This window comes from Phacochoerus africanus, chromosome 8 (assembly GCF_016906955.1).
Source record: "Phacochoerus africanus isolate WHEZ1 chromosome 8, ROS_Pafr_v1, whole genome shotgun sequence".
In the NCBI taxonomy this organism is placed as follows: Eukaryota; Metazoa; Chordata; class Mammalia; order Artiodactyla; family Suidae; genus Phacochoerus; species Phacochoerus africanus.
In genome coordinates, this window is record NC_062551.1 from 90,952,869 (window position 1) to 91,024,957 (window position 72,089).

The window sequence follows — 72,089 nt, forward strand, 5'->3', positions numbered from 1 at the left end:
GTCTACAAACAATAAATGCTGGAGAGGGTGTGGAGAAAAGGGAAACCTATTACACTGTTGGTGGGAATGTAAATCAGTACAACCACTGTGGAAAACAGTATGGAGATTGCTCAGAAAACTAAAAATAGAATTACCATTTGATCCAGCAATCCCACTTCTGGGCATCTATCCAGAGAAAACCAAGACTCGAAAAGATACCTGCACTCCAATGTTCATTGCAGCACTATATACAATAGCCAAGATATGGAAGCAACCTAAATGTCCATCGACAGAGGAGTGGATAAAGAAGATATGGTACATACACACAATGGAATATTACTCAGCCATTAAAAGGAAGGAAATAACGGCATTTGTCACAACATGGATGGACCTAGAAATTATCATGCTGAGTGAAGTTAGACAGTGAGACACAAATGTCATATGCTATCACTTAGGTGTGGAATTTAAAAAATTTTTGACACAATGAACTTCTTTGCAGAACAGATACTGACCCACCGACTTTGAAAAACTTATGGTTTCCAAATGAGACAGGTTGTGGGGTGGGGGGTTTGGGATGGAAATGCAATAAAATGGGGTTCTGATTATCATTGTACAACTATAAATGTAATAAAACTCATTGAATAATGATAAAAAAATAAAACAAGAGGACTCTCTGCCTTCTTGTTTCAGTTCTCATAAAGACACGACCAAACGATGGAGATGGTTGGGAATAGCACAGTTTAGTCCAAGAAGCTCCAGTTCTGGGATCAGTTGGATGGGGTTTGAATCCCAATTCTGGCACCTGTTAGTGAGGAAGTCTCAGGCAAGTCATCTAACACTTCTCTTTTGCAAAAGAAGGAAAATGGAACCCACTAGGATGAGTTGCTTTTAAGATTATAATCTGTATGAGCCCTGTTTTGGGGGGCAGGGGCATGCATCCACTGGGGATTTTTTTTTCCAACATGGGTCATGTTTTCCTCTTTTTTTGCATGCCTAGTAATTATCAATTGAACAGTAGAAATTGATAATTTTACCTTGTGGGGTACTGAATATTTTTGTATTTTTATGAACCTCCTTGAGCTTTGTTCTGTGATTCAGTTCAGTTACTTGGAAATAGTTTGATCCTTTTTGTTCTTAATTCATAATTTTTTTGGCAGCTCTGAAAGAGTGCTCAGTCTAGGGCTAATTAAACTGATGCAAAATCTTCCCAAGTATTCTTCTAATGCATGGAGAATTATGAGTTTTTCTAGTCTGGCTGGTAGGACCTTGCACTATTCCCAGCCCTGTGTGAGTGCCAGACACTATTCTCTAATACACTCTAATGTTTTTCTTCTCTCTCTCTCTCTCCCCCCTCCCCCACCCTGCACCGGCTGTGCCTGTGGCCTGAAGAAGTTCTGGGGTCAGGGACTGAACCTGAACCACAGCTGTAACTAAACCCACAGCAGTGACAATGCTGGATCCTTAACCCACTAGGCCACCAGGGAACTCCTCTAATGGAACTCCTCTAAATCTTGGTTTCAGGAAGCTTCTTCACACACCTGTACTGATTTGTACTCTGCTGAATATTTGAGGGAGATCATCTGAAAATGTCCAGAGATTCCAATCTGCAATGTAAAGAGCTTAGAATTCATCACTTCTGTCTTCATCCCAAGAAACAGCTGAACAAACTGAAAATGAACAGCTCTTCTTAGATCCATTTGAAAGTTGAAGTCACAATGCAAACTGCCTCCCCCAAACTGCAGAGACAGGAGTTGCTGTTAAGGCTCGGTGGTAACAAACCTGACTGGTATCCATGAAGACTCGGCTTCAATCCCTGGCATTGCTTAGTAGGTTAAGGATCCAGCATTGCCATGAGCTATGGTGTAGGTCACAGATGTGCCTTGGATCCGGCATTGCTATGGCTGTGGTGTAGGCTGGCAGCTACAGCTCCGATTCCACCCCTAGCCTGGGAGCCTCCATGTGCCTCAGGTGTGGTTCTAAAAAAAAATAAATAAAGACCAACTGGAGAGACAGACAGGCAGACACAGAAGAGTCACAGTTAGTGGGATCAGAAGCCTAGGAGAAAACTGCCACTGAAGCCAGCTCCAGTAGAAACACTTTAAGCTGTAATGAAAAATTTGCTGGATTGCTGGTGTGCACAAGCTTGAGTTACAAACTCCAGGGGGCCCACTCCCTTCCTCCTCGGGGAGGGTTCACCCTTTTGTTAAGTTTTACCTCCAGCACCCCGGCTAAGTTCTCACAGTGGAAGACTGGAGACAAACAGCTTCCTGTGCTATCAGCAGTAGGAGGAGATAAGTAACCATTCTGAACTACTTCCCTATCTCTCTGTTCTCCTTAACAAGGCCTGGGCTCAAGGGAAACCATTTTGCCAGGTCTAATTGACTAGGGTTTTACTAAAGCCCAACTGACCTGGGGGAAGGGAAGTACCCACATCAGGCTAACCCAAAGACCTAACCTGACTGTAGAAAGCTTCCTCTCCCCAGACCTCACCACCACCTCCAGAGGGTTCCTGTATGATAACAGGATCACAGGTAAAAGGAACAAAAGCCTGACCTTCTCTAATGGGCCTCTAGGGACACCCAGGACAACAAGAGAGACAAAACAAGAACACCAGAGGGAATTTCAGCCTCTGAAACCACAGCTACAGAGAAGAGTAAACACAGAGAAGAGTAAAACTCCTAGACAGTTAAAACTCCCAACTAAAGGTCTACGGTCTTGGAGTTCCCTTCATGGTGTAGCAGAAACAAATCTGACTAGGAACCATGAGGTCATGGGTTCGATCCCTGGCCTCGATCACTGGGTTAAGGATACGGTGTGGCTGTGAGCTGTGGTGTAGGTCACAGATGTTCCAATCCCATGTTGCTGTGGCTGTGGCCTAGGCCGGCAGCTGTAGCTTCAATTCAACCCCTAGCCTGGGAACCTCCATATGCCATGGGTGTGGCCCTAAAAAAGCAATAATAATAATAAGGGCCTATCCGATGTCAGGGGTTCCCTCTCTCTGGGTAAGGTTCTCTTCTTTCCTGGGAGCTCCGGTCACCCTGGTTGCTTGGCTGACCTCTGCCTGGTTTCCCCCTTCCTGCACCGCAGCCTGGCAACCCTCAAAGCAGTGCGCTGGGGCACTCAGACCTCTTCTCATCTGTTCCTCACTTGTTGGCATCCCTTGTCCCTTGTGCCTTGAAAATCATTACGTCATATATTTTGCTCGGGTTTTAGTTATTTGTTTTTGTTTTAGGCAGGATTGCAAATCTGGTTTTTAGCTTTGGCACAAGCAGAAGTCTTTTTAATTTTAATATCTAGAATAGATTCTTTACAAGTGTGTTTGAGATCGCCATGTTAAACAGATGGCATGAAACATCATCTGGCCACCATATGCAGACTCCTTTCTTCAGAGCCAAGTAGCATGCAGACAACATTCTGCCACTATAGACCACTACATTATTTGAGTTTGGAGTTAATTGATCTACTTTCCAGCTCTGTGTCCTCTTCAACTGGCTCTGTACTTTATTTCAATATCTATATTTTTTTCAGACAAGTACCTGCCACTGTACCTGCCCTATGGACCAAAAAAAAAAATGAGTATAATCTGGTCACCTCAAAAAGTTCACATTTGAACACACCACAGTCACATGCAGAGAAAGATTCATAAAACAAATTTGATATACTTTAGAAGAAAAATGTTTAAAGCTTTATGGAAAACTGTGAGAAGCAATCAGTTGACTCAGGTGCTGAACAAGGGGTGGGGTTGATAAATAAGGATTTGGAGAAGGTATACAAAAATGGTGACACCTGAGGCAAACTTCTGCGCGCCAATAGAAGGTATCTAGGTAGGAAAGAAAAAAAAATCTCTGCAGAAGGAGCTGCCTCTTGGCATGAGCAAACACATGAGCGAGGCCAGGGATCCAGCCTGCATCCTCATAGAGACAACATCCGGTCCTTACCCCTCTGAGCCACAAGGGGAACACCCTGCCTAGGTTCTTTCCCTGCTTCTCCACTTGACTATGTGAACTTGGGTAATTTACTTCACCTTTCCTGATTTCTGCTTCCTTCTTTGTAAAAGGAAGGTAACACAAGAACCTACGTCAAAATAGCCTTACAAGGATTAAACATAATGTGCTTAGCAAATGCATCAATCTAAGGACTCAACAAATATTAGGTAATTTTAAATAATTCCTTTAGCCACATCCACAGCACGGAGAATTTCCCAGAACAGGGATTGAACCTGCGCCACTGCAGTGACAATGCCGGATCCTTAACCCTCAGCACCACAAGAGAATTCCTCTTTTTTCTTTTATTGCCTTGGAGCCTTAGTTCCCAAATCTGGCAAGGCATAAGCTATTCAAACGGAGTCACATGTCTTATACAGTAAGACTCAGTAAGACTGGGGAAAAGCTAATGAAGCTCCACAGGTTACTCTGATGCACAGTCAAATTTGAGAATTACTGTGGTAAAGAAAAATTTTCAAATCAATTGTGTCCTTTCAGGTCTATTCAGTTTGCCTGAACATGAGCTGAAGAAACATTCTATGAAAAAGCTGAACATAACAACTTGATGTTGGTACCTGATACATTCTGAGGGTCCATTTCCTCATAATCAAAAGAAAAAGCTTGGACTGGATGAGATTTTATGCTTTGATATGCGCTTAGAACCTTTTCTAAAGGAACCAGGCTCAAATAACGGCTGTGCCAGACGAGGCCTTGTAAGGAAGACAATAAAGGAGAAAGAGGGGAAGGGAGAGAAGAGTGGGGGGAAGCAAAGGAAGAGAAGGAAGACAGGTATTAACTGGGGATAAAAATCCTCAAGAGAGAAGAAGGAGATCAGTAAGGTTATGTTTTAAAAGGATGAACAAAAAAGAAGAAATGAAGCTGAGTATGTAATAAACAACACCCCTGACAAATTCCAGAACCAGATGGCTTTACAGGCAAATTCTACCAACTGTACAAACAATGCCTTATATCTATCTTTCTTAAACTGTTCCAAAAGGTTGAAGAAGGAACACTCCCAAAGACATTCTATGAAGCCACCATCACCCTAATACCAAAACCAAACAAAGATACACCAAAATGAAAATGGTGAATATGGATGCAAAAATTCTCAACAAAATTTTAGCCAACCAAATGCAACTCCACATAAAAAAATGTCATACATGGAGTTCCCGTCATGGCTCAACAGAAATGAACCTGACTAGCATCCATGAGGATGCAGGTTCTACCCCTGGCCTCACTAGTGGGTTAAGGATCCAGCATTGCCTTGAGCTGTGGTGTAGGTTGAAGACGAGGCTTGGATCCTGCATTGCTGTGGCTGTGGCATAGGCCAGCTGCTACAGATCCAATTCAACCTCTTGCCTGGGAACCTCCATATGCCATAGTGTGGCCCTAAAAAGACCAAAAAAAAAAAAAAAAAGATCATACACCATGACCAAGAGGGATTCATCCCAAGTTCACAAGACGGTTCAAACATATGCAAATCAATCAACGTCATATACCACATTAACAAAAGAAAAGTCAAAAATCACATGATCTTCTCAATAGATGCAGAAAAAGCTTCTGACAAATCCAACATCCATTCATGAAAAATAAAGTGGGTATAGAAGGAACATACCTTAACAGAATAAAATACTTTTTTTTTTTTTGTCTTTTTAAGGGCCGCTCCCTTGGCATATGGAGGTTCCCAGGCTGGGGGTTGAATCAGAGGAGCCACAGCCACAGTAACACCAGATCCAAGCTGCATCTGTGACCTACACCCAGCTCACAGCAACGCCAGATCCTTAACCCACTGAGCGAGGCCAGCAATCGAACCTGTAACCTCATGGTTCCTAATTAGATTTGTTTCCGCTGCACCACGACGGGAACTCCATTAAAAGCCATTTATGACAAACCCACAGCCAATATAATATTCAATGGAGAAAAAGTGAAAGTCTTCCCGCTAAAATCTGAAATGAGACAAAGATGACTACTCTGACCACTGTTATTCAACATAGTATTGGAAGTCCTAGTGACAGCAATCAGACAAACAAAAGAAAGAAAAGGGGAGTTCCCCTTAGCTCAGTGGCTAACAAATTCAACTAGGTACGATGAGGTTTCGGATTCGATCCCTGGCCTTGCTCAGTGGGTTGGGGATCTGGCGTTGCTGTGAGCTGTGGTGTAGGTCAGAGACGCGGGTCAGATCCCGAGTTGCTGTGGCTCTGACGAAGGCCAGCAGCTACAGCTCTGATTTGACCCCTAGCCTGGGAATCTCCATATGCCACGGGTGTGGCCCTAGAAAAGGCAAAAAGACAAAAAAAAAAAAAGAAAAGAAAAAGGAAATAAAAGTTATCCTAAATTGGGTTAGAAAAGGTAAAATTGTCACTCTGTGCAGATGACATGATACTATATATAGAATAGACATTTCTCCAAAGAACACATACAGATGGCCAACAGGCACATGAAAAAATGCTCAAGATCACTAATTATTAGAGAAATGCAAATCAAAACTACAATGAGGTACCATGTCACGCCAGTCAGAATGGCTAGCATTAGTAAGTCTACAAATGCTAGGGAGGGTATGGAGAAAAGGGAACCCGCCTACACTGTTGGTGGGAATGTAAATTTGTACAATCGCTATGTAGAACAGTATGGAGGTACCTCAGAAAACTAAATTTTTTTTTTGGTCTTTTTTTTTTGTCTTTGTTGTTGTTGTTGTTGTTGTTGTTGCTATTTCTTGGGCCGCTCCCGTGGCATATGGAGGTTCCCAGGCTAGGGGTCGTATCGGAGCTGCAGCCACCGGCCTACGCCAGAGCCACAGCAACGTGGGATCCGAGCCGAGTCTGCAACCTACACCACAGCTCACGGCAACGCCGGATCGTTAACCCACTGAGCAAGGGCAGGGACCGAACCCGCAACCTCATGGTTCCTAGTCGGATTCGTTAACCACTGCGCCACAACGGGAACTCCCAGAAAACTAAATATTGAACTACCATATGATCTAGCAATCCCACTCCCGGGCATATATCAGAACAAAACTTTCATTGAAAAAGATACATGCACCCCTATATTTACTGCAGCACTATTCACAATAGCCAAGACATGGAAACACCTAAATGTCTACTGAACTTTAAGTGGATTGAGATGATGTGGTATATGTACACAATGGACTACTACTCAGCCATAAAAAAGAACAAAATAATGCTATTTGCAGCAACATGGATGGAAGAAGAGATTCTTGTACTAAGTGAAGTCAGAAAAAGACAAATACCATATGAAATCATTTATATGTGGAATCTAAAATATGGCACAGATGAACTTATCTACAGAACAGAAGCAGACTCATAGACAGAGTCAGCAGACTTGTGGTTGCCAAGGGGAAAGAGGAGGGAGTGGGATGGACTGGGAGTTTGGGGTTGGTAGAGGAAAACTATTACATTTAGAATGGATAAGCAATGAGGTCCTGCTGTACAGAACAGAAACTATATCCAACCACTTATAATAGAATATGACAGAAGATAATATGAGAAAAATATGTGTGTGTGTATATATATATACATATATGTATAACTGGGTCACTTTGCTGTACAGAAGAAATTGACAGAACATTGTAAATCAACTATAATAAAATCTGTTTTTTAATTTTTCTTTATTTATTTTTGCCTTTTAGAGCCACACCCGCAGCATATGGAAGTTCTCAGGCTAGGGGTCAAATCGGAGCTACAGCTGTTAGCCTACACCACAGCTCATGACAACACCAGATCCCCAACCCACTGAGTGAGGCCAGGGATTGAACCCACATCCTCATGGATACTATACTAGCTGGATTCATTTCTGCTTCACCACAAAGGGAACTCCATAAAAAAAAATTAAATAATAAATAAAATGGGAGGGAAAAAAAAAGAGAAAAAAATAGAATCAGAACAAACATATAAGATTAAAACACAGTGTCGCAGTTATAGAAAACTGTGCTATAAATGGATTTAAAAACCAGCAAGTTAATGGAATAGGAAAATATGTGCAAAAAGATGAACATATTGGATGTATGGAAAGGAAAACAAAAGTTTTGTGAGTTTCTTCTGGTTATTTTCTTTTTTTTTTTTTTGTCTTTTTGCCATTCGGCATGTGGAGGTTCCCAGGCTAGGGGTCTAATCGGAGCTGTAGCTGCCAGCCTACACCAGAGCCACAGCAACTCGGAATCCGAGCCGCATCTGCAACCTACACCACAGCTCACGGCAACGCCAGATCGTTAACCCACTAAGCAAGGGCAGGGATCGAACCCGAAACCTCATGGTTCCTAGTTGGATTCGTTAACCACTGCGCCACGACGGGAACTCCTGGTTATTTTCTAAATAACTAAACCAAAGAAATAAAATTTAACAAAAATGGAGAACACTGATATTTTAGAAAATTATAAAAACTATAAATTACATTGAAAATCATATGTACAAAGGAAGGGAAAAGTAAATAGTATTACTATGGATTCTTTCATGATAACTATAAAAGAAAAACTTGCAATTTTTTATAATCTAATTTAAAAACATCACAATCAATAATACTTTAATAAGAAGATAGACAAAAAATCTGAACAAATGGGTTTGGCAGATTTCCTATATAAAACACAAAAAGCACAAACTATAAAAGAAAAATCAACAAATTGTGCACACTCAAAGTTTAAAATCTCTGCTCTTCGAAAGACTATCGTGAAAATGAAAAAGCAAGCCACAGACTGGAGAATAATATTTGCCAAAAGACATATAACATCTATAACATATAACAAATTCTTACAGTTCAATAATAATAAGACAACAACCTAATTTTTTTTTTTTTTTTTGGTCTCTTTAGGGCTGCACTCTTGGCATATGGAGGTTCTCGGGCTAGGGGTCAAATCGGAGCTGTAGCTGCTGGCCTACGCCACAGCCACAGCAACATGGGATCTGGGCCAACTCTGTGACCTACACCACAGCTTGTGGCAACGCCAGAGCCTTAACCCACTGAGCAAGGCCAGGGATCGCATCTATAACCTCATGGTTCTTAGTCAGGATCATTAACCATTGAGCCACAACGGGAACTCCAACTCCATTTTGCAAAATATGGAGTTCCCATCGTGGCACAGTGGAAACAAATCCAACTAGCGTTCGATCCCTGGCCTCACTTAGTGGGTTAAGAATCTGGCATTGCCATGAGCTGTGGTGTAGGTCACAGACGAGGCTTGGATCTGGTGTTGCTGTGCCTGTGGCACAGGCTGGTGGCTATAGATCCATTTAGACCCCTATCCTGGGAACCTCCATATGCCGCGGGTGCGGCCCTAAAAAGCCACACACAAAAAAAATTAATTAAAAACAAATAAAGTTTGCAAAAGATATAAACAGACACTTCACCAAAGAAGATGTATAGATGGCAAATAAGTACATGAAAAGATACTCGACATCATTTTAGTTATTAGAAAAATGCAAATTAAAAACTCAATGTGATACCAATATACAACCCACTAGAATGGTTAAAATTAAAAAGATTGGCAAGGATGTGGAGCAACTGGAACTCTCAATTACTACTAGTGAGACGGTGCAAGCACTTTGGAAAAGTTTGGCTGTTTCTTTAGAAGTTTAACATATACCTACCATGTGACCTAGCCATTCTGCTCCTAGACGTTTACTTACGGAAATGAAAGCCTACATCCATACTAAGACTTGTACACAAATATTCACAGCAGCTTCATTATAATAGCCCCAACTGGAAACTATCCAAATGCTTATTGTATTAGTGTTCTCCAGAGAAACATAATCAATAGGAGATTATATACAGGATTTATTATAGGAATTGACTCATATAATTATGAAGGCCAAAAAGTCCCACTCTCCGCCGTCTTTAAACTGGAAGACCAGGAAACCTTGTGGTATGATTCAGTTCAAGCTCAAAATTCCCGAGAACCAGGAGGAGTGGAAAGTGAAAGTACCAACTTGAGTTTGAAGAACCAGCAAGAACTCCAAGTCAAAAGAAGATGGATGTCCTAACTTAAGCCGAGAACATATTCACCCTTTGTCTGCATTCTCTGAATGGAGGGTTCTATTCTGGCCCTCAAGAGACTGGATGGGAATTCCTGTCGTGGCTCAGTGGTTAACGAATCCGACTAGGAACCATGAGGTTGTGGGTTCGATCCCTGGCCTTGCTCAGTGGGTTAAGGATCCAGCGTTGCTGTGAGCTGTGGTGTGGGTAGCAGACGCGGCTCAGATCCCGCGTTGCTGTGGCTGTGGTGTAGGCCAGCGGCTACAGCTCCGATTCAACCCCTAGCCTGGGAACCTCCATGTGCCGTGGGAGCGGCCCTAGAAAAGGCAAAAAAGACAAAAAAAAAAAAAGAGAGAGAGAGAGAGAGGCTGGATGACACCCCCCTGCATTGATGAGGGTGATTTTTTCACCCAGTCTACCAATTCAGATGCGAATCTCTTCTGGAAACATCCTCACAGACACACCAAGAAAGAATGTTTAACTAGCTATCTAGGCATACCTTACCCAAGAATGACAAAATTAACCACCACAGTCATCAACAGGCAAATGGATAAACAAATTGCATGGTATATCCACACAAAGGATACCATTCATCCATAAAAAGGAACAAGCAAGTGTTTCATATTTCTTAGAGAATTTGTGGGTTTCTTAGGTCTTATTCCCCTAAAGGAATTGTCTTTTTTTTTTTTTTTTTTTAGGGCCACACATGCGACATATGGAGGTTCCCAGGCTAGGGGTCCAATCGGAGCTGTAGCTGCTGGCCTATACCACAGCCACAGCAATGCTGGATTCGAGCTGCATCTGTGACCTACACCAGAGCTCAGGGCAACGCCAGATCCTTAACCCACTAAGTGAGGCCAGGGGTCAAACCTGCATCCTCATGGATCCTAGTTGGGTTCGTTAACGGCTGAGCCATGAAGGGAACTCCCTCCCCTAAAGGAATTGGATGTAAGTAGTTTATTTGGGAGGAGGTCTCAGGAAGCAGAAGTGAAGGTGGGAGGAAAGTGAAATAAGGAAAGGAGTCAATGAACAAGTGGAGCTCAATGCACAGGTCTCTCTAAGGTACCATATAGACTGGGCCCTTGGGGCGTCCTGCTTACGATCAGGCACTTAGCCACTGACGGCCACTACTTGCCGCCCAGAAACATTAACTCCCCTTACTTTTGGGTTGTGCCTCCAAATGGCAAGTGGTACCCTCAAGACAGGAAAAGAGTCCTTCCCATATCCCTTGCTTTATGTGGAATGATGGCAGATGCATCAGCATTTCCACACCCATATCAAAACTGAAATTAGGTGAGCTTCTTAGGGAACTGGAATGAAGGCACAACTGTGGTTAAGAACACAGGGTCCAGAGTCATTTAACCTCCAGCTCCACCACTTTCTACCTGTTTGAGCCACTTTCTACCTGTTTGAAGCTAAAGCCAAGCTTAATTACCTTGTCTATAAAAAAAGGGGAGAATTAATATTAGTACCTATAATCACAGAATATTACAAAAATAAATTTAGATAAAGCACGCCAAGTGCTTGGCATAGCATTTGCCACATAATAATAATTCAGCTCAGTTATGTACCTTATTCACCACAGAAGATTCCATATAACTTCACCCATCCTCAAAAGGCAAAGATGGTTCATCACTAAGGATAATTTTATGCAGTTAGCCATGGGCTCTGAAGGCAACTGCAAATCAAAGGGTACATGGAGGTTCCTGTGATGGTGCAGTGACTTAAGGATCTGGTGTTGTCTTTGCAGAGGCTCAGGTTGCTCCTGAGGTACAGGTTCAAATCCTGGCCCAGGAATTTCCATAAGTCCTGGGTGCGGCCAAAAAAAGGGGGGTACAAAATTTTAACTTCTAAAAAATAGAAAAGAAAAGCCTGATAAATGTAGCTAGTCTGAGGGAAAATGAGGAGCTGGATAAATAAAACAGACTAGGTTCTTCTGAAACTAAACATAATTCGGGAGTTCCCGTCGTGGCTCAGTGGTTAACGAATCCGACTAGGAACCATGAGGTTTCGGGTTCAGTCCCTGCCCTTGCTCAGTGGGTTGACGATCCGGCGTTACCGTGAGCTGTGGTGTAGGTTGCAGACGCAGCTCGGATCCTGCGTTGCTGTGGCTCTGGCGTAGGCTGGTGGCTACAGCTCCGATTCAACCCCTAGCCTGGGAACCTCCATATGCCACGGGAGCGGCCCAAGAAATAGCAACAACAACAACAATAAAAAAGACAAAAGACCAAAAAAAAAAGGCAAAAAGACAAAAAAACAAACAAACAAAAAAACAACTAAACATAATTCTTCAGTACTATAAAGGAAGCACATCCTAAAAACTTTTCCAAACTTTATCTATCAGTTCAGTTTCTTGAGATTGGAATAAAAGAAAATGTAATGATAAGTAATGTGTTTCCAACACACTTAAGAACAAAGCCATATTTAGTTATCTAAGAAATAGGAGGAAATTCACTGTCTTACCTAGTTGCACTAAAATAATTTTTTTTTTTTTTTTGGTCTTCTTAGGGCCTAACCTGCAGCATATGGAATTTCCCAGGATAGGGGTTTAATCCAAGCTGCTGCTGCCCCAGGCTAACTGCTGCAGCTTGCAGAAGAGAAGGATCCTTAACCCACTGATCGAGGCCAGGATGGAACCTGCATCCTCATGGATATTAGTCAGGTTCTTAACCCACTGAGCCACAACGGGAATTTCAAAATACTCCATTTAAAATGTAAAAGAGGGAGTTCCTGTCATGAGCAGTGGAAATGAATTCAACTAGTATCCATGAGGATTACGTGTTCTATCCTTAGCCTTGCTCAGTGGGTTAAGGATCCAGCATTGCTGTAAGCTGTGGTGCAGCTTGCAGATGTGGCTCGGATCCCAAGTTGCTGTGGCTGTGGTGTAGGCTAGCAGCTGTAGCTCCAATTTGACTGTAGCCTGGAACCTCTATATGCCGCAAGTGCAGCCCTAAAAAGCAAAAAATAAAAATAAAAAATAAAATAAACTGTAAAAGATGTTACACAATACACTCATGCAAGTAGAGAAAGAAATTCCTCTAGTATGTTTATCTAGGAGTGAAATACGAAACTCACTGTCTTGTTCTAAATAACGAACATGTTAAAATTTTTCCTGTTTACTGACTTCTGGCTGTATATTGTATTCCTAGAATTTCTAGTATCTACCAAAGGATACTAATAACCAACCTACACCAGATCTTCAAGCATCTCAGGGTAGAAGAGGAATTTCTGGATACTCTTCACAAATTTAACCTTTGACTCTAATGAAGACAATCTTTCTACAAAAAACATCCTTAGCTAAATGAGACAGCAACGATAGTCTCAAAATAGAGTCTTTGGAGTTCCCATCAGGGCTCAGCGGTAACAAACCCGACAATATCCATGAGAATTCAGGGCCTTGCTCAGTGGGTTAAGGATCCGGCGTTGCCATGAGCTATGGTGTAGGTCATAGACAAAGCTCGGATCTGGCGCTGCTGTGGCTGTGGTGTAGGCAGGCAGCTGTAGCTCTGATTTGACCCCTAGCCTGGGAACCTCCCCATACCGTGGGTGCAGCCCTAACAACAAAAAAGAATGTCCTTGAATGTTGGAAGTCTCAGTATACGTGTTTGTGACAGGTATCATTAGAACAACAATATTTTTCTCTAGGTCTTGAAAATTTCCTAGCCTTTTAAAATTATGAATGATATTTAAATAGTGGTTGTCTACAGGACTGGGACATAATAGAATCATTCTACACTACGCTTTTGGTAGAGAATTTCAACTGAAACGAAATGATTATGTTCAGGTGCTTCTTCAAATAGCTAGTCATGCTATTTAGCCTTGAAGACAAATGAAGTTCCCAGTGCTGTAGAATCTATAAACCCTTCAATTAACAAAGTAAGTCTTTATGAGGAAAGCTAATTAGAAGTTGGAAAGCAAAAGTAACATATTTGTTCTAAAGTGACATTTCTTCAGAAACGTGGAAATGTAGAAAATTAAAACTCAACGCTCTAAGAGCTACATGAACAGAAATAAAGGTCAGAGACTTTAGAATTCTGTTCTACTCTGAACAGCTTGGGTAAGAGTTCTTAGTAAAAGCTGGTGAACTGGAAGGTGAAATTTGTTACATAATGCTGAGTGTGGAATTGAATATCTGAAAAGAGCAATCTTCTGATAAGCAGTTTTCTCCCAATGAAAGATTATTGTATAATCAGAAACCTCCCCAGCTATGGCTGAAGCAGCTGTGGTTATTCACACTAGAATCAAAAACAGATTTAGAGAGAGCATGACTTTCAAATATAGATTCTTTTTCGGGGGTAGAGCTTTTCAGTGCTGAAAGTCACTATTATGCCTTATATTATGTCTAGTGCTTGACTTTCGGACATCACCAAAATTAAAAAAATACAATAGGAGTTCTTTTGTGGTGCAGTGGGTTACGGAGCCGATGTTGTCACTGCAGCAGCTTGGGTCACTACTCTGGCAGGGGTTTGATCCCTGGCCCAGGAATTTTTTGTTTTGTTTTGTTTTTTTCTAGGGCCGCAACTGTGGCATACGGAGGTTCCCAGGCTGGGGGTCTAATCGGAGCTGTAGCCGCTGACCTACACCATAGCCACAGCCACGCCAGATCCGAGCCTGGTCTTTGACCTACACCACAGCTCAGGGCAATGCCAGATTCTTAACCCACTGAGCGAGGCCAGGGATCGATGTTTCCTAGTTGGATTTGTTTCTGCTGCACCATAACGGGAACTCCTGGCCCAGGAGATTTTATTTGCCATAAGCGCAGCCAAAAAAAACCATATTGCATTGCATATATATTAAAAACTAGACATGCAAGCCAAAGGGATAAGTTATACTCTTCCATTCTTTCAGTAAACTACACACTCTAAACCAGAAATGCCAGGAGTGGGTAACCTATGCCTCCAGTGTCTGTTCTGGGTAAACATTGTAGACAGCATCATCACAGAACTAAGCCCAGATTTATCTTCAGGATCTTCACCGCACAATGGCGTGGCTAGCCACTACATAGTCTGGAGTTAGTCTGCCAAATACACCTTAATTTGCTGTTTCTGCTTAATTACTAATAAGTAAGCTTGTTTACCAAAATCTCAAAAGCCAAAACCTAAAAAGGCAATATCTGAGTCTCATAAAAGAACATATCTCGATCATTCAATAAATGCTTATATATGCAATGTACTGACTCATAGTAGACAATACATAAATGCTTTTGTTATGATTGTTGAGCAGCTACTATGACCAGATGCTATTTCTAGGCAGTGGGGAAACAGCAATAAACCAAAATATTTCCTACCTTTATGAAGCCTCCTTTCTGGTGATGGAAGACAGACAATAAACAGAATTAGGAAGTGTTGGGCTACACCCTTCAAGCCTGCATGCCTTGTAGTTGCCTGGCTGCAAGACCAAAGAAAGAGCCCAGAGGTAGGGACAGAGACATCAAGGGTTTATGGGCCAGGGCATCTTATAAGTCTGAAGCAGAAGTCCTGGATCAAACCCCACTGCGTATGGCAGACAGCAGGCAGAACCAGGCAAGAGTCTTTTCTACTCCGGGGGAGAAGGAGGCTACCATTGATAGGGGGAATTGACATCAGGTTGGTTCATCAGTTACCAGGGAAACCAGCAGCTGAGGCTGGAGGCAAGCAATGAAGTAGTCACTATTTAAGCCCCATATTTAAGAGGATTGGAGAGTCATGTGAACAGGGTGTAGGTGATGGGCAGGGGCTGGTCAAGCCGGGAAGATAGAGAACAAGAGAATGGCCATCTTGAGTGGCCTGACCATACCCTGAGTAAATTATATACTTTATTAGGTGATATATGCTTCATAGAGAGACAAAGCAGGACAGAAAAGTGAGGAGCATCATAAAACCCAGACATTCAACTCTTAGGTATTTACCCAAGCAAACTGACAGCATACATTCTCACGAAGACTTCTACGTAAATATCTGTAGCAGATTTATTTATAATAGCCAAAAATTGGAAATAAGTCAAATGTCCATCAATATGTGAATGGATGGAAATCCTGTGAAATTGGACTGTGATGATCATTATACAACTATAGATGTGATAAATTCATTTGAGTAATAAAAAAATATTTAAAAATATATGTGAATGGATTTTTAAAAATAGTGATATATCCATACAAAGCAATACTCCAACAACAAAAAGAATGAGCTATTTAGACACATAACATGCATGAATCTCAAAACAATTTATCTGAGAACCCAGACCAAAAAGAAAAAAAAGAAAAAAAGAAAAAAGCTCATGCCGTATAGTGCCATTTATACCAGATTCTAGAAAATGAAAGCTAATCTACAGTGATGAGAAAGCAGATTAGTATTTGCCCGTAGATTGGTAGAGTGAAAGGAGGGTTGTGGAGGGACAGGAGTCAGGGATTGCCAAGGGGCACAAGGGAACTTTTGGGGAGTGATGGCCATGTTCATTACCTTGTTCTTAATGGTTTTGCTTTTTAGGCTGCTCCCTCGGCATATGGAGGTTTCCAGGCTAGGGGTTGAATTGGAGCTACAGCTGCCTGCCTACATCACAGCCACAGCAATGCAGGATCCAAGCGGCATCTGCAACCTACACCACAGCTCATGGCAACTCCAGATCGTTAATCCACTGAGCAAGGCCAGGGATAGAACCTATATCCTCATGGATACTAGTCGGATTTGTTTCTGCTGCACCACGAAGGGAACTCCCCCATTACCTTGTTCATGGTAATGATTTCATGGTACATGCATATGTCAAATTTATCAAATTTAGGCTTGAAATATGTGCAACTTATTGTATATCTACTATACCTCAACAAACCTGTTTTTTAATTTTTTTTAATTTTTTTTTTTGTCTTTTTGCCATTTCTTGGGCCACTTCTGCGGCATATGGGAGGTTCCCAGGCTAGGGGTCTAATCGGAGCTGCAGCCACCAGCCTACGCCAGAGCCACAGCAACGCGGGATCTGAGCAGTGTCTGCGACCTACACCACAGCTTACGGCAACGCCAGATCCTTAACCCACTGAGCAAGGCCAGGGATCGAACCCGCAATCTCATGGTTCCTAGTCGGATTTGTTAACCACTGCGCCACAACGGGAACTCCCAACAAACCAGTTTTTTTAAAAAAAAAAAACTTAATTTTTTTTCTTTTTACGGCCACTCCTGTGGCATATGGACCCCAGGCTAAGGGTCGAATGGGAGCTGCAGCTGACAGCCTACACTGCAGCCATGGCAACACCAGATCCAAGCTGAATCTGAGACCTATGCCGCAGCTTGTCCTTAACCCACTGAGTGAGGCCAGGGATCGAACCTGCAACTTCATGGACACCAGTCGGATTCTTAACATATTGAGCCACAACGGGAACTCCAATAAAGCTCTTTTTTAAAAATAGGGAGTTCCCGTTGTGGCTCAAAGGACTACGAACCTGATTAGTATCCATGAGGATGTAGGCTTGATCCCTGGCCTCGCTTAGTGGGTTAAGGATTTGGCATTGCTGTGAGCTGTGGTGTAGGTCTCAGATGCAGCTCAGGATCTGGCATGGCTGTTGTGTAGGCCAGGAGCTGCAGCTCCTATTTGACCCCTAGACTGGGAACTTCATGTATGCCGTACTTGAAGTCCTAAAAAGCAAATATATACATACATATGCATGATATTTTATATAAGGATGCAGTTTGATCCCTGGATCATTCAGTGGGTTAAGGATCCAGCTTGCTGCAAGCTGCGACAGAGGTCACAGATACGGCTGGGATCTGGCATTGCTGTGGCTGTGGCATAGGCTGGCAGCTGCAGCTCGGATTCAAGACCTTGCCCAGGAGCTTCCATATATGCCACAGATGTGACCATAAAAAGAAAAAAAAAGATTTCAATATATGAATAGGGGGTAGATACAATTCAGTCCATAACACTGAAAAAGCCTATGTAGGACTGTGCTCTCTGAAAAAAGAGTAATAAATGGAGGTGATCCCTTCAGTTGTCATAATAGCTATCTGCTTGGGGGCATTATCCAATGCACAGAATAGGAAAGAAAATCCAAGCAGAAAAGAAAGAAAATCCAAATCTAAGAGACAGAGATTGGTTAGATGAGGCTAAAGCACCTGGAATGTCAAGACTTTAGTGGCCTAGGGAGTTCCCGTTGTGGCATAGCGGAAACGAATCCGCCTAGTATCCATGAGGACACAGCCTTGCTCAGCGGGTTGGGGATCAGGCGTTGCCATGAGCTATGGTGTGGGCCAGCAGCTGTAGCTCTCATTTGACCACTAGCCTGGGAACTTCCCTATGCTGTAGGTGTGGCCCTAAAAAGAAAAAAAAAAAAAGAATTTAGTGGTCTAAAAACAAATTATTTGACACTCCTCCAAATGAGTCGGGGGGGGCAGGGGGGGCTCTTTATGCAAATTTCCTTCGCTGCATATCTTCCTCCTTTCTAGTGCTCTGTCCTACAAATTCCGGCTGTGAGTACCAGACTCAGGTTATGAAAAAAATAACCAAGGTAATTAGAAGATGATAATAAATCCATATATCTCAACATTCCAGTCTTCCTCCCTCCCTCCCTCTTTCTTTCTTTCTCGCCCTACCCACGGCACGTGGAAGTTCCCAGGGCCAGAAATTGAACCCTTGCCACCACAGTGACCCGAGCCGCTGCAGCGACAATGCTGGATCCTTAACCACAGGACCACAAGGGAACACCAACATTTTGGTATTTCAATTGGGAATGTAAAGCAGGGGTTGGATTTATACAAAAATATCAAAGTCAAATTGGATTGTGATGATCATTATACAACTACAGATGTGATAAATTCATTGAGTAATAAAAAAAAGAAAGAATGACCCTATGGGAAACGAAAATTCGCAGTAAGTGAAGCGTAAAGCTTCCAGGAAATCACATGCAGAAATGGTCTAGTTAGCAGATGGAGTAAAAGCAAAAGAGAGCTTTGGAATCTAGTATGAAGAAAGCCTATGTCTTGAAGGCAACAAAATCTAAGATTATGTTATTTGCAAGCTCTAGTGTGAAATACCAAAGCCATATTTACTATTCTCCAACAGTAAAGATACTTTTAATTATTAACAGTAAAGATAATATTAATTACTTTTTAAAGTATGCCCATCCCACCCCAAGAAAAAAGGAAACAAGTTCCCAGATTCTGGATTCAGCTAGCTCTCACGTGGAACAGACCATGTTTCCTGAGTCTGGATTATCTGGGGAGGGGTTGTTAGTTTGCTTTCCTAAGGAGCAGTGGGTGGACTCCAGGTGGCTGGGGCAGGGGTGAGTGACGGGGATTCAGTGCTGTATGTCAAAGGCAAGGTCTATATTTTATTTTTGCAATAATAGACTAAATATATCATTTCATTGACTAAAATATATCATTAATATCTTGGATATACTGGATGGGACACCAAATCTGGAATAAAAAATACTGAGTCTGAGTGTCAGCTCTGTCATTTACCATTTCTGGACACTCTGGATAAGCTACGTTCTCACAGGCTCAGTCTCCTTGGTGAAACAGGAAGTATTTCATTATACAGTTATTTAAAAGTTATCCTATACCAGGCTTCCCACAGAAGATTCAAAGCCCAGGAAGACAGGCTCCCTGCCACTCAGAGGTTTAGTGGGTAAAGCAGAACTATATATAAATAAATCCAAAGGTTAACAATAAAGGAACACAAAAGGAATCATTAGAGGTGTGTACAGACCTCTGAGCAGGTGGAAATTAGAAAAAAAGAACTTCATTTAAAAAAAAGAGAGGAGTTCCCGTTGTGGCGCAGCAGAAACGAATCCGACCAGTATCCATGAGAATGCAGGTTCCGTCCCTGGCTTCATTCAGTGGGTTGGGGATTCGGCATTGCCAAGAGCTATGGTCTAGGTCGCGAACTCGGCTCAGATCTCAAGTTGCTGTGGCTGTGGTGTAGGCCAGGAGCTGTAGCTCCTGATTCAACCCCTAGCCTGCAAACTTCCATATGCCGCAGATGCAGCCCAAAAAAGTTAAAAAAAAAAAAAAAAAGACGGGGGCGTTCCCATTGTGGCTCAGCAGTATTGTACCCAACTAGTATCCATGAGGCCCAGGCTTGGCTCCCTGGCCTCGCTCAGTGAGTTAAGGATCTGGTGTTGCTCCATGAGCTGCAGTATACGTCAAAGATTCGGCTCAGATCTGGCATTACTGTGGCTGCAGTTCCCTAGCCTGGGAGCTTCCGTAGGCCTCAGGTGTGGTCCTAAAGAAAAAAAAGAGGAGTTCCCAATGCGGCACAGTGGGTTAAGAATCCAACTGCAGGAGTTCCCGCTGTGGCACAGTGGTTAACGAATCCAACTAGGAACCATGAGGTTGCGGGTTCAGTCCCTGCCCTTGCTCAGTGGGTTAACGATCTGGCATTGCCGTGAGCTGTGGTGTAGGTTGCAGACGCGGCTCGGATCCCGAGTTGCTGTGGCTCTGGCATAGGCCTGTGGCTACAGCTCCGATTCAACCCCTAGCCTGGGAACCTCCATATGCCGCGGGAGCGGCCCAAGAAATAGCAAAAAGACAAAAAAAAAAAAAAAGAATCCAACTGCAGTAAGTTCCCCTGTGGCGCAGTGGTTATGGATCCAATATTACCACAGCTGTGGAACAGGTCCCAACTGTGACACAAGTCTGATCCCTGGCCCAGCAACTTACAAATGCCATGGATTCGACCAAAAAAAAAAAAAAACAACAACAACAAAAACCCAGACTCCAACTGCAGTGGCTCAGGCCACTCTGGAGATGTGGGCTCAATCCCTGGCCTGATCCTGTGTTGCCACAGCTGCAGCACAGGTTGCAGCTGTGGCTGGGATTTGATTTCTAGTCTGGGAATTTCCTGTGCTTTGAGTGTGGCCATTAAAAAAAGAAAGAGGGAGTTCCCGTCGTGGCTCAGTGGCTAACGAATCCGACCAGGAACCATGAGGTGGTGGGTTCGATCCCTGCCCTTGCTCAGTGGGTTGACGATCCGGCGTTGCTGTGAGCTGTGGTGTAGGTCACAGACACGGCTCGGATCCCTCGTTGCTGTGGCTCTGGCGTAGGCTGGCGGCTACAGCTCCCATTCGACCCCTAGCCTGGGAACCTCCCATATGCTGCGGGAGCGGCCCAAGAAATGGCAAAAAGACAAAAAAAATAATAATAATAATAAAAAAATAAATAAAAAAAGAAAGAAAGAAAAATAGTATTTTGAATGTTGGTATTTGCTAGCCTGACAAATGAAGGCCTTTCTAGGAAGCTGGAGCCCTGTGTGCAAAGACAAAGAGATAGAAAATCCAAGATACACTTGAGGAAGTACAAACAGTTTGGTTTGCAATGGAAAACTGTTTCAAAGTTATAGTAAAAGTTGGAACGAAATAAAGAGCTAGAGTTGTGTGACCTGTTAAGGAGTTTCAGTTTTATTGTACAAGTGAAAGAGATTCAAAGCAGAGGAGAAATGATTATGGTTTTAGAAAGGAAACGATGACAGCAGTGAAAGTGCCAGGGTGAAGGCAGAGAAGGAAATAAAGGGCCCCTTGAGAGACCAAGTGGAGTGTATTGAGACACCAAATTGCTACGATGCTGGCAGGTACTAAGATGGCTGGAATTAAGACATGTAAGAAGTACAGTCTATAGTACTTGAAGATGGACTGGCTGAGAAAAGGGGAGGGAAATCTAAAATAATACCATTTCACATTCTACTATAAAGGAAAGTTATGAAAAACATAATAATGTTTGCTTTGTTTTATTTAATAAAATATTAAAAGTTCTACCAAAATTTTTAAAGAACAAGAAGGGGCAAGAGGATACAAATCTCGATTACAACCACATTCCAAAGAACCTAAAAGCTGTAAAATGAAGGGAAGATAAGTAAGTAACATCTATTACCTGGTTCCATGTAAGGGAAAATATGTTGCTACTTTCATCTGTTTTTGTTCAGAAAACATTTGGTTTCCTTCTCTAATGGAAAATTAGTTATTTCAGTGCAAATCTCAAAATTTTAAATCTCATCCATTTTTTTTTCTTCTGCTTTTTAGGGCAGAACTCCCGACACATGGAAGTTCCCAGTTCCCAGGGGTCAAATCAGAGCTGTAGCTGCCAGCCTATGCCACAGCTCAGCAATGCCAGATCCAGGCTGTGTCTGCAACCTACAACACAGCTCATAGCAACACCAGATCCTTCACCCACTGAGCGAGGCCAGAGATTGAACACACATCCTCATGGATACTAGTCAGATTCATTAACTGCTGAGCCACAATGGGAACTCCGGGTTCATCATGATTTTATCCAGCAGTCCTTGTGATACTACCACTTCTTTGTTAAAGATCCAAAGATTTTTAATATTTGATGAAAAGAAATCCCTGGTTCCAAACCAAGAGGTAAATGGAGAGCTGGTCTCCCTAAGATGCAAAGTAAAATATCAATCAATTCTCACATGCAAAAATTATTCCTCTTTGGTCTATCACTGCCAAGGGCGAAGTTTTTTTCTACTGTCCAGTCCAAAACTCTTCTCTGACACAGGCTGGCTTCCCTCATTCTTCTCAACGTGCAGCTGCTTTCCAGTCTGTTGGGATTCCTGCCACGGAATGTCATTTAGGTGTCTCCCTCTGTAGGAGTTCCCGTTGTGATGCAGCAGAAACGAATCCGGACCAGGTACCATGAGGTTGCAGGTTTGATCCCTGGCCTTGATCAGTAGGTTAAGGATCCAGCATTGCTGTGAGCTGTGGTGTAGGACACAGCTTGGATCTAGTGTTGCTGTGGTGTAGGCCAGCAACTGTAGCTCCAATTTGACCCCTAGCCTGAGAATCTCTGTATGCCAAGGGCATGGCCCTAAAAAGTAATACCACACATTCTCTAAAATCCCTCTTCCTCACTGACTTCAACAAATACACCAGTCCCTTTCCCTTTCGGAAACATATCTAATCATTCCGTGGAAACATTAGCTGAAGTTCCAATCATCTCAGCTGAGGTATCAGACATGTGAGTGAGATGCCATCTTGGACGCCTACCCCAATAGTCTTCAGAAGAGAGCAGACACCATCTACCTTGCTGAGCCCAGTCAACCCTCAACACCAGAACTTGCTGTCCAAGTCACTTAGGTTAGGGATGGCTTGTTGTGAAGCATTAAATCATGGAAACTGCTGACAAGGACAACAGCGAGGAAAGGGCAAGACAACTTAGGAAGCTGTTAGCAAAGAACAAGGAAAGCTCTTGGGATAAAGATCAAAATGCTGGAGTTCCCATTGTGGCGCAGGGGAAACGAATCTAAGAACCATGAGGTTGCAGGTTCGATCCCTGGCCTTGCTTAGTGGGTTAAGGAGCCAGCATTGAGGTAAGCAGTGTTGTAGGTCAGACAAGGCTCAGATCCCAGGTTGCTGTGGCTGTGGCATAGGCCAGCGGCTGCAGCTACAGCTCCAATTACACCCCTGGACTGAGAACCTCCCACAGGTTTGGCCCTAAAAAAAGACCAAAAAATTTTTTTAAAATAAAAATCCTTAATATGATCTACAAAGCCTTCCATGATCTGACCTCTGCCTACTGCTCTGACCTCTTCTTACACCACTACCAAGGTCTCTTTTTAAAAAATCTTTTTTATTGGGATGTAATTCACATATAATTCACCCAAAGTATATGATACAGTGGGTTTTAGTGTACAGATGTGTGCACACACCCATTACCAGTAAATTTAGCCAATTTTCATTACTTCAAAAAGAAACCCTGTATCCTTTAGCAATTACACTTATTCCCCATAACTTCCCCTTCCTCCCAGTCCTAAGCAACTATTTATCTTAGATTTCCTTATTCTGGCCTTTTCATACAAATAGAATCATGCAATATGCGGTCTTTTGTGACTGGCCTCTCCTAGCACATTTTCAAGGTTTGTCTATGTTGTAGCGCATATCCCTATTTCATTCCTTTTCATTAATGGCTGAGTAATATTCCATGGTATGGAAGTGCCACAATGTTTATCCATGGGATGGAAGTGCCACAATGTTTACCCAAATAAGGTGACTTATTTCCACCTTCTCGCTGTTACGAATGATGTTAACATTCATGAACAAATATCTTGTCATTATTTTTGACTTTTTTTTTTTAGGGCCACACCCGAGGCATATGGAAGTTCCCAGGGTAGGGGTTGAATTAGAGCTGCAGCTGCTGGCCTACAACACAGCCACACCAGTTACAAGTTGCATCTGTGACCTACACCACTACTTGGAGCAACGCTGGATGGTTAACCCACCGAGTAAAGCCAGGAACTGAATGTGAATCCTCATGGATACTACTCAGGTTCTTAACCTGCTGAGCCACAACGGGAACTCCAACATACACTGAGGTTACTAGACTTGCTGGGGTTACAAGGTAACTGCCTGACAAGCTATTTTCTAAAGTGGCTACACCATTTTACATGCCCTCTAAGAGTGTACAAGGGTTCTCCACATCCCTGCCAACACTTACTTTATTCTGGACACCTAGAGGTTGTGAGGTGGTATCTTTTCTCCAGTTTTATTGAGGTATACTGGCAAATACAACAGTGTACATGGTGATAGCATACATCACCTATTTCTCTGAGAACATTTTCAAGTTCTCTCTTAGCAAATTTCAATTCTATGATGCAGTGTAACAATTCATCATGTCACACATTAGATCCCAAGATATTCATATTACAGCTGAAAGTTTGTTGAATAATTTATGGTTCTGATTTGCATTTACCTTTTGGCTAGATCCTTAACCTGCAGAACTGCAAAAGAACTCCTGTGTTTTCTTATTAATGATGTCGAACAACTTTTCGTGTACTTAATCTAATAAGTACAATGTCAACTAGAGGGAGGTCCCTGGTGGTCAAGTGGTTAGGACACTTTCACTAATTAGGCCTGACTTCAATCCCTGGTCTAGTAACTGAGATCCCAAGGCCACCCTGTGGCCAAGAAAGTTGCTGCCATATAAGGAAAATTCTAGAAAAATGGAAGAGTCCTACTTAAAAACAAAACGACAATCTGACTTTTTAAATGTCTTTATTAAAAGACAGGCTGTTTATTCTTCTTTGCCTTCTTCCTCACTGGTTTTCATGACACAGTTCACCTGATCCTGCCAATTAAAGGAAACAATTACTTCAAAACAAATCAGTTAAGTTCTCACATATTGATCAGCAACAACCATCTAAACCTCCCAACAGAACAGTTATATCAATCACAGAATGTAGTAGTAATAGTATTTAATGATCTCTAACATTCAAGATGATCCATTAATTGGCACTCTCTCCCTAGGTGTAAGATACAGCCCTCAATTCTCCTACTTCTAAGTTCCAAACCATGACAATCCTTTGAACTTAAGTGATAACCTATGTATAAAGTGCAATTTTTACCAGATGAGGGGATAGTAAGCTACTGTTCATAGGCCATCTTTTTGAAAAAAGTTTTACTGGAACATAGTCATGTCCATTTGTTTACCAGCTAGAACAAGAGTTGAGTTGCCCTTTCAAATTGCCTACCTTCAAATAAAAGCTAGAGAAAGAATAGGGAAGTTTGATTGTGTGTATATGCATAAGCTCAGGAACAGTTCAAACATCACCAAGGCTCTATTTTACTCCATTGCTCAGAAGTTAGTATCTACATATATACACTTCGTGAACATTCTATTTTTTTTTTTGTTTTGCCAGTGGAATTGCCTCTCAATATTAAGTCACTTCTGGCAGAAATTGTTAAAATTTTATAAACAATGTTATAATATTAATTTCTTTTGTTTAACCTCTCCTTTTTTACATGTATAAATATCATTGTAAATACGTATCAACCTAATAGGATAGAAATATTTTTGTTTGCCAAGATATGGTCCATCTAGCCTCTCAGCATGTTCATCAGATTATTAAGCTTCATTTTGGGGTTGAGAAATACATTATGCAGCATCTAGTATAAATATATTATTGTTTTATGACAGGACTCATCATGGTAGAAACATCACTGGATTGTTCTGTTTATGGTTTTCAGATGTAAATTTAGAGAAATCTCTACCCATGGTAAAACAGCTTAGGTTAGAAAAGTTTTCATTACCAGTGGAATCTGACTTAATAAAAATAGTGAATTGTTTTAAAAAATAGTGAATTGTTTTAAAACACTGTTTTCTAGTTATATAAGCGATTTATAAGTTTTATGGTATATCCGACCTGAGTTCATTAAATAGGCTGATCAAAGGAATGTTTCTGTATTATGTGTATTAACAGACAGGAACTCCTGGAGAGGTGGTGTTTTTTAGATGGTTGCAAGTAATAGTTAGAAAAGAGTCATTTTTCTTAATAAAAATATCATCTATATTAGTTTTCCATCTAATCCTAAGCATGTGACCCCACTATTTTAATTATTTCAATGAAAAACAGGTTAACTTCAAATTTTCTGAACCTTCCTTTCAGTCCTCTATGGACAGAGGTAAATATACATATTCTTTAAAAGTCCGTTTTTCTGAGGCTTTAGCCAAACAGAAGAGGCCTGCCATACTCAGTAGGCTGTAAAAAGTATACAACCTAAGAGTTCTTCTGAAGGCAATTTATAGAGTAACAATAACTGAACTTACCTAGAAGCTTCATCAGTCTAAACAGGTTGTGGCTTTTCTTGATCACTTCATGCTGTGTGATGTCTTGAAAACAATTATCTTACCCACCTATCATTAAAAATATGTTTGTTAAAAATAACACTCAGCAGAAGTTCCCCTGCAACTCAGGGGGTTAAGGATCCAGCTGTACCTATGGCACGGAGTTGATCCTTGGGAACTTCCGCATGCTATGGGTGTGGGTGTGGGAAAATACCCCCCGCCCCCGCCCCAAAACCCAAGCCCAAAACATGTATTACATTTATTCATTTTTAACATGTATATTTTATTCTGGCATCAACAATGGGTATGTATTTTGGCACAGGTTCCAACACTGTTGGTTTTTTGAGGTTTTTTGGGCTACACTAGTGCTTAGAAAAAACCTGGCCCACACCAAGGTTATACTCGCCTAAATTTTCTTCAAATGCAGTTGACCCTTGAACAGAAGGGATTAGAGGTGGGGTTCCTGTCGTGGCTCAGTGGTTAACGAATCCAACTAGGAACCATGAGGTTTTTGATCCCTGGCCTTGCTGTGAGCTGTGGTGTTGGTTACAGACGCGGCTCGGATCCCGCGTTGCTGTGGCTCTGGCATAGGCCGGTGGCTACAGCTCCGATTGGACCCCTAGCCTAGGAACCTCCATATGTCACAGGAGTGGCCCAAGAAATGACAAAAAGAAAAAAAAAAAAGAAGGGATTAGAAGCATTTGAAAATCCATGCATAATTTTGCAGTTGGCCCCCATATTCGTGGACTCCACCAAACCCAGATCATGCAGTACTACAGTAGTACATACACATACATGTATGGTAATACTTATTTTACTGAAAACAAAAACAAAAACAAAACAAAAAACTGCCATTTTAAGTGAATGGGCCGCACCTGCAGCATATGGAGGTTCCCAGGCTAGGGGTCAAATCAGAGCTGTAGCCACTGGCCTATGCCACAGCCACACCAGATCCAAGTCATATCTGAGATCTACAACACAGCTCACAGCAACACCAGATCGTTAACCCACTGAGAGGCCAGGGATAGAACCTGCCTCCTCATGGAGGCTAGTCAGATTCATTTCCACTGAGCCACATTGGGAACTCCTTAAGTGAACTCTGGAAACCAAACCCATGTTCAACGGTAAACTATACTTATGGAATTTACCCTCCCAATGACTAGACAGTTGTTTCTTACATTTTACGTAAAAAGGACTCTCAAGAGAATTAGTTCAAAAAACTGAATGTAGAATTAATGAAAATACAGCATTTCTAAATTCAAAACTTCTTTTGGAGTTCTCTTGTGGCACAGCATGTTTGGGATCTGGTGGAATCACTGCAGTGGCTTGGGTTGAGACCCCAGGCCCAGGAACTTCCACATGCTATGGGTGTGGCAAAAAAAGACTTCTCTATCTTCTATGTTTTCTCTACATCTTCTCTAAATCTTTCATCTTTTTCAATCCTACTTTGTAATAAACTCTATTTTGTAATAAATACTCCCAACCTTTTCTCATTACAATCCACTTAAACCCACAGGCACACGCCTATTTAAAAAACCAAAAACATAGGAGTATTATCTTAGAAAAGAAGACCTTAAAAATCAGTTTTCACTCCATATAGCTTAAATCATTAAATAGAAATCAAACCCCAAATCCTCTAAGGTTAATCTCTGTTAAGACTTCCCAGGAGTTCCCGTCGTGGCGCAGTGGTTAACGAATCCACCTAGGAACCATGAGGTTGCGGGTTCGGTTCCTGCCCTTGCTCAGTGGGTTAACGATCCAGCGTTGCCGTGAGCTGTGGTGAAGGTCGCAGACGCGGCTCGGATCCCGCGTTGCTGTGGCTCTGGCGTAGGCTGGCGGCTACAGCTCCGATTTGACCCCTAGCCTGGGAACCTCCACATGCCGCGGGAGCGGCCCAAAGAAATAGCAAAGAGACAAAAAATAAATAAATAAAAAAATTAAAAAAAAAAAAGAGTTCCCAAAAAACTTACCTCAAGTGAATGAACACTCCGGTATCAGCCAACATCAATCATTCTTACCTAAAGAATAATAAGAAAAAGTTAATATAAAAGACAAGGGCAAAAAGATGTGAAAATGCTAGTTAATTTCAAAATTTGAAGAGTAAAATTCCAGAGACAAAGATTGGGGGGCAAGTTACAGCATAAAAAATAGGAAGAAACTTTATGGGGGGAAAAAAAATCTAAAATCATTCTGACGTAAGGTAGTTGTAGACACCTGAATTGGAATGAGAGCTGTTTCTTCTTTTAAAACACAAAAGCCTAACTACTATTTTCACCAGTCTGAGCACAATGAAGTTTGACTGCAACCCAAAATATACTATCCCTTATGTGAAGGTATGTGACAACGTTTACCTCACCAAATCAGTTTTAACATCGGCTCTTTTCATATAAAAGCACATACCCTACTCCCCACCAAGTATGTCTTCCATTCTCAGGTGGACTGACCACCTTCAGCAGGAGTCCTCCAAGAGTGCCCTCCCCATTCCACAGTACACAACAATGCAGTTGTTATCTGCACTCCTAAGTATTGGCCTCATTCTTTCCCTCTTAAGTCCTCACTGAGTTTTTAACTTAGGGCAGGGAAGCTATGCCTTATCAGGACAGCAAGGAACCTGAATTTTTCTGAGGGAGAAGACATTCACCTTCACTATATTATCTCTGGCAGGGCCACAGTGCACAAAAACCAGAAAGATCAGCCTTAACTCAAATTCCAGGTTTTTCTTCCTTCCTGATTATCAGTGACTGCCAAGGGTATATGAAACAGTTCCCTGTTGCACATGTACCATCCATAAGGGATACTATATCGTTTTGCATTCTTCCTCCATTCTCCAGATTATTCTATTCTGCCTTCCATCCCCCTTTTCACCCTCCAAATAAAATCTTTTCAGCACTGGTGTTCAAAAGCAACATTTTTATGTTTGATGGTTTACCAACAACTGTGAGATTTCCACAGTTGAGTCTTAAAAATTGCCAATCATTATCTAGCAGCAATGACAGATGATTAGGAGCAGCCAAATCCTCTGAGTTCTTTCCCTAATAGGCAGCCATTTGGGAACTGCACTAGCTGACAGAGCACTGAAACAGTATCAGCTAAAGCCAAAACCAAGTAAAGGCCCAGAGCAAACATCCCGGCTCTCTAGAACCTGTCCAAAATCATTAAGGGAAAGGCAGTAAATGCAGGACTGTGGATCATGTCACTGCAGCTGACAATGATTAACAATAGGAAACATGCAACCCCCATTAAGGTTATAAGTCCAAAACTAGTCACACGCATCTATCTGTTCGTTGGGGAAAAGTGAATCTATTGAGCATTCTTTGTAGGTTTTGCAACCTTATGTGAAGAGTACCCATTGCATTTCTTTCATCTTTCATAAAGCACCGGTATCTGTTCCAAGGGCCTAACAGTACGAAAATACATTCTGGCATCACACCTCTGAACTTCAGACCGTTCTCATTAAAAATAGTAATTTTGGTTTGTAATAAGAAAAGACTATGAAATACAATGCAAGCACCTCAGTATAGAGTTATTACTGAAACCCACTTAATCCCCAGCTTTTTGACTGATCTTTTAAAAAGACCTTCTGCACTAAGATTCACAAATTATAGCTACTTACAAATCAAACCTAGTTAGAATCAACTTAAGTCACAGGTTTCTCATCGAAAGTGCAAAAGCCTATTCGTCTTGAAATAAGTAGAATGAAGCAAAATTAACCCCCCACCCGAATGATGTCCATATATATATTTTAACAAGTACATTCTCTCAAGATTGTTACTGTTAAGAAATAAATCTGACCTTTTATTTCTATACAATCACTGAACCATGGTAGCAATTATTGGCCACCATAATGGATTATCCCATGGGAAAAACCCTATCAGGGTTGCAGAATGTCAAGAATGTCACTGAGTATTGTTTGATGTGCGTTGTTACTAATATAGAGAACTAAACTAGTCACCATTTGCTCTTTTACCTAGCAGGAGAACAAAGTCACTTGGTTGAATGGACTACATATTAAGCACAAATTTGTCCCCACCTTGTGAACTGCTTGCCAAAAGGCAAGTCATTTTTCTTGATATAATGAAAGAAAATTCTCAGTCATGAAGAGTTTCACCAATATTTATGCAAAGTAAACCAAACTTCTCAGTTACAGAGCAGAAAACATTATGAAAGCTGTTTCTCATGCATGGTAGCTAAAAACCAGTTCATAGACCAAAAAGTTCAGCTGAATTGAGGTCTGGAACAACAGTCGACTGAAAAGTTTAAATCCTAAGCAACAAAGGAAGATGCTTTTGAAGACTTACTACTGTTTTCATAATTAAACATTTTGGATTATAACGTCACATCCCTCAAGCTAAGGGAACCAAATTCAAAAAGCTACTCTGAACATTTGCAGTTACCCTACAGAATACGACGAAGTCTTACGATTGGGAAATGATTCCCAACATGGATTCAATAGGCAAGTCAACATGCCACACCACTTTTCCCCAGGTTTAGAGTAGATATGTATTTAGGTAAATCACAGAGCTTTAACTATTCATGTTAGATTCCCATCTATGTCCAAGTTAGTAACAAAAGTGTTCCCACTAGAGCCCATTTTAAAAATTTTCTAAAATCACACTGCAAAAAACAAACAAACAAAAAAAACCAAAAAAAACCACTGTACTTTTACTCAACCTGTAGAGTAATTACCAAGGTTACACTGTGAAATTATCGACATTGCTGACCCATGGGCAGGTCAGTTTGCTACAAGAGAGACTAATTATCACATGCTACAATCTGTGTCAAGATGCTGAAAGCATTCTACTTTCCAAGTATGGTATGGTCCCCTCTCCCCCACACCACTGACGTGTTCCATGTTATCTTCAGTTACAATGCAACTAAGGAAAACCACACAACTGAATCAGATGTACCAAATAATCCAGTTTGCACTTTTTATCTGAGAACTGCAACAGCACTGAATTCTGCCTGACAGATTACAGCTCTACACCCAAACCCACGCAGTTTTGATATAAGCTAGCTTTATCATACAAGTGTTAGGTGCTGCACTGTAATTTCATTGTCAGAAGTATGATGTCAGAATGCCCACGGAATAAAGTACATATCAAGTCACCAAGTTAGATTATATTGCTTGTTACCTACCTGTATGCAGTCGGCAATGAGAATCTCGGAGCAAGCAGGAATACTACATCCGGGTCCTAATGTCCATTGCCATTTGCGGTACTACGTTCCTCACAGTTACGCACTGCAGAAATGCTGGCTAAATGCAGTTATGTAGCAGGCCACTACTTTAATAGTGCATAATTGCAGTCCAAGAACACCAGAAAATATTCTGCCACAACTTAGTGGCTTGCCCAAGAAAAGCCAAGTATCTAGATTTTTATCTGCCATAATATGCCACTTATAAAATTGCACAGGCGTAACATTACAATTTCCCAAATTATTATCTGTTTATATTAGTGGTATAATACATCTAGTAAAGAGTGGTGTGGTTTATAGCACTTCTCTTAGAAGTTTGCTAAACAAAGAGGATTATGGTTTCACTAAAGGTAAGCCAATGGGTTAAGTTTCTAAAATATCTACTAAATACCCCGGGATCTCTCAGAGAATGTAAAGATCAGGAGTGGTAAGTTTAAAAACAATCTGTTCCTCTTAAAACAAAATTATGAGAGAAAGTAGAGAAGAGGAAATGAGGGCAGGTCTTTCTTTAAATGAGAAAAATGGCTAAAATACTTCAAAAGTACTACCTTCCCTTTCCCACCCCAAGTTCCATAAATCAGCTTTTAGGAAACTACTTTTTAAGATGATTTAATTCACATTAAGCTAAAAACTATCATATCCAAGACTTGTTGAAAGTCTATTTGAGTAGCTTACAATCCTTGGTACACTGCTGTTTCAGTGATGAAAAGTCAATACTTAGTGGAAACTAAGCCAACATTATTTGCTAAACAATGTTTAGCAATTCTACACAGTCTAAGGCTTTCAAAACCACAACTTTCAGGAGATTATCCATTAGCATCCTTCACCACTCTTCAAAGGTACAATACTACCAAAACTTATTTTAGGGGTCTGTGCCAGCATCCCTTATAAAGAAAGGCATGTAATCTGAAAAATAAACTGAAACATTAATTTTATAGGCAGATTTCCCACTTTCCCACCAGCCCCCACCCACACACATTCAAGTTCACCCTCTGTGGGTGTCCCATGAACACCCCTTATTTTCTTATCATTAGTGGAGTCCCTACCATACAATTCAATCAAATTGTAATGGACTCCTTTCAAATCAAGACCCTTGTTTACGGTACAGAAAAATCTCATACATTATCACCAATTAATGACTTGGGACAAAACTTCCTCATTGACAGAATTATGGTCGAACCACCCATTTCCAAGAGTCTTGGTGAATAAAGTAATGAACATTTTCTAGTTAGATTCTCCCTTAATTAGCACACCAGGTACCTGTCTGTCACACAACCAGAATTTGGTTGCATGCCTTTATACTCCACTAGGGTTTTACTTTTAGAATTATCAGGTTTCCTATGCACAAAGTGCTCAATTGTTTCAGCAAAAGGTATCCCTTTGTACTCAGGCACAATACTAAGCCTTCAGCATTTTAACAAAGAGTTGATTTAGAATTTTACTTTTGCCAATTAACACCAACAGAGGTGAAAAGGAGGAAGACACATTCCATAGTAAGAGTTCTATAATGTACAAATTTGAATGGAAACATAACTAAGAACAAAGCCAAACCATTCAATTACTTTACCTACTACTTTTAGGAAGTTGTTCCTCTGCTAACAATATATACACTAGGGAAGCAGATTCCCTCTGTACTACAGACAACAGTAACAATCTACTTTAATATTAAGTCAAAATGGCTCCAATGGAAGGAGAGTCAATGAAGTTGGCAATAAACTGACACCACCATCGAAGCACTCCAAAGCTTTATGGTGGAAGAGGTATTTGTACTGTGTAGCATGATCAACTCTCTCCAGATTTAGTGCTACATCAAAAGTAAACTATGAAAAAAACTGGTTAAAAAAATATTTCACAGTAAGAATGGTTCTCTGTAAGCCTATTTGTTATTAATGAGTCACCACCAGCTCTTGAAGTTTTTCATAGTCCTACAGATTTTGCCCAACAGAAGTAGCACAAGGAGATGTAAAAGTTACAGAGTACAAATGTATATGTAACTAAACCTACTTTATGATTACTCCACTTACTTCCAAGTTTAATTTTTCAGACTAAACTCCATCTTTATAAATCACTTGAAGTAATACATGAAAAGACTTCATGTTTAACAATCTTTAATTCAAATGTGAAAGTTTAATACAAGCCATTTGGAGGGCTTGGGACTTATTCTTTAAAAAACAAGAATGGAGGAATGCAACAAAATGATTATTTCCACTTTTTCTTCAGAAACTTTCAAGGAAAGGCTAGATCATAGGGCCATAAAAGATCCATTTGAGTCATACCCACTTTCTCCCCCTACCAACAATCTTACACCCATTCTATAATCTTGTACACATTCCTGAATGAAGATTAACAGTTCATCAGCTTTGCTTACATAGCCATTTAAAAATACTTAGCACCGGCTTGCTTCCTGTAACGCCAACAAATCATGGAACTACTTCAATGTGCATTTCTTCTTTTTAAAACAAGGGGGGCACTTATATGTAGAAAGCAATACTCAACCTACAAATACATTTCCCAGAAATGGCATATGCCATTCAAAGGCCTAGACACTCTTATGCTTTCCAAGTGGAATACCTAGCCTAATGTGCTATAGAAGCATGAATGGCAAAGTTGAAGATCAATATCATAACTATTTTTTTTCTATTTATTTGAAGCACAGTAAAAAAAATTGGTACACTTTGGAAATTCAGTGGCACAAGGTACACTGCCATAACTTGAGGGACATTATACAGTTTAAAAAAAAAAAGGAAAAAAGGAAAAAAAGGAAGAAAAATTCCCCTGTTTCAAACACTGCATTACATAATTTTACCTGCCCAAACAGACCATTTACAAATATTAGGTCAATAAACTGCTAACATCCATAAAAAGGTAGCTTTCTTACTAAAATGCAAGAATTTAAAAGATTGGTATCTAAACAAGAAAAGACAAAAACAAACTGGAATGAAAGCCTAGATATCACATCTAAAATCGGGGTTTTTTGTTTGGGCCTTCATACTCTTCTCTCCCTCTACCATATCCTGCCGGAGTTCCAGGCCCCATTCCTCTAGGACCCTGTCCACCCACAGGTCCCGCACCTCCCTGCCCAAAGCGCTCAGTACGCTATTGGAACAGTAATTAACAGTTCATTATATGTAGTTGATGTCCATGTGTGTTAAGTAAATATTTTAGAAGGTTCCGTAGTCAACGTTCGTCGATACAATCACCAATGAGTCGATCCACAGGTACCGGGAACATAGAAAGGAAAAAAGGGTAATTTGAAAATTAGTTTACGATAATACATGCCTTGTGGTATGTTCCCACTTGAGCCATTCTCATACACCTGTTTCAAAGAATAGATCTTCCCTGTAGTGCTAAAAAATTTAAGAATTAGTGCAGATGTGAAAACCCATTCCAAAATGAGTTTTAAAAAATTTCACATCAGATTAAACCCACTGAAAAAGCTTACGAACTTCTCACTTTCAAGGTCTGAACAGGAAATTAATTTCCAAGTAAGCCTAACAAGCCCAACCAGACAGGTTCAATTCACTCAATGAAGTGACAAAGACCTACTCACCAGTTAGTGGCTGCATAAGAAACCTTGTGCTTTTCAAGATCTTAAGACACATCTGCTAAGTTGCAGAAATCTTAAAAAGGTTCAAAGTTTTTAATAAATGCTACCAGACTACAAAAAGAAAAAGCAAAAAGACTAACAGATTTAGTCACTTAACCAGCACAGTAACTTGATTTACAAGTGTGTTGCCATGTTCTCACAGGTATACCACCTTCAAAGCCATCACTACTATATAACCAGAGACAATTAGGTTCACAGTACTGTTCTCTATCATCCTCTATCATTGCAAACTGACTGAATATACAAGCCCACCCTCATAACAGCCACACTGTGAAAAGTCCACTGAGAGTTATGATTCCTTGTTTTGGGTGTCTCCCAAAGAGCATTAACACTAAGCTTAAGTGACTGCAATAAAGCAGGATTCTATTCCATCTAGTTTAGGTACTTCTCTAAGTTCTAAAAACCTATAATCCCAAACAGAAGAACCCTACAGATATGCAAGCAAAGCAGACTGAACTACCTTTCAAATTCCATTTAAAATAGAACAAGTTACTCAGAGTATTGTTCAAAAAAACCCCAAAAAAACCAAAAACCCAAAACCAGAACAACCACCAAAAAAAAGCCCAAAAAACTCCCAGAAATTAAAATGGCATCAGGGTTTTAACTGTCCCTATAATTTCAACATGCTTCCTACAAAATACTACAGGGCTACTTGAAAACACTAAATCTCAATCTTTCAAAACTATTTTTCAAAATCCTAAAATTTTAAGTTTTCAGCGCATTGTACTTTATGTTGTATCTCAAAAAGGTAAAAAGGAAGTTTGGGGGTTTTACACATCTTAGAACCCAGGAACTCCATGTTACATGTACTACAGAACCTTAACTGTGGGAACATCATGTCAAATTAGTGTTACAAAAAACTTATCTTCACCTGCCTCTTAGGAAGCATAGATACCGAAATGTTACCCACATTATTTTTTAAATGTAATTTGAAGAAAGCTAACAGCACTAAATTTAACCCAACCAGTTATTTATTTATGATTCTAATTCTCAAAAGCCTATGTAGATTTTTAAATAGATGAGGCCCCACTCTAAATCCTTATGTTCCTATTTGTAAAATGAATCTAGTAAGCTACATGTTGCAGCTTCCCTCCTTTGAAAAGTCTGCAGGTGAGCTAATCAGATTCAATTCAGTTGTGAAAATGCACTTTTCTCCAAACCCACCTCTAAAGCCGATATTCAGTTCTAATAAGGATTGTAAAGCCCTAATACAGCCACTCAGACCAAATTCATTTGATTGTTCTAAAGCATTCTGACCGGCTACCTGTATGGCTAAAATGTAACAGCATCAAGAAGGTTCAGAGCAATTGAACTCAACTAGTATGCTTTAAATTATCATTGATTTTTGCTACTCTGTAGCAAAACAGAGATGTCAGTGTATTTTAGAAGTGTACCTACAGACAGGCCCAACAAGTGGGTAACGACGAGTCCGAAGACTAAAAACAATTTCCTTTTCATGGGTCAAGTCACACCAAATATAGGTCAAAGTCCTACACATCACTAAAATATGCCTAAAGCTACAAACAAGCCTGATTCATACTTATGGCAAATACCAGCTTAATGAATGACAGTTTGCCATTTGATTATTTTCGCTGTGATGTAGAATCAGGTATATTATCTACCATTTAGAATTTGGATTTGCCATGCGCTAGAGTGCAAGAGAACACAAGCAATATAATGGAAAGCAACTAAGTCTACTTATTGCCAAAGGTAACTCCACATACTACTAACAGCATTGACTTTTTGTTGGCAACCTTAATTGTTTAGGTTACCACACTGAGTTCTTCTATGTTGCCAAAGTATTCCTCAATATTACGGATTTACAGGATAGGGGAACTAAAAGAAGTCCAGTCACCTACTTGAAAAACAAAAACAAAAAACACACACACGTAAGTTGTGAAAATGAGAACTTCCTTTTGAGCTATGTCCCACAGGATACATTACCATGTCGCTTCCCATCATGGAACCACTCATAGTTGCTGGTGGAACTCCAGGATTAGCTTCATAACCTATGCCACCACCACCACCTAGAGGTGGAAATTTCTGGCCTCCTGAACCATAGGGATCTAGGAAACAAAAATGCTGGTTACAACTCATCCAGAATATTGCTCTCCAGTGGTATCACTAATTTAATTTTCATTCTTACCTCCCATGTTCATTGCTCCTCCACCACCCATTCTCATGTCTCTTTCTCTCTGAAAGAAAAAAAAAAAAAAATCTTTCATACATCTGTAACCATACCCATACCAAATATTCTAGAGTACAAAAGTTATTTCCAAAACCTAAAAGTTGTTTTCAACTTAAGGAAAAAACTCAGGCAATTTTAAAAATCAATATTCTGAAACCGGTTATTGAGAATCCATTATCAAAAGATCTATAAAGCTTCTCAATCAATGAAATCTTTTGGCTTACCCAATGAGAAGATAAAACACAAAGCATATCAATTTTAACGTGTTAGTGTTAAAAAGGAAAAGTGGCAAAATGGACATAATGTAAAAAGGAAAAGTGGCAGAATGGACATAATGTAAAATACTATATTTAAATGCATAAAATTTCACTCTAGGTATCTATAAATTTTGTAGAAAAAAATTCCACATTACAAAAGGTTACTTACTGGATCCATGTAGCCCATCCGACTGTAACTTTCCTCTCTTTGGCGTCTCATCTGTTCTTCCATCTCACGTTGACGGATCATCATCTCTTCTTCCCTCCTACGTCGTTCCTCTTCTTGCCTAGAAAATTCATCAAGCATAAAAGAGACCAGTGTTAGCCAGATTTTAAAAATTCAATTTGGGAAATTTCCTGTTGGCCTAGCAGTTAAGGTTGCAGCTGTGGTGCATGGTCAGTCCCTGGCCAGGGAACTTCCAAAGGCCTTGGGCACGGCCAAAAATTATAAGCCAAGGTTAGAGTAAATACAAAGGCTGGGGGACAGTGACTCTTAAAGAGAATAGCTCTACAAACACTCCAACATAGTTTGAGCCTTATTAACCAAAATCTTATTCTATTCCAATTTTAGGCATTAAAACAACACTGACGTCATATTTAACACCTCTGTACATCCTGATTCACCTTCGAAATTTAGAGACATTTAATGCAGAAAGCAAAAGGTAAATTTTAATTTAACAAAACTTTACCTCAATTGCATTTCTTTACGTTTCTGCATTTCTTGATTGTGAAGTTCCTCCATGCGCCTTAATTCTTCCTGGCGTCTCATCAAATCTGAACATTGGAAAATTTTATTTTAGAGTCACATTAAATTCTATCTAATAAGCTAAAAAGGCAACTGATCCTAACAGCAAAATTCACACAGGGGGAACTTTTACCTTGACGCAAAAGATTTGCCTGGTGCTCATGATAGGCATCTTCCATTTCACTTTCCAATTTGTCTTTTGCATCTTTCATGTTTTTTTCAACTTGTTCCCGTTGCTGTTTTTCCATTTCATCCAAGGACTTCCACCGCTGAGAATATTCATACTCAAATGTGCCATGCTGGGCAAAACGAGGAGGAGTTTCTCTCTCCCTGACAATATTTAAACATGAACCAATTTATGGATGCACACAGAAATGTTTGATTTCCCCTAAAAAACACTGGTCTTCTAGTGGGCCTGTCACTTGTAGGAAATAACAGAAGAAAATAAAAACCACTTTGGTTGTTATCTTTCCAGCAAAAATAGTACATGTTAATGCCCAAAATGATACATTGGAGTTCTTGTTGTGGCTCAGTGGAAACGGAATCTGACTAGCATCCCCGAGGACAGAGGTTCAATCCCTGGCTTCACTCAGTGGGTTAAGGATCTGGCGTTGCCATAAGCTGTGGTGTAGGTGGCAGAGGTGGCTCGGATTTGTGGTTGCTGTGGCATAGGCAAGTAGCTACAGCTCTGATTTGATCCCTGGCCTGGGAACCTTCATATGCCACAGGTTTGGCCCTAAAAAAACAAAACAAAAAAGGATACACTGATTCAAAACTGCTAACTTTATAAGCCTAGAGTTCCTAATTAAGCATTTCCATTTTGAAGAATTTAGTGTATTTTAAGCAAACTTGAAAAACTACTATAAACAAGTTCTTGTTCATACTCAAAAACTGTCCCGAAGTTTAATCAATCTTACTTTTGATACATTGGATTCTTCTGCGCAAGTTTTTCAGGAAGACCATCTTCGTCATCTAACTGTTCAAGTGGCTCCACAATGACTGGACGAGGAGTTCTAACAACAAAAATGGTTCCATCTTAACTTTTGTTCCTATTTTAGTGCAGTTTCCTCATACAGATCAATAAATCAAAATTGCCAGAATAAGCATTAAAAAAACTTACGTTGTCAGTAAGAAAACACCTTCACTGCATCTTTCAAATGCTTTTCTTGCTGCTGGTTTAGAAGCAAATTCTACAATGCCTTTCCCGGTAGATCTTCCACGATCATCCACAATTACAACAGCCCTTTCAATAGGACCAAACTGGCTAAAGGCTTCTTCCAACAGTTCATTGGAAACATAAGGTGAAAGATTTCGAACAGAAAGGGCAGCAGCATGTGTGGCAAATCGAACCCGAAGCTGTCTACCTCTCATGGGTGTATCATCAAGTTCAGCTTTAGCAATTTCAGCCAAAGCTCTAGATTCCTGAAAGACATACATTCATGTTAATGACCTCAAAACTGGCTGATATCCACCCTAAAATTGTCGCAAGCCTATTTCCCAATACGATTCTTCCACCAGCTCAGTTCAACTATCTCCAGGCAGCCCTTCCTGACATTGCTCTAGGGAGGTAAGGTAAATACCTTACCAACCCAACTCCTTGTTTCTTGAGAAACCAACATTACGCACTATACTGCGTAATGTTGCATCCTTAATTTGAGCATGATAAAAAATTCTAAAAGCAATTTATCCTTGCTGGTTAGTTTAAAATACAGTATGTTTGTATCAGGAAAAAACAAGACCCTTTAAATTACACCAAAAAAAAAACCCCCCCCAGAAAAACAAATAACCACACTCACAAGCTTAATAAATCCAAATCCTTTCCCTTTGTTGATGAAAACTTCTCCCGGTTCTCCATATTTAGCAAATAGTCTTTTAAATTCATCCTCTGTGATATCAGCAGGTAGATTCCCAACAAACAACCGACAACGTTGGGTATAAGTTTTCTCTCCAGGCCTCCTCAAGAGAGACAAGTTGGCTTTAAAACCCTAATGAAAAAAAAGGTATTTTCAGACACCAATGACCTCTGGAAAATAGGAAAACCCAGTAATAATCTTTTTTCCCCAAACAGGATGTTACCAATCGAGTCGCTTTTCTGTTCCATTTAAAAACAAAAAATGCTACTACATTTACGGGACTTATGACACAACTACAATCCTAAAAGCAAACAGCCAAAATCACCCAGTATACTCTTGGGATCGAATAGGAAGACCTCCTTAGATTAAGCTCCATAACAGGACCTCATCAGCCGTATGCCGAGTGTTCCCGACAGAATCAAAATCGTAGCAGACAAAACATAGAAGAGTGCTTAAGTATTAACAAGAAGAGAAAGGGACGGAAGTGTCATTGTCAACGACAAGACTTGCGCCTGCGCGCTAAGGACCGGAACTCCCTCCATCTCTCCAATCCTACATTTCACTCTGCTCTGGTTCCAAAAGTCGGCTAGTTTCAATACGGCGCACCATAGCTTAGCATCACCTTAAAGCCACCACCGCGAGTGCTGCGCCAGTCGGGTGGCCAACCACAGGGGCCTGCTAGCGGACCCACGCCATCCGCCTCCCGCTCCGGCAGCCGGCCCCGCCCCCCCATCGTCTCCCGCGCGCAGGCGCTCTTTCCGGCCTCCGACAAAATGGAGGGCGGGGAGGGGAAGGGAAGGGAAAAGAGGGGGCCGCCGCCATCTTAGAGAAACCGACGCGTAGCTCTGGGAGACACTCACCTCCGAGTCCGAGATCTTTTCCTCGCTGCGGCCGCCGGGCCCGCCCGGTGGTGGCCCTTGGTGGTGCTGCTGGTGGTACGGCGGGTGGTGCTGCCGGCCGCCGCGGGGCTCCCCACCGCCTCGGTGCGGCGGTTTGGCGTGGCCGCCAGGGGTGCTTAGGCCCGGGCCGCCGCCGGGCTTCGGCCCGCCTGGCATTTTGCCGCCTTTGGGGCCGCCAGGTCCCGGGCCCTGCTTAGGTCCGGGGCCTGGGCCCCCTGCGGGTGGAGGAGGCGGGCCCCCAGCCTGAGGCGGGGTGGTGGGGACACCGCCGCTCGGCGGCGCAGGGGGAGGTGCCCCGGGGGGCGCCGAAGTGACGGCGGGCGGCGGGGTCGGGGTGGGGCCCGACCCCGTGGGGGCACCGGAGGTCGGGGGGGTGGCGGGAGGCGCCGAACCAGAAGCCGGGGGAGCGTTGCCTACTCCGGGAGCCGGGCCGGGCCCCTGAGAAACGACGGGCTTGGACGAGTCCTGTGGAGGCGGCGGCGGCTGCTGATGCGGCGGCGGCTGGTGCGGCGGCGGCTGAAGCGGCGGCGGCTGCTGTGGTGGCGGCTGCTGCGGCGGCGGCTGTTGCTGTTGCTGGTGCGGAGGCGGTGGCGGGATCGGGGGCTTGGGACCACCCTGGCCCGGGCCGGGCCCCATAGGTCCGCGGTTCTGATTGAGGCCCATGCCTGGCGGCGGGGAGCGGAAATCGTGGAGGCCGCCGCGGCCACCGCCCCCTCCGCGCCGGTGGAAGCCGCCACCGCCACCGCCCCGGCTTCGGAACCGATCCCGAGACATGTCTGTAACCAAGGGGCGGTCGAGGCAGAAGCGGAGAAGACGCTCAGGAAACGTGGAGGCCACCTTGCTTCTCACAAGATGGCGGATGACACAGGCGGCGCGCCGCCTTTGTCCTCTTCTTATATAGGCCGGCTGGCTTGGCCCCGCCTACTTCTGGATCAATAGCGCCAATAGCCAATTGCAATTACTGTACTTGATGACGCTAAGTTACGAGAAGTTAATCTTTCCTATTGGCTCCCGGATGAGAGGCGGGAGGCATGGAGTGGCTGAAGTTTCCAATAAGCCAATGGGCGGAAAAGGAGTTGGCTGTAGGTGACGGTGATTTGCTGAGAGATATTTGAATGGGTTCGCTGGAGCAATTTTTCCCTTGGAAGCAGAGAGCCAGGGCCCTATCAGCTCCTGGGGAGAGATGTTAGCGAGTCCTTTCTTTCTTGATTGCCCTTAAGAGCAGCCTGCTGGCATCCTCCCCCAGAAAGAACCTACAGCCTCCAGCTCAAAAGCATAAATTAAGTGCCTGCTATCTTTTCTACCTTGTACTGGGCCCATAAATTTAGAGAAAAAATTTTTTTTATCGATTTCGCACACTTGATCTTACTGATTTCATTTTGGAATCTCACTGGAGTACTGGTTTGTTCTAGCAGTAAAAGTGTCGCCATGGGCTTTAGTGATTGCTCTTTGTTCAAAAAGAAAGGCCTTGGAGTTCCCGTCGTGGCGCAGTGGTTAACGAATCCGACTAGGAACCATGAGGTTGCGGGTTCGGTCCCTGCCCTTGCTCAGTGGGTTAACGATCCGGCGTTGCCCTGAGCTGTGGTGTAGCTTGCAGACGCGGCTCGGATCCTGCGTTGCTGTGGCTCTGGCGTAGGCCGGTGGCTACAGCTCCGATTTGACCCCTAGCCTGGGAACCTCCATATGCCGCGGGAGCGGCCCAAGAAATAGCAAAAAAAAAGGCCTTGATTTTGTGTGTATACACTAATTTACAAACACATCACAGGAAGAAATGAACGTTTTTCTTAATTCTACAAACCACAAAACACTTTATGGACAGATTAAGATGCTTTAAAATTAGATAATTAATACAAAACAAATGAATCTTTCCACAGAAAAGAAACTCATGCACTGGAAGAACAGGCTTGTGGTTGCCTAGGGGAAAGGGGAGGGAGGGAGGTGGACTGGGAGTTTGGGGTTAATAGATGCAAACTATTGCATTTGGAGTGGGTAAGCAATGAGATGCTGCTGTATAGCACAGGCAACTATATCTAGTCACTTGTGATGGAAATGATGGGGGATAATGTGAGAAAAGAATATGTATATATATATATGTATTACTGGATCACTTCGCACAGTAGAAAACGACAGAACACTGTATAGCAACTATAACAGAAAAAAAAAATCATAAGAAATGTTTAAAAATGCAAATCAGGAGTTCCTGTCGTGGCTCAGTGGTTAACGAATCCGACTAGGAACCATGAGGTTGTACGTTGGGTCCCTGGCCTTGCTCAGTGGGTTAAGGATCCAGCGTTGCCCTGAGCTGTGGTATAGGTCACAGACACGGCTCAGATCCTGCGTTGCTGCCTCTCTGGTGTAGGCGGGTGGCTACAGCTCCGATTAGACCCCTAGCCTGGGAATCTCCATATGTTGCAGGTGTGGCCCTAGAAAGGCAAAAAGACAAATAAGTAAATAAATTTTTTAAAAATGCAAATCAGAAAAATAAAAAAATAAAATTACAATATTGAATTATCTATACATAACAACGAAGGGGCAGAATCCAACTACTTTGAAGAGCATAAGCCATTTCCCTTGATACCTCTCTTAATGTCATCTATGGACCTTTGGGTGGATAATTCCTCCCTCAATAAATATTAGCTTATGACTCATTGTCTTCCTTTCTGATTCTGTTCATCACTTGACATCTATGTTCTCTACCTCCTCACCTCCAACAATCTCTTTACATCCTATATCAGCTATCCCACCCACATCATAGTTAATCCTATGTTATTGCCACAACATTCCTAAAAAGCACTATTTCAAACATCTCAACTGTCTGACATAGTAACTCTGATTTTTTTACCTCATCAAAACCTGCAAACCATTAACTGTATCACTTTTTCATTATCTCTCATATTCTTATATTTATAACTTGTGTCACCCATTTATTTTTTGTTTTCATTTTTTAATGGCTGCACCTGAAGCATACGGAAATTCCCAGGCCAGGGATTGAATCTGAGCCACAGCTGCATCCTACTGTGGCAATGCCAGATCTTGTAACACACTGTACTGGGCAAGGGATCAAACCTGCTCCTCTGCAGCAACCTGAGCTGCTAAGTCAGGTTTTTAACCCATTGCGCCACAACGGGAACTCCCTATTACCTACTTTAGATGTTATAATTGCCACAAATCTTGGTTTGTTGTTTTTTTTTGTTTTTTTGCCATTTCTTGGGGCGCTCCCTCGGCATATGGGAGGTTCCCAGGCTAGGGGTCTAATTGGAGCTGTAGCCGCCAGCCTATGCCAGAGCCACAGCAACTCAGGATCTGAGCTGCGTCTGCAACCTACACCACAGCTCAAGGCAACGCCAGATCGTTAACCCACTGAGCAAGGGCAGGGATCGAACCTGCAACCTCAAGGTTCCTAATCGGATTTGTTAACCACTGCGCCACAACGGGAACTCCCCACAAATCTTTTTTCTCACCTGCTAAAACTCCAAGTCTGGTGGGACCAAACAATTCACCTTCTATATACGTATAGCTATGTCACTTTAATGTACAGCAGAAATTAACAACATTGTAAATCAGCTATACTTCGGTAAAAAAAAAAAAACAAAAAACGGAGTACCCATTGTGGCAAAGCAGAAACCAATCCAACTAGTATCCGCGAGGATGCGGGTCCAATCCCTGGCCTTGCTCAATAGGTTGGGGATCCGGTGTTGCAGTGAACTTTGGTGTAGGTCGCAGAGGCAGCTCAGATCCTGTGTTGCTAGGGCTGTGGCAGAGGCCTGCAGCTGTAACTCAGATTCAACCCCTAACTTGGGAACTTCCATATGGTGCTGGTGTGGCCCTCAAAAACAAAAACAAACAAACAAACAAAAAAAAATTTGGACTGTTCCCATTGCAGCTCATCCATGAAGATGTGGTTTGATCCCTGGCCCCACTCAGCAGATTAAGGATCCAGTGTTGCTACAAGCTGTGGCGAAGGTTACAGATGTGGCTTAGATTCTCTGTTGCTGTGGCTGTGGCCCAGGCCTGCAGCTGCAGATCTGATTTGACCCCTAGCCCTGGAACTTCCGTATGCCACAGGTGTGGCCTTAGAAGGAAAACAAACAAACAAAATTCACCTTTTTTTTTTTTTCTTAAGGCCACACTCCCGGCATATGGAGGTTGCCAGGCTAGGGGTCAAACTGGGGCTACAGCTGCCAGCCTACACCACAGCCACAGCAATGCAGGATCTGAGCCACGCAGGTGACCTACACCATAGCTCACAGCAATGCCACATCCTCAACCCACTGACTGAGGCCAGGGATTGAACCCAAATCCTCATGGATACTAATTGGATTCGTTTCTGCTGTACCACAACGGGAACTCCAAAAACTCACCTTCTTTAGGAGTTCTGTCGTGGTGCAGCAGAAACAAATCTGACTAGGAACCATGAGGTTGCGGGTTCGCTCCCTGGCCTTGCTCAGTGGGTTGAGGCTCTGGCGTTGCCATGAGCTATGGTGTAGGCTGCAGACAAGGCTCAGATCCCACGCTGCTGTAGCTATGGTGTAGGCCGGCAGCTCCAGCTCCAGCTCCGATTGGACCCCTGGCCTGGGAATCTCCATATGCCGTGAATGGGGCCCTAAAAAGCAAAAACAAAAACAAACAAAAATTCACCTTCTTTAACAAGGGCTGAGGCTTTACATTTTGACCACCAGCCTCCAAAGGCATTAGATTTTTCCTGGCAATCTTACTAAATTACAAAAATTACTAAATTTCTCCAGTATGTTCACTTTTCCTCTTTCTGATATGGTATTTTTCTTGCTCTCTCTGTTCAAATTCCTACATCCTCTTCTCTTCCTCCACCACAACTAACGACTTCTCCTCATGAGAGAAAATAAAAGAAAGAAAATAAAAATTTATCAGAGGAACATTCACATCTAACTGGAGTCCACAACTACTCATATCTTCGTACCTCTTCTCTGACTTCCTTCATGATACCGTAAAAGATGAGTCTCGGCTCTGCCCCCAGAGACGGGCAACCCCCACCCCCTGAGTGCTATAGATCTCACACACCTACCCCCAATGCCTTCTTACAGACTTTTCCTTGTGTATCATCAGTTACTTATACTGAATCATTTCCATCTTAAAAATAAATAAAACCTTCCCTTTACCGTATCTCATTTCTTCATTTGGCACCAATACTAAAACAAATTGTCTACACTAGAGGTCTCCATTTCCTCACCTCTGTTTCCTCTTCAATCCACCCCGATCTGTCCCACACCTCTCTCCCTCTGTCTCCTTCTCCTTCTCCCTCTCTCTCTCTTTCTCTCTCTCTCTTTTTTTTTTTTTTTTGGCTTTTTTAGGGCTGCACACACACGGCACAGTGCATATGGAGGTTCCCAGGCTAGGGGTGGAATTGGAACTGTAGCCGCAAGCCTACACAACAGCCACAGCAATGCCAGATCTGAGCCTCATCTGTGACCTACACCACAGCTCACGGCAATGCCAGCCAGATCCTTAACCCAATGAGTGAGGCCAGGGATCAAAACTGCTTCCTCATGGATCCTAGTCAGATTCGTTTCCACTGAGCCATGACAGGAACTTCAGTAATCTTTAAATTTATATTTCCATGGTAAGGATAGATCTTTTTTTTTTTTCCAGGCTAGGGGGTGAATCGAAGCTACAGTTGCCTGCCTATGCCACAGCCACAGCAATGCCAGATCCAAGCCACATCTGTGATCTACACCAGAGGTCACAGCAACGCCTGATCCTTAACCCACTGAGCAAGGCCAGGGATCAATCCAGCAACCCCATGGTTCCTAGTAGGATTTGTTTCCGCTGTGCCATGATGGGAACTCCCCTAGGATAGTTCCCAACTTATATGTCACTACTTATTAGACATCTCCATTTGGAGGTCTAACTGTCACATCGGATGTAATATGTCCAAACTGGAGTTCTTGATTTTATCAACTTAATCTGTTCCTTCCACTCTGCCCCAGCATAGTATGCAGCTAATTAACCACAACAGGTATTTATCTCCTACATAAAATCCAAAAATATACTTCCTCCAAGTATATCTCAAATTTATTTACTTCTCTCCATCTCTACCACTAAATCCTAATCTCTTCCACCTCCATCTCTCACCTAAATTATTGCAACCACAACAGCACTTTTTTTCTTCTCTTCTTCTTCTTCTGCTTCTTTTGGCGGCACTTGCAGCATACAGAAGTTCCTGGGCCAGGGATCGAACCCTTGCCACAGCAGTAAACTGAGCCACAGCAGTGACAACTCTGGTCCTTAACCGGCTGTGCCATCAGGGAACTTACTTTAGATGTGGTGATTGGCATAGAAGGCTTTTTTGAGGTGACATTCAAGCTGAGAAAGAACAAGCCAGAACTCCGCAGAAAGTTGGGGGAAGAGCACTTCCAGGCTGAGTAAACAGCAAGTCCAAATACCTTGAGGCAAAAAGCATGCAGACAAAATAATCTGATAAATCGTAAGAACATAGAGAGGCTTCCTGTGAATGGGGCCTTGGAACTAGAAAGATTAAGAAAGCATACAGGGGTCAAATCAAATCAAGCCTTTTAAATTTTAGATGTTCAGATTTTGTTCTAAAAACAATGAGTGACCATTGAGGGCCTTTAAACGGGGGAAGGAAAATGACATCTGAATGACATACTCGCTCCTGAATGATGACTCTAGCTGCGATATGGAAAATGGATTAGAGAGGACCCAGAAAGAGAGAAAGGACACGTTAAAAAGTGGTTGTAGGAGTTCCCCTCAAAAGCAAAAATAAGCAAATAAATAAATAAAAATAAGTAAATAAAACCACTTGTTGTTTTCACATTGCCCATGTTAGAAAAATACAAACTCCTCAGAGTTCCCGCAGTGGCTCAGCAAGTTAAGAATCCGAATAGCAACCATGAGATTGCGGTTCAATCCTTGGCCTTGCTCAGTGAGTTAAGGATCCGGCATTGCCTTGAGCGATGGTTCTAGGCCATAGATGTGGCTGGGATCTGGTGTTGCTGTAGCTGTGGCATAGGCCGGCGGCTACAGCTCTAATTGGACTCCTAGCCTGGGAACTTGCATGTGCCAAGAGTGTGGCCCTAAAAATACAAAAAAAAAAGAAAAAAAAAAGAAAAGAAAGAAAGACAGACAGACAGATGGGAAAGAAAAATAGAAACTCAACTTCTAAGATAAGCCTCCATTCCCTGGCCATCACATTCCTCCCCCGTCATCTCTCCCTCTTGCCCCCTTGAATTTTTTGCTCTAGTCACACTGACTGCCTTTTAGTTCTTCTGTTTTCCCCCTGCACCCATGGCATAGGGAAGTTCCCAGGCCAGGGATAAAATCTGAGCCACAACTATGACCTGTAGCGTAGGTCATAGGTCACAACTGCAGCAATGCCAGATCCGAACCCACTGCACCAGGCTGGGGAGGTGCCACCACAGAGACAACACAGGATTATTAACCCACTCTGCATCACAGAAGGAACTCCGCTTTTTAATTCTTTTAACTTATGCCCTCACCTGAAATAATCTCTCTTTAGCTACATTCTTCCTACTCTTTGGCCAGCTCCTACCCATCTCTTAGGACTTGGCTTATACCTACCCTTCTCTGAAGGTCTTCTGGGACACCTAAGAAAGATCTAATTGCTTCATCTGATTGGCACCCTGTATTTTACTTTCATAACACTCATCCAAATTTTTGTCTTTTTAGGGCTGCACCCTCGGCATGTGGAGGTTCCCAGGCAAGGGGTCCAATCTGATCTACAGCCGCTGGCCTATGCCACAGCCACAGCAACTCAGATCTGAGCCGAGTGTGCTTCCTACACCACAGCTCAAGGCAATGCCAGATCCTTAACCCACCGGACGAGGCCAGAGAACAAACCCACATCCTCATGAATACTAATTGGGTTCATTAACCACTGAGCCACTAAAGGAACTCCTGACTGAGGTTCTCTTTTAACCATCAAATTCCTGCAGCCTGATGCTAGGATACTCATTAATATTTGAATGAATGAATAAATGAATGAATGAACAAGTCCATTAATCTTCCTTTTCTGAACCATTGAAGAATGCCCCCAGTCATAAGTGACTAATTTCAGATATTAAATATAACTCCTAGTTCAAATGTGAACTCCTAGTTTGAATTATGCTAAATGGCATGTAGAATAATCTTCACCCTATAATATTCTGAATGTGGTTGAACTTAGAGTTAAAACTATAATTTTAATAAATAAAAAGTATTAACTATACTCTGGCTTGACTTTTTTTTTTGGCTGCACCCAGAGCAGAAAGAAGTTCCTGGGCCAGTGATGGAACTGGTGCCACAGTAGTGACAAGGCCAGATCCTTGACCACTAGGCCACCAGGGAACTCCCTGATTTGACTTTTTAGAAGACATAGAAGGTAGGGAATGGGGATAACATGCTTGGTGAAACACATTGCTACTATCTAATAAATATTAATTGAATTGGCCAAGTTTAGTCTTCAACTGTATCCCAGGGCCTGAAAAACCATGTTGGTCAGCGTAATTTGTGTCAATATAGCTTCATAGTTTGAACTTTGCAGAGGTTATTCAGTTTCCGGATCAGTCAGCACTTATCTCTGTAGCTTCACTACACAATAGAGGCCTCCAATTATTTGGGGGGAAGCAGCAAAGGGGAGCAGAAAAGAAGGCACCTAATCTCCCCAAATCCACACTCCACTTTAACATGGGGTTCCTTGTTGGGCCCAACCCACAAACGCTAACGGTGCAGTAAAGATCCTCACCACTAGGTGTCTCAGTGGCCGTGCCACTTCCTCCATCTCCTTGGAAAGCAGCTAGCCGCACACACTCCATTACTCCATTGTTATTGAGTCTCCAAGCAAATAACCTTTCCGAAGGCTTGGTTTCAATACTTGGGTAAATCTTCCAGCATTATCTAATCAGAATCTAGATGCCCCTCTCAATAACAGAAACATTGGATGAACCGCAATATCTCACTCTGTTATTGCTTTCCTTTGTTAAGGGAAACCATGCTGTGTTTGTAGTACATTTATTTATTTAATTACTTCTCTATTTATCTATTTATGGGGGAGGGGGAGTCTTGGCCTGAAGTGATTATGATGTTCTACCTGATCTTCATCATCTCTCACCCCCACAGGAAACTAAGCGTCCTTCCAGGCTTTCTCCACGTAGGTTCTGCAGTCTTGAAGGCATTTATCACTCTCACTGCAGCTAAATTGACCACTCAGGTTGATTTTAAAGGTCAACAAAAGTTAGAATTTAAAGAATTACCAAATGGAGGAAGATAGCACAGAGACAGATCCCACACATGATTTTTTATTACAAGGGGACATCAGAAATCAATGAAAAAAGGAGAGTCAACAAATGGTATGAAAATATTTATCAAAACAAATTTCCCAAACTTATCCCAGATGAATTAAAGAGATAAATATACTTTTAAATCAGATCCTGAAAGAATGAGAAAAAAATAGAAGTGAATATCAGATCTTTGTCAGGAAAAGAAATTTCCAAGATTTAATATGATAAAAATAAATTACAAAACAAAATATCAAAGTTTCTCTACATGAAGGTTAAAAATCACCATGTGAAAAAACAACACAAAAATTAAAAGTTAAACTGAAAAAAATAATTGCAAAGAAAATTATGAGGTTAATGTATAAGGAATTTATATGATTTCATAAAATCACCAGGATCTCAAAAAAAAAAAACCAGTCAAAATAAATGAACAAATATATGGAAAATATTCATCTTCACTGATAATTATAGAAATGTAAATTACAATGAGATACCATTTTTCATCTAAGTTAACACAAATCGAAACAGCCACTACCACTATAACCCTTTTGGAAAATAATATGGTATACCATTTAGCAATTTCATTCTCTCCTTTTTCCCTCCTCATTCCATCTCAGTCTTACTTTCTCCCCAGTCCCTCCCCCATCTCTTTCATTCATTCATTTTTATTCAACAAATACCCTCTGTGTGCTTGGTAGATGCTGGAATCTAGCCTAAATTCTAAATACAGAAAAAACCTTATGTACAAATTTGTTCATCTCAACATGATTAGTTATAGCCTCAAATCAAAAACATCTTACATTGTCATCCATAGACAAGGTAACCAAAAGTCCTGTTTTGCTCAGGACAATCTTGGTTTATACCTAATGTCCCAGTATAATTATTAAACGTTGCCCCCATTAAGACAAAGTCCTGGCTGATGGCAGTCAAGTGTCTTGAAGAAGAGCCAGCTTTTCTAATTTGTACAAAAGCACCACTGGGATTAGCTGTTGCCCATTGAGTAACTGAGATTGGGTGATTTCTGATTTTGTCTCTATTTTTCTGTAACTTCTGGATTTTCTAAAATGGATTTTATATGCATATGGGCTTTACATGCATTAACTCATTTAGTTTTCACAACCTCATAAAGCATATCTTGTTTCACCATGCTTCACTTTATTTTTTTGGCCATGCCTTCAGTATATATAAATTCCTGGACCAGGGACTGAACCTGTACCACAGCAGTGACATGAACCCTTTGTTGAAGTGACAATGCTGGATCCTTAATTCATTGTGCCACAAGGGAACTCCACTATTGTGCTTTACTTTATTGTGCTTTTATACCAATTGTCAGATGATAGCTAGCTTTTTTTTTTTAGGCAATAAAGTATTTTTAAATTAAGATGCATACTTTTTTTTTAGACCTAATGCTATTGTACACTTAACAGACTGTAGTATGAACATTACATTTATGTGCACTGGGAAACCAAACATTCATATGACATGCTTTATTGCAGTGCTGGGTTTATTGCAGGAGTCTGGAACCAAACCCACAATATCTCCAATATCTCACAATTATGCCTATAGTTATTTCTTTCTTTCTATTTCACTGCTATCTTAAAGATGAGGAAATAAATGTCCTGAGAGATTATTGACCTAGATTCACACATTTAAGTGGTGGGCCAAGATTTACAACAAGGCAGTCTGTATCCATATTCTTTTTTTTTTCTTTTTTTTGTCTTTTTGCCTTTTCTTGAGCTGCTCCCGCGGCATATGGAGGTTCCCAGTCTAGGGGTTGAATCAGAGCTATAGCCACCGGCCTACACCAGAGCCACAGCAACATGGGATCTGAGCAGCGTCTGTGACCTACACCACAGCTCACGGCAACGCTGGATCTTTAACCCACTGAGCAAGGGCAGGGATCGAACCCACAACCTTATGGTTCCTAGTCGGATTCGTTAACCACTGAGCCACGACGGGAACTCCTGTATCCATATTCTTAAAACACTAAGGTTAAGCACTATTGGAGAACTATATCTGATTGGGCTTGTTAGTCACTTATGGGAGAATAAAGACTATTTATGTTCAGAAATTTTACCTGAAAAGTGCTTACTGGAGTTCCCACTGTGGCGCAATGGGATTGGTGGTGTTTTCAGAGCACGGGTGCAGGTTCAATCCCTGGCCTGGCCCAGTGGATTGGAGATCTGGTGTTGCCGCAGCTGCAGTTCAGGTCAAGACTGTGACTCCAATCTGATCCCTGGCCTGGGAACTCCACGTGCTGCAGGGAGGCCAAAAAAAGAAAAAAGGAAAAAAATTTTAAAAAAAAAAAAGAAAAGTGCTTACAATTAATAGCCCAAAAAAGTCTCTATTTTATCTCTTGGAAACAATATTTTTAAGTTCACTAATTAGAAACACATTACAAATATAAATTGATTTTTTAGGAACATAAGATGCAAAAAATCAGAGTTCCTGTCGTGGCGCAGTGGAAATGAATCTGATTAGGAACCATGAGGTTGCGAGTTCTATCCCTGGCCTCACTCAGTGGGTTAAGGGTCTGGTGTTGCTGTGAGTTGTGGTGTAGGTCGAATATGCAGCTCGGATCCCGCATTGCTGTGGCTGTGGCATAGGCCTGTATGCTACAGGTTTGGACCTAATAAAAAAAAAATCTGTTTTAAACGTGTTAGTGGACAAATATATTTCTTATATGATTAAAGTGAATTAATATGCATTATTATCTAAGTGCAGAAATGTAAAAATTTACTTTATAAGCGTTAATGAGGATTTATAAAAACAACCGTATAATGCTGCCTGTAATTATCTGCTAATCTAAAGTAAATTATTTAACATAAAATCTTTTTCTTGGCCATGCCCACGACATGTTGAGACTTCCCCAAGCCAGGGATTGAACCCAGGCCACAGCAGTGATCAAACCTGCTGCAGTGACAACACCATGTTCTTTACCTGCTGAGCCGCCAGGGAACTCTTAAAATAACTTTTTAAAATCGTATACTGAAGAAGGACACATTTTAAATTATCTCCTTAATCTGGTGTGGCCACGAGCTGTGGTGTAAGTCACAGACTCGGCTTAGATCCTGTGTTGCTGTGGCTATGGCATAGGCCAGCAGATGTAGCTCCAATTCAACCCCTAGCTTGGAAACCTCCATATGCTGCAGGTGTGGCTCTAAAAAGCAAAAAATAAATAAATAAACAAAAATAAATAAATAAATAAATAAATAACAAATTATCTCCTTAAAAAGGACTCTGGTATAGTGACGTTACCACTTCACCTGGCTGAATAATATGGTACTATCATAGTCTGAATTGGTACAGTAGAACCAATCAATTAAATTCCCTTTGATAGGCTTCAGTGTTGCTGTCGCCGTGGCTGTAAATTCACAGACCATATTGAAGGTTGGCTGTAGATGCCTCATCCATTATATGTTGACATTTCCTGGTTTTATTCTCAGACATTGAAAACAGCATAGGGCAGCTATGGAATGAAATAGATTCAGGTTTCCATCCCAGTTCATTTGTCTTCAGGCAAGTTTCTGAACCTCTCTGAGCTTCAATTTCCTCATTTGTAAAATGAGAAGGGTTAATCATACCACCAGGTGTTGGTTTAAGGATTAAGAGAAGTGGATCATACTGAGCTCCTAACAAAGAGTCTGGTTTCTGATAAGTTCTCAATTGAAGTTCATTATTTTTCTTTTCTTTTCTTTTTGTCTTTTTAGGGCCACACCCTTGACATATGGAGGTTCCCAGGTTAGGGGTCGTATCGGAGCTGTAGCCGTCTGCCTACACCAGAGCCACAGCAACTTGGGATCTGAGCCGCATCTGTGACCTACACCACAGCTCATGGCAACACTGGATCCTTAACCCACGAGCAAGGCCAGGGATTGAACCCATGTCCTCATGGACATTAGTCGGGTTCGTTAACCGCTGAGCCACTAGGGGATCTCCTGATTCTTATTATTATTGTGACATCCAAGTTTTGGAAACCCAACAAGGGCTCTTATGTGGTGACTCTGGTTGGACAGGGACAGTTTTGAAAATAACCTCTCTGCTTCGAGCGCTTCATTGAGTTGACAGCACACTGGAAGCACTGCTTGAGTGACGTTTTCCAAGAGAACACAAGAGAACAATCTGGAAGGGCAGAACAAAGCAGGCGAGATCATCGAGGCTGCTTGGTTTTTGGCAAGCATGCTGGCACTGTAGGAGTGTATCTGGTGCAACCTGGAGTGAATTTTTATATCCTCCAGACTACCAAGGTGATAGGCTTCCCGTATTTTTGATACTGTAGGAAAGCCAGTTTGGGCACCGGCCCTCCCCTCCTCGTCACGGGGACTGCAGCAGAGCAGCAAAAAAGCCTTTGTCTCATCTGCCTCCCTTCAGACAGGCTCAGAATAGAGCTTTAGCTCCAGATTAAGCCCCACTACTCAAGCCTCTTATCATCTTCTAATAACAGCCCAGAGGCAGTGCCATGGCAGGAGGGGGCAGGCACATGGGTGGCTACGTGCCTCCATTTGCCTTTGCCATCTTTCAAAGTTCGACTCAATGGAGTTACCTGGTGGCTCAGCAGGTTAAGGATCTGGCATTGTCACTGCTGTGGGGTAGGTTCAACCCCTGGTCCCAGAACATAACTCCAGTGTGGCCAAACAAACAAAAAAACCCAACAAAGTCCAACTCAGGATCAAGGCTGTAAGGATTCCATGAGATAGATAATGCATATTTAGTGCAGTGCCTACCACAGAATTTCGGCTGTTATTCCTGTGCACTGCCATGCTTCACAAGCCCTGGAATGCACCGGACATTGGTGGATTAAAGATCTTCTCCGGACTTCTTCAGGCAAGACCTGTTACTTGGTCCTTTTTTGTTCCTGAACACCCTGTTCTGTGCCCATCATTGTACTTAGCACTCTACATTGCATTTCTCTTGTCTGCTGACTTGATGATTTCCTCCACAAAGCTATGAGTTCTTTGAAGTCAGAGACTACATCCTTCATTTATGCATTCGGTCTGTGAAATTATATCTCAGATGCTTAATGAATGTTTCATGACTGTTAAATAAAGCAAAGTATGTTGGAAAAACTATGCATTGTGGAATTTATAGACCTGGATTTGAATCCCAACCTCAGGCATGAAAGTCGTGTGTCCGTAGGAAGTTGCTTCACTTAGAGTTTCAGTTTCCTCCCCTGAGAACAGAAATGACGTAATAATTCCCTCCTAACATTGTGGTGAGGATTAAATAGTTAAATAGGATAGTATAGGAAACCTATAGCCCCAAGGTCTGGCCAATTTTAATGCTCAGGAAATGAGTTCCCTTCCCCCTCTAGGAACTTATACCAATAAACTAAAGAAAGGAAAAATGCAAATTACCTGGACTTTGAGTTGCCTTCTTTTGTGAAATTCTAATGGAGTCAGAAGATAGGAGATAAATGCAAAGTCGTATAATGTCTTTGGCTAAACAGTGGCTGTGTTAGCAGAAGGAAACATCTAATGTGTTATTACTGAGCTAAAGTCCTCTCTGATATTCTGCCACAATGGCTGAAAATACATTCTCCTTGAGTTTAATTCAAGGAATAGTACTCATAGGTGGGAAAGTCTGGGGCAGGAGTCATCAGGTCAGCCCGGCTCCACTCCCCCACCTCAGGCAGCAGCATTTCTTCCCAGCCCTCTTCAGAGATACTAATAGACTCTGCTCAGGGAATCCCCCTCGTCCCCTGGGGCTTCTTCTGAATCACCCCAACCAGACCAAAGCTGGAAATAGGACTCAGGATTCATCAGAGCTGGTGGATGGCTGACAACAGGGCAGAGTCTGAAAGAGGAGGTTGATTTTAAATAAACACAAATCCCGTTGGACAGAGGATAAAAGAGGAAAATGGAGGTAAACCAAAGGAGCACTCGGAGAGATATTCCTACAAATGCCCTTGTAAGCCAGACACCGAGGTTGCTCAGTAGCTCCTCCCCAAATCCTGCATTACCCACCTGCCACCCCTCCCCCACTGCCTTTTCAGTGCCTGCTGAATTTAGACCATGAACCACGTGCCTCGCCGGGCTGCCTCTTCAGAGCCCTCCTGGGAACGAGAAGAGAATCAGATGCTTCTGAAGCAGCCGGGTGATCCACCGCACAAATAGCCTGCTCCTTCTGTTTTCTACATTTGGCCCCAATTATTTGGAAGGAAAGGATACAGTGGTGCAAGAGATAACTTGTTAGGAGGCAATGGGCTAAACAGCACGTTCACAAAACCGGATTAAATCTATCATCCACCCCTGACCCTTAGGAGTTATCATTTTGGCACTCATCCACCACTGTCTACTGGCTCTTTTCTCTTTCACGTTACCTTCCCGCTGTGGTCCACTCTGAAAAAAATGGATTTTTTCACCCCATTGTCTTTCCTAGGTTAAAAAAAAAAAAAAAAATTCAGAAAATTGCCTGAGCCTCACAAGTCTGAAATCATGATTTTGAAAAAGCTCAGATCTTTTTTTTTTTTTCTTTTTGACCATGCTTAGGCATATGGAAGTTCCAAGATCCAGCTCACACAACAGCAGTGACACACACAACAGCCTTAACCACTAGGCTACCAGGGAACCCCAGAAAAAGCTCAAAACTCTTTTTTTTTTTTTTTTTAGGGCTGCACTTGCAGCATATGGACATTTTCAGACTAGAGATTGAATTGGAGCTGCAGCTGCAGGCCTATGCCACAGCTACAGCAACACCAAATCCCTAGCCTCCTGGGCAAGGCATGGGATCAAATACACATTCTCACGGACACTATGTTGGGTTCTTAACCCACTGAGCCACAATGGGAACTCCTCAAAACTCTTAATTCTGAAACATTAGCACCTTTACTTTTCTTTTCTTATGATTTATCCAATTCCATATGAAAATCGCTCTATCCCATGTTTCTCATCCATTCATAGTTTTCAAGGAATTGTCCATTGTCTTTTAAAGGAAATCAGTTCCTTTTTAATAAAAGAAAAATAGCAAAACCAAAAATGTTTCAGGACATAGAGAAAACTCACTCCTGGGAGGTAAGTGTAGCTTTTAAGCTGTGCCTAGAATTCTAAAGCCAGACTGTCTGAGTTTGAATCCTACATCTGCCACTTACTAGTTACATGGCTTTGTCAAGTCTCTTAACCTTTCTAGGCCTTGAGGGAGGTTTCCTCATCTGTAGAGTGGGGATGATAATAATAGTTCTTACTTTTAGAATGAGGGTGATTCAAGTGAGTATTTAAAGCACAGAGAATAGCACCTAGCACGAGACATGATATAAAGACATAGTCTATTATTTTACTAGAATGTAGATTTGAACTCCATTATATAGGAAGCAACTGGAATTACATCCTAGATCTTTAGTAGCTCAGCCACCCTGACATATTATGGATAAACTACTTTTTCCAGCTCATTCATATCCTGCTTCAACCTTATACCGTCTACTACCTGGCCACCCAAATGCTTATTCTTACAAGAATACAGTACCTCCCACCCTTGAAAGTAGAGAAATAAACCCATTTGGTCAGAACTTTTGTTTTGATAAAATTGTAGTGGCTCAAATTCTAGGTTCTACTGATGGAAATAATATTGTTTGCAGAGTTGAATGGAGGAAGAGCAGCCCTCAAAATCGAGACCAAGGACTGATCTGTGAGCTAGAAGAGTCAGCAGAATCCATAATTGTAGAAACAAAAGATGAGTTTCATAGCCTTGAAATTCAGTTTCTGTCTCAACCACACAATTGCATTTGTACTTTGAAAGGTCAAAGATGTCCCTCTGAGCCAATCTACACCTTTCTTTATTCCTTATGCTTCTTTAATATTTGCTGTTTCTGGAGTTCTCTTGTGGCACAGTGAGTCAAGGATCCGGCTTTGTCACTGCAGCAATGTAGGCCAAGAGGGTTCGATCCCTGGCCTGGGAATTTCCATATGTCTTGGGTGCTGCCAAAAAAAAAAAAAAAAAAATTGTAATTTCTTCTTGGCTCTGCACCAAAGCCCTCAAGCTCCTAAGGACTTGTTCAGGGGCAGTAGCAAGGCACAGTTGAAAAGTTACAAGGTAAAATTTTCTCATCACAAGAAACAAATTCTAACTAGGTGTGGTGGTGGATATTAACTAGACTTATGGTGATCATTTCACTATACATACAAAAATCAAATCATTATGTACAACATAAAAATAATATATGCTATATGTCTATTATATCTCAATGAAAAGTTTTTTTGAAAAGATTACAGGAGAGTTCCAGTTGTGGCTCAGGGGGTTAAGAACTTGACTAGTAGCCATGAAGATGTGGGTTCAATCCTGGCCTTACATGGTTGGTTAGAGATCTGGCGTTGTGCCAAGCTGTGGTGTAGGTCACAGATGTGGCTCGAATCTGGTGCTTCTGTGACTATGGTGTAGGCTGCTGGCTGCAGCTTCAATTGGACTCTTAGCCCAAGAACTTCCATATGCCATGGGTGCAGCCCTAAAAAGACAAAAATAAATAAATAAATAATAATAATAATAAAAAGTTACAAGGAACAGAGTTCCCGTTTTGGTGCAGGGGAAATGAATCTGACTAGGAACCATGCAGTTGCAGTTTCAAACCCTGGTCTTGCTCAGAGGGTTAAGGATCAGGCGTTGCTGTGAGCTGTGATGTAGGTCACAGATGAGGCTTGGATCTCGTGTTGCTGTGGCTGTGATAGGCAGGCAGCTGCAGCTCCAATTCGACCCCTAGCCGGGCAACTTCCACGTACTGTAGGTGTGACCATTAAAAAAAAAAAAAAATTAAAAACAAGCAAGGGAGTTCCCGTCGTGGCGCAGTGGTTAATGAATCCGACTAGGAACCATGAGGTTGCGGGTTCCATCCCTGGCCTTGCTCAGTGGGTTAACGATTCGGCGTTGCCGTGAGCTGTGGTGTAGGTTGCAGACGCGGCTCGGATCCCGCGTTGCTGTGGCTCTGGCGTAGGCCAGTGGCTGCAGCTCCGATTCAACCCCTAGCCTGGGAACCTCCATATGCCGCGGGAGCGGCCCAAGAAATAGCAAAAAGACAAAAAAAAAAAAAAGCAAAATACTAGGAGAAAAAACTTGTAACATATACAGTAGACAATGGCTTAATATTCGTAACATATAGGAGTTTCTAAAAACCAATAAGAAATGCATATAATTTAGTTGCTATATTGGCAAATAATATGAATCAAAAATTCAAGGAAAAAAAAAGAAACAAAAAAAAGAAAACAACAACAAAAAATTCACTGAAGAAATAAACACATATAGTCAGTAAATATTCCTCACTAGTAAATAGTGATTTCTAAAACCGTAACAATAGTGAGCTACTACTTTTTACCCATTGATTGGCAAAATGTAAAATAGTGCTAACATCCAGTATTGGCAAAGGTGTGGGGAAATAGAGTAAACTGGTAAAACTTTCTTTTCTTTTTTTTTTTTTGTCTTTTTGCCATTTCTAGGGCCACTCCCGCGGCATATGGAGGTTCCCAGGCCAGGGGTCTAATCGGAGCTGTAGCCACCGGCCTACGCCAGAGCCACAGCAACGCGGGATCCGAGTCACGTCTGCGACCTATGCCACAGCTCACGGCAACGCTGGATCGTTAATCCACTGAGCAAGGCCAGGGATGGAACCCGCAACCTCATGGTTCCTAGTCGGATTCGTTAACCACTGCACCACAACGGGAACTCCATAAAACTTTCTTATTTTATTCCTGTATTATTTTTCTTTACTCTCACTAATGACTGACTAATCAATAATGATTGATCAACACTAACCAATGAGCGTTGATTTTCAAATTGTTATATATATATATATATATACTTTTTTTTTTTTAGGGCCCCATATGTGGCATATGGAAGTTTCCAGGCTAGAGGTCAAATTAGAGCTGTAGCTGCCAGCCTACACCACAGCCACAGAAACTCCAGATCTGAGCCGCATATGTGACCTACACCAGAGCTCACAGCAACGCCTGATTCTGAGCCCACTGAGCAGGGCTGGGGATTGAACCTGCATCCTCACATTTACTAGTAGGTTCTTAACCCCCTGAGCCACAACGGGGAAGTCCAAATTGTTCCAGATTTGACCAGTGGGAGCCCCTTGGAGCTGGCTCATATGTACTTTTGACATGTTCATTCTTTGAGCATTACTTACTTTCTGGCCACAACAAAATATTTGTAGGCTCTTTCTGTCCCAGCCCATTATTTATACTCAGTCATTTCTCTAAGGATTCTTTTTTCTAAGTGTATTTAAGGTTATTGTAGTGTCATTACTTCTAGGTCATCTTGAAGGGCTAGAAAATGAACATGTCCATGGTAGTTTATATCATTAATATCACACACACACACACACACACACAGATTCAGCAGAATGTTTGGGATGATTTTTAAAATTAAAATTTATACTTCAAATTTTCTGAAATGTGATATGTTGTTTTTTTAACTGCATTTCGAGGCATGTTATTTTTATTATTTTTCAGTAAACTTTTTATTTTAGAGTAGAGTTAGATTACAGAAAATCTGCAAGCATAGAAGAGTTCTCATACTGCATGCTCTATCTCGCCATTAATATCTTTTGTCACAATTAATGAACAAATATTGATCATTATTATGAATGAGTCCATACTTTATTTAAATGAAATATTACTCGTGTTTTATTTAAAGTATTATCCATACTTTTTTTTTTCTTTTTAGGGCTGCACCCACAGCATATGGAAGTTTCCAGGCTAGGAGACGAATTGGACCTGCAGCTACAGGCCTACGCTACAGCCACAGCAATGCAGGATCCAAGTTGCATCTTCAGCCTACACTGAAGCTTATGGCAATGCCAGATCCTTAACCTACCAGGAAAGGTCGGGGATTGAACCCTCCTCAGAGACACTGTGTTGGGTTCTTAACCTACTCAGCCACAATGGGAACTCCTATCCATGCTTTATTTAACTTCATACTAAAAGGACATTGGTTTTTCACCCAATGTCATTTTTCTGCTCTAGGATCCTATCCAGGATACCACATTACAGTTAGTGGTCTTTTGATATCTGCAGGGGATTGTTTCCAGGACTCCTATGGCTACCAAAATCCAAAAGTGCTTAAATCCCTTATATAAAATGGTATATTTGCGTGTAACTTTCACACATCCTCCTGTATACTTTGTCATGTCTAGATTACTCATAATGACTAATACAATGTAAATATTATGTGAACGGTTGCCAGTGTGCAGCAAACTCAAGTTTTGCTTCTTTGGGGATTTTCAAAAAATTTTTTTGAGGAGTTCCAACTGTGGCACAGTGGGTTAAGGATCTGCCTGTAGGAGTTCCTGACATGCCTCAGCAGGTTAAGAAAGTTAGGAACCTGACATGGGAGTTCCCATCGTGGCTCAGTGGAAACAAATCTTACTAGTATCCATGAGGATGCAGGTTCGATCCCTGGCTTCTCCCAGTGGGTTAAGGATTTGGCATTTCCGTGAGCTGTGGTAAAGATCGCAGATGTGGCTCGAATCTGGCATTGCCATGGCTGTGGTATAGGCCAGTGGCTACAGCTCCAATTTGACCCTTAGGCTGGGAACCTCTATATGCTGCTAGTGCAGCCCTAAAAAAAAAAAAGGAAACTGACATAGGGTAGTTCCCATTTTGATGCAGCAGAAATGAATCCAACTAATCAACTAATATCCATGAGGAGGCCAGTTTGATCCCTGGCCTCACACAGTGGATTAAAGATCCAGCTCAGTGAGTTGGGATTTGGCGTTGTCATGAACTGTGGTGTATGTCGCAGGCACGGCTCAGATCCTGTGTTGCTGTGGCTGTTGTATAGGCTGGCAACTGAAGTTCCTATTTGACCCCTAGCCCAGGAACTTCCATGTGCCACAGGAGCAGTCCTAAAAAAGAAAAAAAAGAATCTGACTGCAGAGGCCCAAATTATATCTGTGGCCTGGAGCAGTGGGTTAAAGGATCCAGCTGCAGCTGTGGCTGCAGCTGCAGCATAGGTCACAGCTGTGGCTCAGGTTCAGTCCCTCACTTAGGAACTTCCATATGCTGTGGGTGTGGCAAAAAAATACATATAAATATTTTTGATCTTCAGTTGGTTGAATCTGTGGATGTGGAACCCATGGATATGGAGGGCTAACTCTAGTTTTAGTCCGATGTCTACTCAGGCTCTTCTTGGTTACGACAATTTATCAGCCTTTCCTTGTTTTTGATGACCTTGATAGTTTGGGGCATAGTCAGTTGTTTTGTAGGATTTGTTTGATGTTTCTCTCCCAGTTGGACTGGAATCATAGGTTTGGGGAAAGAAGACCACAGAAATAGAGTACCATTCTCATCATATCAAGAAAATTTATATCACTTGTTGGTATGCTATTTTTATGATGAAAAAATAAATGTGCCTTTTCTTTCTTTTTTTTATGGCTGCACCCATGGTATATGGAAGTTCTCAGGCTAGGGGTCAAATTGGAGCTGTAGCCACTTGCCTATGCCATAGCCACAGCAACACCAGATCCTAGCCATGCCTGCGACCTACACCGCAGCTCACAGCAATGCTGTGTCCTTAACCCACTGAGCAGGGTCAAGGATCAAGCCTGCGTCCTCACAGATACTAGTTAGGTTCGTTACCACTGAGCCACAATGGGAACTCCTAAATGTGCTTTTTGAAATTTTGCCTGAGAACAAACATAATGCTTCTTTTTCTTTTTTTGGCCTCGCCCACAGCATGTAGAAATCCTCAAGCCAGGGATCAAACCCATGCCGAAACAGTAACCAGAGTTACTGCAGTGACAACACCAGATGCTTAACCTGCTGTACCACAAGAGAACTCCATATATGTATTTGTATGTATTAGTTAAGGATGTAAGTTTGGCTGCTTTAACAAAAAGAAAAAAATATTAAAACATGATAGAAATTAATTTCTTTCTTTCAAAAAGGTCTAGACAAAGCAGTCCAGAGCTGACAGGGCAATTTGCTTCACAAGGTTGGTAAAAGACCCAGGTTCGTTCAATCGTTCTTTCTTTCTTTCTTGTTATTTGTCTTTTTCCTTTTTGGGGGGCCCCACCCGTGGCACATGGAAGTTCCCAGGCCAGGAGTCAAATTGGAGCTATAGCTGCCAGCCATGCCACAGTCACAGCAAAGCCAGATCCAAGTTGCATCTGTGACCTACACAGCAATACCTGATCCTTAACCCACTGAGCAAGGCCAGGGATCGAACCCACGTCCTCATGGACACCAGTCAAGTTCATTTCCACTGAGCCACAACGGGAACTCCCAAGACCCAGGTTCTTTCTAATAATTCTATTTAACAAGTAGCAGCCATGGCTACAATGGAAGCTTCGATGGACGCAAGGCTAAGGTAGGGTGCTCTAGAGCTTGCCATTGCATCCACATTTAGTGGAAAAGGGAAAACTTACTCTTTCTTTTTAAAGACAAACCTGGAAGTTATAGATTTCATTCATTCTGCTCATATTCCATTGGCCAGAATCTAGTCACATGGTCACACCTAACTACAAGGGATGCTGGGAAATGTAGTCTCATAGGAGGCAGCTCTGTGCATAGCCAAAACTTACCTAAAGATTAAAGAAGGGGAGGCCGGATTTGGGGGAGACCATCAGCTGTTTCTGCCAAAGCTAGAGTGTAAGCATCCTAAGGGTGAGAGATGGATAATGGAAAATCCCACTCCTTAGTGGCTATTCACCATTATCTTCCTTACATTACCACCAAAAATTTCCATGTGAACACCGGACACTCCTTTTTCTAATGTCATTTGGCTACCCTACTGCTAAAGAATGTCTATAATCGTTTTCACTCCACATAGTCCAACTTCAGGCCATTTCCACATTTCTCTGTCCCATCCCATTCTTCTTTCTCCTCCCTTTCAAGAGCAAAACCAAACTCCTCAATTTGCATCAAGTGGTTTATCCAGCCATAGTCATATCCCTAGAGTTTCACCTTCTGCTTAAGAGTATTATCAAGACTTTTTTTTTTTTTTTGGCCAAGTCTGTAGTATGTGGAAGTTCCCAGGGCGGGAACTGAACCTCTGCCACAGCAGCAACCCAAGCCATTGCAGGGACACCATTCAGTTCTTAATGAGCCACAAGAAAATTCCTCAAGATATTTTCCCAAAAAACCCCTTTCCCTTAGAAAAGCTGTTAAAATTTTCACACCTTCACACTAAGAACATCCTTTTTACCAACAGATGAGGTAAAATTCCCTTGTGTCTAAGACTCCTTGAACATTTCTTCACATGACAAGCAGGAGTATTAGCTAAAAACCATTGTTCTCAGCAGGTTTCCTGGCCCCATGTAAGCGTTTGTTTTCAGGTGCCTTCAGTTTTCTCTACACTTTTCCCCTCTCCCTCATCCTCTCCTCTTTTTCCTTTCCCTTCTTGGCATCCCCAAGCTGTCCTCCTACCTTCAATTTTGCAAAACAATTCATGAACGACTAAGCTATAGATGACAGTGGGGCATCTAGTTACTAATTTTTTTTTTGTCTTTTTGCTGTTTCTTGGGCCGCTCCCTCGGCATATGGAGGTTCCCAGGCTAGGGGTCGAATTGGAGCTGTAACTGCCAGACTATGCCAGAGCCACAGCAACGCAGGATCCGAGCCACGTTTTCGATCTACACCACAGCTCACGGCAACACCGGATCGTTAATCCACTGAGCAAGGCCAGGGATCAAACCCGCCAACCTCATGGTTCCTAGTCAGATTCGTTAACCACTGCACCACAATGGGAACTCCTCAGGGTCATTTACATTTTAACAGAGACCAAAGGCTTAAACCTAAGAGGTTGATACTGACATGGAAGAATTTCAAGTCTCTCATGGTACTCAGGGGAAACTCCTCTTTCTTTTCCTTTTTAAGAATTAAGCTGCACCATAATTCTTTTTCATTGGTTATAGCAGGAGAAACTCTTGATATTTGATATCATTCAGGCAAAAGAATGAGATAAAACAAACTTTTATTGGAAAACTAGTCTGTGCGAGGCATTGTGCACAACACTTTCATGTAAGAAGTCAGTGTATTTAATCCTCAAATTAATTATGAGTAGCAACAGTATCCCTATTTTATGGGTAAATTGAGAGATTTAGCTCAATCTGATCAATTGGCTCAGAGAGATGTCACAATTTTTTTTTTTCTTTTTCCGTTTTTGGTCACCCCGAGGCATATGGAGCTCCCAGGCTGGGGATCAGATTCCAGCCACAGTTGCAACCTAAGCCACAGCTCTGGCAACGGCAGATCTTTAACTCACTGTGCTGGCCCAGGGATAGAATCTGAGTCCCAGTGCTCCCAAGATGCTGCTGATCCCATTGAGCCACAGCAGGAGTTTCAAGATGTCACAATTGAACCCAGATGTATCTGAGTTCCCAAATCAGATTATTTCCACTATAACATATTTGAATTTGTGAATATGTGCCTGAGGAAAAGAAATTAAGAATTGCCAAGGAGTTCCTGTCGTGGCTCAGTGGTTAACAAATCCGACTAGGAACCATGAGGTTGCAGGTTCGATCCCTGGCCTTGCTCAGTGGGTTAAGGATCCAATGTTGCTGTGAGCTGTAGTATAGGTTGCAGGCACGGCTAGGATCCCACGTTGCTGTGGCTGTGGTGTAGGCTGGCAGCTACAGCTCCGATTCGACCCCTAGCCTGGGAACTTCCATGTGCCGAGGGAGCGGCCCTCAAAAGGCAAAAAGACAAAAATAAAAAAAAAAAAAAAAAAGGAGTTCCCGTCGTGGCACAGTGGTTAACAAATCTGACTAGGAACCATGAGGTTGTGGGTTCGATCCCTGGCCTTGCTGAGTGGGTTAAGGATCTGGCATTGCCGTGAGCTATGGTGTAGGTTGCAGACTCGACTCAGGTCCCACATAGCTGTGACTGTGGCATAGGCTGGCGGCTACAGTTCTGATTAGACCCCTAGTCTGGGAACCTCCATATGCCGCGAGAGCGGCCCGAGAAATGGCAAAAAGACAAAAAAAAAAAAAAAGAATTGCCACAATCCCAAGAGGCCAAATCTTCTCTGGACCTACCTCCAGACAAATCTTAGACCAGAATTAGCAACATGAGGAGTGGTTGCAAGGAATGATTAAATGCTATACCCAGCCAGACCTTGTCCCTTTTGCAGTTTCTCAAGAAGTGGCCTACATCACAATCAGCAGAGGCCCTTAATCAAGATGTGGCTTCCTGGGGAGTTCCCCTTGTGGGTCAGCAGGTTATGAACCCTACTAGTATCCAGGAGGATGTGGATTCGATCCCTGGTTCTCAGTGAGTTCAGGATCTGGTGTTGTTCTGAGCTGTGCTGTAGGTCACAGACTTGGCTTGGATCCCAAGTTGCTATAGCTGTAGCGTAGGCTGGCAACTCTGATTTGACCCCCAGCCTTGGTGAGTTTCATGTGCCACAGGTGTGGTCCTAAAAAGCAAAAAGAAAAGAAAAAAAAAAGTGGCCTCCTGAATTCCTTCCCAGACTACTGATTCTGACCTTGAGGGACACAGCCCTGGAATCTGCATTTTATTTACTTATTTATTTCTTAGGGCTGCCCCTGGGGCATATGGAAGTTCGCAGGCTAGAGGTCAAATCGAAGCTGCAGCTGCCAGCCTATGCCGCAGACAAAGCAACACTGGATTTGCTTTGTGACATGCTACAGCTTGTGGCAACACCGGATCCTTGACCCCACTGAGCGAGGCCACAGATAGGATTCTTAACCTGCTGAGCCACAATGGGAACTCCTGCATTTTAAATAAGACTCTCTAAAGCCCAGTCCATTTGCAAATCACTGGTTTAGTGAATAAACACTCCTGCTTCCTACGCTTGCCCATATTTTTGTGATTTTATAGCTTGTTCACATGCTTGTCAGAGACCAAGAAGCAGAAAGCTAGGATTTGTTCTTCTAAATTATTCATTTAACAATTACTTATTGCATGCCTTCAAATGTTCCAGGCATAGGAAAACCAACACATTGCTTTTGAAATGTATTACCAAGGGAAGGTAAAAAGACTGTGGGTGGGGGGTGGGAGGAGGGAGATTTGAAAGCAATGGTCAAGACAAACTGAGAAATTATTTGAAATGACGGACTCTGTCTCACAAAGTCCACTGTAATAATATGGGCCTACACAGGAGTGTCTGTTTACCTGTGTGCTCCACAGTATGGAGCATACCTGCCTTGATATGCTGGTCAAAGATAAATAAGAGAACCGTTTTATCTTCTGCTTCCCTGAAGAAGCTAGATCACTTCTTGGAAGGGATCTCCAACGAAGGAGGGAGGGATGAGTTTAATCTTACTTGGGAGGGATGTGTTTCCTTTTTCTTACTTTTCTTTGGGCCACCCCACAGCATATGGATATCCCAGGACAGGGATCAGATCCTAGCCACACTTGCTACCCATGCTGCCATTGTGGTAATGCCGGATCCTTTAACCCACTGTGCTAGGCCAGAGATTGAACCCACAACGCACCCTACTAGTCAGGTTCATTACCGCTGAGCCACAAGGGAACTCCTAAATTTGTATTCTTTTTTTTTTTTTTTTACTGAATCTGTATTCTTTACCATCACATAATCACAGTAAAATGAGTTTTCTTGATAAAAGCATACAAATTATTAATTTGAATTTTATTAAATTTTGACTCGAGGAGTTCCCGTCATGGTGAAGTGAAAACAAATCCAACTAGGAACCATGAGGTTGTGGGTTTGATCCCTGGCCTCGCTCAGTGGGTTAAGGATCCAGCGTTGCCGTGAGCTGTGGTGTAGATTGCAGACGCTGCTCGGATCTGGTGTTGCTGTGGCTTTGGTGTAGGCCGGTAGCAACAGCTTGGGTTAGACCCCTAGCCTGGGAATTTCCATATGCCGCCGTGGGTGTGGCCCTAAAAAGACAAAAGACAAAAAAAAATTGACTCGAGCACAAATCTTTTTAATATTCTGTGTGGTGAAATGTGATGAAGGCATAAAGCACTTTATTTATTTTGTCTTTTTTTCTTTTTGGCAGGGGGATGCAACCACAGCATGTGGAAGTTCCCAGGCTAGGGGTTGAATTGGAGCTGTAGCCACCAGGCTACATCACAGCCACAGCAATGCCAGATCCAAGCCATGTGTGAGACCTACACTACAGCTCAGGGCAATGCTGGATACTTTAACCCACTGAATGAGGCCAGGGATTGATTCTATGTCCCCATGGCTTCTAGTCAGGTTTGTTACCACTGAGCCACATCAGGAATTCCCACATAAAGCACTTTAGCTGCATATTGAAGTATGAGGTTTACATCAAGGAAAAGCACTTGTGAGATTGTTTGATTTGGGAGCAGATCTAGTTGCCTTTTTTTTTTGTCTTTTTTTTTTGCTATTTCTTTGGGTTCCTAAGTCAGATTCGTTAACCACTGTGCCACGACGGGAACTCCCAGATCTAGCTGCCTTTTTTCAGGCAACATCATTTTTACTTGAAAGAATGACAAGGGATGGTTATACAGACTTTCGTATTTGGTAGACATGTTCTCAAAATTGAATGAAATTAGACTCTGACCTCAAGGAAAACAACTGACAGTATTTCTTGCCAATAATAAAATTCAAATTTTTATGTGAAATTGTAATTTTGGAAAACTTGTATTTGCTATCATGACCTTGACAGATTTGCCACATTGAAGATTTTTATGATAAGATTGATGGTGACATTACTGGATGAGATTTTTGATATTTTATAATGAAGTATGTCAGATTAGTATAACATAGTGAACCAGTATTTTCCAAATGACCAATGCATAGTGTTATAAAATTATTCATGGATGGAATATCCATTCAAGATATACGATAGGAGATCCTGTCATGGCTAGTATCCATGAGGATGCAGGTTGGATCCCTGGTCTCCCTCACAGGATTAAGGATCTGGCGTTGCCATGAGCTGTGGTGTAGGTCACAGCTGTGGCTCAGATCTGGCTGTGGTGTAGGTGGGTGGCTGCAGCTCTGATTTGAACCCTAGGCTGGGAACCTCCATATGCCGCAGGTGAGGCACTAAAAGGACCAAAAAAAAAAAAAAAAGACACACAATAGAGCAATGAATTTGAAAGTCACAGAATATAGAATTCATTGATATGGTTTCTGATTCCATTTGAAACTAACCTTTAGGAGTCCTGTGGTGGCTCAGGGGGTTAAGGATTGGGTGTTGTCACTGCTGTGGCTCGGGTTGCTGCTGTGGTGTGGGTTTGATCCCTGGCCTGGGAAATTTTATATGCCATGGGCACAGCAAAAAAAAAGAAAAGAAAAAAGAAAAACTCGTAATTCTGAAGATGGCATACGAAAAGCCTGAAAAGGTGAAATATTGCAGGTAAGGAAGCTGGTGAGGTAGTTGTTAAAATAGTTTAAAGAACATTCTGCAATCTGAATGCAAAGTAGCAAAAGTACAGGGAAAAGTTTTCAAACAAGTGGGAATTTTAAGAACACTCAAAACTGGGAGTTCGCATGTGGCTCAGCATTAGCATACCTGACCAGTATCCATGAGGATTCAGTTGGATCCCTGTCCTTGCTGACTGCGTTAAGGATTCAGTGTTGCCATGAGCTGTGGTGTAGGTCACCAAAGTGGCTTGGATCTCATGTTGCTATGGCTGTGGCATAGGCTGGTAGAAGCAACTTAGATTCAATCCTTAGTCTGGGAACATCCATACACCACAGGTGTAGCCCTAAAAAAAAAAAAAAAGCAGAAAAATCCCAAAAAACAAACAAACGAAAAACCCCAAACACTCAAAATTATAAGAAGATGCCATTTTTTCATGTAACTGATTGGCAATGCCCAAGAAGTCTGGTGATAGATTTAGTAGGTGAAGGTATGGAGCAATAGTCACTTTCATACACAGCTGGTGGATGAACAGAGTTCCACAAAACATTACCTCACCAATATTTAAAATAGCCATGTATGTTACCCAGAAATTTGTACTTTTAAGAATTTATACTACAAATATACGCACATTTGTTCAAAATTACACATACACACACAAAATGTATAATGGAAAGACTCTAAACCTCTATAGATGATGGTTAAATAAGTCACGCTACCCATGCAATGGCATAGTATTAAGCCATTGAAAAGAATAAATCAGAGTTCCCGTCGTGGCTCAACAGTTAACGAACCTGACTAGGATCCATGAGGACGCAGGTTCTATCCCTGGCCTCGCTCAGTGGGTTAAGGCTCCGGTATTGCCCAGAGCTGTGGTATAGGTCACAAAAGTGGCTTGGTCTGGCGTTGCTGTGGCTGTGGTGTAGACTGGCAGCTACAGCTCCAATTCGACCGCTCGCCTGGGAACCTCCGTGTGCTGCTAGTGCAGACCTAAAAAGACAAAAGACAAAGGACCAAAAAAAAAATTTACATCAGGGAGTTTCCTTTGCAGCTCAGGGGTAACGAATCAGACTAGTATCCATGAGAATGTGTGTTCAGTCCCAGGCCCCACTCAGTGGCTGGCATTGCTGTGGCCCTGGTATAGGCTGGCAGCTATAGCTGGGAAATTCTATATGCCATGGGTGTGGGCTTAAAAAGAGAAAAACAATTTTTACATTAAGAATATGTATTATTGAAGTTCCTGTCGTGGTGCAGTGGTTAACGAATCCGACTAGGAACCATGAGGTTGCGGGTTCGGTCCCTGCCCTTGCTCAGTGGGTTAACGATCCGGTGTTGCCGTGAGCTGTGGTGTAGGTTGCAGACGAGGCTCGGATCCTGCGTTGCTGTGGCTCTGGCGTAGGCCGGTGGCTGCAGCTCCGATTCGACCCCTAGCCTGGGAACCTCCATATGCTGCGGGAGCGGCCCAAGAAATAGCAAAAAAAAAAAAAAGAAAAAAGAATATGTATTATTAATCAAAAATTTTACTTAGATAATGAAGAAAAAGAAGAGAGTTCCAATGAGAGTTGATGATGGTCTTTTATCTATGGCTGATACAATTAAATGGATAGATGGAGACAGGACAGACATTACAGAAGTGGAATACAGTAACGAATTTGACTTTGAAGGTGTGATTGGAGATTGGGCTAAAAGGAAAGACAAAGAGAAATTAAAGATGATTTAGTTTGCTAGACAGAGCGACTGATGATACCATAACCCTGAAAGAAAGACAAAATAAGGAGTGTGTTAATGGGACTGGTGGGAAGGTGCCGAGGAGAAGTTATGAGTCTCAGGCCCAGATGCTCCCATCATTTATGGAGGAAGCACCTAAAATTTACTAAATATATCATCACATAGTTTCTTGAATTCAAACCAATAAATAAGATAAACATACAAGGTAGGAATTAACTATCCCTGTTTGATAGGGACAAAATAGCCCCATTGATGTTAAGACAATTGCATAAGACCAAACATCTATTGAGTGGCATTGATGGCCTTGAATACAACCTGTTCTTATATGCCAAAAATTCCCCCTCCCATGTACTACATGCCAGGCTTCAGATTTGCAGAGGAGGCTAAGAGAACAGGCTAGGACTTGAGACTTGGATTTAAATCCCATCTCTGCTAATTCCTAGGTGTATGATCTTGAGCAAGTCACCTCACCTTTTTTTTTTCTTTTAATCTTTTTAGGGTCACTCCTGCGGCATATGGAGGTTCCCAGGCTATGAGTCGAATCGGAGCTGTGGCTGCTGGCCTATGCCAGGGCCACAGCAATGTGGGATCCGAGCTGTGTCTGTGGGATCCTTAATCTACTGAGAGAGGCCAGGGA

General features: G+C 42.1%; 1 protein-coding gene across 2 annotated transcripts; it reads right to left on the reverse strand.

Moving 5' to 3' along the window:
• Positions 1–24,883: 24,883 nt before the first annotated feature.
• On the reverse strand, positions 24,884–42,101 carry SFPQ (splicing factor proline and glutamine rich). 2 transcript variants are annotated; one of them, XM_047793296.1, is made up of 13 exons: positions 41,174–42,101; positions 40,257–40,445; positions 39,581–39,882; positions 39,378–39,473; positions 38,594–38,790; positions 38,405–38,489; positions 37,885–38,002; positions 37,417–37,465; positions 37,215–37,336; positions 31,607–34,759; positions 28,441–28,488; positions 26,453–26,539; positions 24,884–24,973 (listed from the first exon to the last, which is right to left on the reverse strand). In XM_047793296.1, the coding sequence occupies exons 1-10, from the start codon at positions 41,984–41,986 to the stop codon at positions 34,622–34,624; spliced, it is 2,109 nt and encodes a 702-aa protein (XP_047649252.1). In that variant the 5' UTR covers positions 41,987–42,101; the 3' UTR covers positions 24,884–24,973; positions 26,453–26,539; positions 28,441–28,488; positions 31,607–34,621. The 2 variants fall into 2 exon arrangements, with proteins under 2 accessions (XP_047649252.1, XP_047649253.1); XM_047793297.1 differs by lacking the exon at positions 31,607–34,759.
• Positions 42,102–72,089: the final 29,988 nt, after the last annotated feature.

Excerpts from the sequence above, each read along its gene's own strand:
- SFPQ (XM_047793296.1), bottom strand. The coding sequence starts at position 41,986 with ATGTCTCGGGATCGGTTCCGAAGCCGGGGCGGTGGCGGTGGCGGCTTC. Across the intron at positions 40,446-41,173 it reads AAAAGATCTCGGACTCGGAG|GGTTTTAAAGCCAACTTGTC; the intron begins GTGAGTGTCTCC and ends TTTTTTCATTAG. Across the intron at positions 38,791-39,377 it reads AAGAATCCAATGTATCAAAA|GGAGAGAGAAACTCCTCCTC; the intron begins GTAAGATTGATT and ends AAATATTGTCAG.